The following is a 72,089-nucleotide window of genomic DNA, read 5'->3' as shown; positions in this document are numbered from 1 at the left end:
TGTCAATTACCATAGTGTGTGTTTAAGCATGGCTGAGCCAAAGGACACATATCTGGGCTTTTAATCTTCATTAAGAGGCCTGTTTTTGAAATTTGAAAATACCTTTCCTTCGGTTTTGTGACTTTTCAACATACTAATAAATTCTCTGCCTTCCTCAGTTCTAAAAATGAATGGATTTTTAAGGGGCAGGTTTGAGGTGGAAGCATTTTTCCCTCTACCCTGTCTACCACGATATTTTTAAAGTCCATTATTCTTCACGTTTGTAGAAAAGCACAGGGTCATATTTCAATTTCCCCTGAATGCCATCTTGCATGGCTAAAGATTTGGCCATAGTTTATGAGGCAACAGCATGCTAGAGCTTAGCCAGTGTGGTGTGGTGTGGTGTGGTGTGGTGTGGTGTGGTGTGGTGTGGTGTGGTGTGGTGTGTGTGTGCGTGTCCTTCCAAAAGGAAGGTGTTCTGTTCACCTCTTTGAGGCTGTCGCACAGAAGAAAGCCTCTAAGGTTTATACTCACTTTGTCAGCCCCAGAAGCAGCCATCTGTTTCAGCTGTGGAGTGCGATCTGTCTGTTTTGTTTTTGGTTGGGATGCAGTGGCAGAAGCTTGCTCATTGTTGCTTCTTCGAGAACCACAAAGTAATTAACCATTCCAGTACTGGCTACAAAAGAGATGGCCACTCTCAACATTGGGCCAGATTTTTGTTTTATCCAGTGTTGGAAGTACTACAAAAAATTGAATAGCTATTCATCGTGTTTCATTGTTCCCTAAAGAGGCAACATGCTCTTTGTTATAAAGGCAACCTGGATTTTCCGACATACCATTTCATTTCAACGTCTGTGTGCCAAAGATGGAACAAAGTCTGGGTGCTGTAGACAAACAATCAAAACACGACAGTGACAAACACCCTGAGAGAGCTCTTTCGCCAAAACGTGAACAGTGACATGTTGTTCACAGATGATGGGAGGTGTGAGCAAGGCTGGGAAGGAAGTAAGAAAGAAGAGCAGGCAGGGGTTTGGTTTTTTAATATGTTTGGGGATGTAATACTTTTGCCAATTGAGCGTAATTTCATAAAGCAAAGTCCTGATAAATCAAATACCTGTGGAAAGACATAAGGACCAACAGGCTTTAGATTTCACCCTATTTTTTCTCATGGCCTCTCTACATTTTTCCTCTCTTTCTCTTCAGTCTTGAATATGATGCTTGGTCCCAACCATGAAATGGGATTAACAATTAAAATTTGAACTAGAGAATGTTAAAAAAAAAAAAATACCTGTCAAACAGATATATAAAATAGATTTTAAGAACTTTTGGCAAGCATCACTCTATAAGAGAAAAGTAGGAGAAATGAATATTTTACTATTTTGTTTCTCACATCAAGATCTCTGAATACTCTATGCTATGTATTTATTAATTTCGTACAGCATAAAATAAGTCTACATGCTATCAAGCATAAATGCTAGCTTGACTTTCAACTCATTCTTTTATCTTCTCCAGCAAATTTAAAAGCTGGATGAAACAATTAGGTTGGCTTTCGTATGAGACAAGAAAATACTTCCAGTAGAATGGGCTACAGATTCCACATTTGTACCTATTTTTGCCATGTACTTAATAGCAGGGTGTGAAAATTTAGGTTATCTTCTGAACATATCCTTGAAAAGTCATCCCACCATTTTTGCTGACAGCTTATTATATTTCTTGGGTTTTTTTCTAATCTCTTCGTTTTTTTTTTTTTTTTTTTTAACCAGCTGGGTGGCTCAGCCAATTAAGCCTCTGACTCTTGATTTTGGCTTGGGTTATTGTCTGGGGGTCATGGGCTCAAGCTCTGCTCCATGGTTGGGATTCTCTCTCCTTCTCCCTCTGCCCCTATCCCCACTCATGCTCTCTCTCGCTCTTTCACTTTCTCTCTCTCTCTAGAATAAATAAATAAAATCTTCTAAAAAACTACTTATTAATTAATGAGCGTAATTATTCCATGTCTACTTGCCAATGCCCCTTTCATTTTTAGGCAGATCTCAAGTCTTCCATTCTTCTTTCCTCAACACTGATCATTCAACACTGTTTAGTTATTCATTTCTTTTGGTATGCTATTTTGATTGTTTCTTTTAAAAAAGAACTGTATACACAAGAAGTATTGAGGCCTAACTAAAACCATGTGAAACAAGGTACTTTTGTTTCCTATTTTTTTTTTAGAAATAAAACTCTTTAAGTTGAAAGAATTATTGCTTTTCAAGTTTAAAGGCACCATTTTCTTAACTCACATATTTCATCTATGATTCTCTGTATAACTTCAAAACTTTTGGAGTATTTGTGTATTTAATTGTAATTAGGATCATGTAAATGTTTCTGTTGTCTTGATTAAAGTTAGCTTTAAAGCATCTTGTTGCTGCTTACAAAATGAGAGAATGTCCTGGATCTGACCTTGGGGCCATCTGGTCTGGTGGCCAGAGCAGTTATGGATAACATTGACTCAACAGTTATCTTTATCCTGCTATCTGCATCCAAAGAGATACAGATCACTCTTATCAGGGTACAGTCTTCTCGAGAACATTGAAAGCCCAGCCAAAGAGAAAGCTCTTGACAAAATTACAGAGTAAGTGCTGTTTTAAATTGTATATCTCTGACCCCCTCATTAGAATTCAGTATCTGTGAAGACAAGCTCAATGTTATGTTCAATTTTGCAATTCTTCCCTTTCCCCCTCACCCTCATCCTTAGTTCTTCTGGTCTAATAGCCTCTGGGTAGACATCCAGGAAATATCCATACTACATGACACTTGCCTACACCCCATTCCTTCTTTCTTTTGTCCTTGTTTCTCTAGGGTATTCCAGCAGAATCTCCATGAAGTCCTACTCCCCTCAAGAATTTTGTCGTGCTCTTGCTTAGAGGTCTCAGAACTTGCTGATGAGGTGATCACCACCCCATCAATAAAATCTTCTAAACTAACATATTTTATGCGCTTAGAATTCTGCACTCAATTCTGATTCTGAATGTGCAGGGATTTTTTTCACCACTGCTGAGCAATTAACTCAATTTTGATACTATCTACCTGGAGATAGCATCGGATTCCAGAGGTAAAGGGCTCAATCCCACAAGACCACCCCCAATTTAGATGCCAGCCCCAAGTCCAGATTGTCACCTGGGCTTCTGACCACCTGGCTATAATAGAGAAGTTCCCAGAAGATTTCCACGACCTCCTCCTCATGTTCCATTAATATGCTATAGTGGCTTACAGAGCTCAGAGAGACAGTTTGCTTACTACGTTACCAGTTTATTATAAAAGGACATAACTTAGGAGCAGCCAGATGCATAAAGTGAGGTATGTGGGAAGGGCCAAAGAGCTTCCATGCCATCTCAGCTCACCATTCTCTCTGAATCTACACCTGTTCACCAAACTGGAAGCTCTCTAAACCCCCTTCCTTTGGGATTCTAATGGAGGCTTTATTACATAAGCACAAATGACTGAATCATTGGCTATTGAAGATTGAACTCAATCTTTAGCCCCTTTTCCCTCTTCAGAAGTGGGGAGGGGGAGAGAGTGGGACTGAAAGTTCCAGCCCTCTAACCACATAACTAGTTTCTCTGGTAACCAGTCCTCATCCTTAGGAGACCTAGGAGTATTTGAAAAGTGACTCCATTTACATAGCAAAAGATACATTTATGGTTCTCCTCACTTAAAAAATTTCAAGGCTTTTAGAAGCTCTGTGCCAGGAACAAGGACATAGGCCAAATATTTGTATATTTCTTATTATAAATCACAGTATCACAACATATACATATATATTTTTTCACAACATATATATACATATATTTTTTTCAAATAGATATTTTAATAAAATGAAATAAGAAAGAAATACATATTCTTGAAAGAAGTTTCATTTTCCTTATTGAAGGTATAAAAGACTGCTTTCAGACACTGTATTATTAGTTTTAATGTTTTTGTTTTGTTTTTAGGGAAAGCAATGTTGAAAGTGCTTTCTTCTTTTTAAAAACCTTTGTTTAACACTTTAAGTTATACTAATTTAAAAAGTATGGTAATAACTTCAATTTATTTTGGTTCTTGATTTTTGTGGCTGTTATTTCTGAAAAAAACACCTCTCAAAGATAAGGATATTCTTATAAAATCAGAATACTAGTTTTTTAACTCCCCCCAATAATTTTGAAAAGAATTTTGTTGAAATGTGGCTAGAGAATTTGCATCTTCCTTAATGTCATTTGGTTGCTTTAGGAAATAAATTGAAGATGTTATAATTTTATACTTGTGACAAATAGACACATTTGAAGTTCCTTGGCTGTAATATATCAAAAAGGTTTGGAAATCCTTTTTCCAAAGCTTTTAGGTATTCAGATGTGAGACTTTAAATAGATGACATAGTCACATTGTTTTTAGCAACAAAATCACTCCAAATTTTCCTCCCATGATTTTTTTTTCAAACTTTCTCTAGAGCTTACATATCTTTCAAAATTGAGCCATTGCTTTTTCACTCCTTGTAGAAAATGGCACATTTACAGATATATATGCCAGATCACTTACCATTGACAGTAGTTTCCTCATAATTTGGATGATAAAGAGCTTCTATTAGGGACACATGTCAGTTGCACCATTTTCTGGTTTCCATGTGCCTGCCTTGCTAGTCATTTCTCAGCCAGAGTTTCTGTGACAGGAACCTTTTAATACACTTGACTATTTTGCCCATTACCTAAACTAGATAATGTAATGAATTAATCAACTTAATGTAGCTTTACATTAATAAAATTAATGAATTTAAAATTAATGAAATTTAACATATCACATTATTAAAAGCAAATGAGGTTAAAGAGTAGAAGAAAACATTTCCAAATCACATACCCAAAAGGACTTGAATCCAGAATATATAAAGAATTTTCTAAACCCAACAATAAGAAAATAAATAAGTCAATAAAGGGCAAAAGAAAAGAACAGGTATTTTGCAGAAAAAACAAAAAAAGATAAGAATAGCAAATAGGTACATAAAAGAAATTTAATGTCATTAGCTGTTAGGAAAATGCAAATTAAACCACAAATGAAGTACCGCTCTATACCTACTAGAATGACTAAAATAAAACTATTGACAATACCAAATACTGACAAGAATGGAGAACAACTAGAACTCTCATGTATTGCAGGTGGGGATGCAAAATGGTACAAACATTCTGGAAAACATTTTAAACAAGTTAAACATATACTGGGATGCCTGTGTGGCACAGTTTTCATCTTTGGTTTCAGCTCCGGTCATGATCTCATGCGTAACGAGATCGAGCCCTGCATGGGGCTCCGCACTCAGTGGGGAGTCTGCTTGGGATTCTCTCCATCTGCCCCTGCCCCCACTCTCTGGTTCTCTCTCTCTCAAATAAATAAATCTTAAAAAAAAAAAAAAAAAAGAAGTTAAACATATACTTACCATGTGACCCAGCAATCCCACTCTTGAATATCTACCCTAGATAAATGAAAACTATGTTCACTTAAAAACCTGCACGCAAATGTTGAAATGGCTATTTTCATGATTGCCGAAACTGAAAACAACGCAAATGAACTTCAGTGGGTAAATAGATAAACCATGGGTAGTCACACAAGGTAATATTTCTCAGCAATAAACCAAAAAAAAGGGATTATGCTGAGTCAAAGAAGCCAGACTCCAGAGGTCACTATTTTGTGATTTCATTTTTATGATATTCCCGAAAAGGCAAGTCTGTGGAGATGGAGAAATAATCAGCGGTTGCCAGAGATTATGGATGGAGGAAAGCATGACTGTAAAGAGATAGCCTGAGAAAACGTTTTATAGTGAAAGAACTGCTCTATATCTTAATTATGGTGGTGGTTACATGAACCTATGCATGCATTAAATTTATAAAACTGCAAACTAAAAGAAAAAAAGCTAAATTTACTGTATTCATAATTTTAAAAAATAGAATTAAAAATAAAAAGCAAATGAGGTTACCGTCAACCCATCAGCATTTGACCATTTGACATAAGGACCAAGTGAGGGCATAATACATGTTAATAAAGCCTGATTTATTTCTATTAGATGAAAAGTAAATAGAAACAGAAACTTTCATGTTTTCCTGCAACTCAATAGATTGTCCAAACACACACTTGACTCTGAAGACTGCTGCCCTAGACCTTTGCTACTCAAAGCGTAGTCCTTGGATCATCAGCATTTTGCATCCCCAGGAAACTTCTTAGAACTCTGGGTGTGAGGTCCAGCAATCCGGGTTTTGACAGATCTGCCAGACGATTCTGATGATGACAAATTTTGAGAACACTGCCCTGGAGTGTTTGTTAGAGTGTAGTGTCCTGGGCCCATCCCCAGAATTTCTGATTCAGTAGATCTGGTGTAAAGACCAAGAATTTTCATTTTTAAAAGTTCCCAGTTGATGTCGTTGCCACTGGCCTGGATGCCAGACATGGAGGACTATTACCATAGTACACTGTACTCATTGTGGTAGCCACGAGCTTCAAGTAGCTACTTAAATTTTAATTAATTAAAATGAAATAAAAATTAAAACTTCAGTCTTTCACTTTCACTAGCCACATTCCAATTGCTCCATAGTTACATGATTTGTCATGTGGCTCTTTAAGACACAGTTTGCTAACTGGTCTAGGGAAGCACTGCCCAGCAGAACCCAGTGTTAAGGGAACTACCTATACCTATGCTAATATGGTAGCCACTAGCCACATGTGGCTATTCAAATTTAAACTTTAACAAATTTCAATGAAATAAAACTACAAATTTAATCCTTCAGTCACACTAGTCACATTTCAAGTACCTATTAGCCATATGTGGCTAGGGGCTACCATAGTAGATAGCACAGATACAGAATACTTCCATCATCACAAAGACTTCTGGTTATTGGAAAGTGCTTTTCAAGATCATGGGTCAGGGAACTGTTTCTTAAGATTCCCTGAATAGAAAATAGTCAATAACTGAGGTTTCCAGAACCCAAGGTGTCTGTCACAACTATTTAACTCTGTCTTTGCAGCAGTCACAGTAAGTCAACCAATGGGCATGACTATGTACTGATGAAACATTATCTATAAAAAACAAGCCACTGGTCTATAGATCATAGCTTGCTGACCCTTGCTCTAGACCATTCTCATCACAGCCTTCAAAGTCTCTGAGACCCTGCTTTCATGTCACAAAATGAACACTTCATGTATTAATATAAAAACTGAAACAAGAGAGCCTTCTAGCAGCCCTCTTGGCTACTTTAACTCTAGTTACATCAAGACAATGTCCAAATGTTGTAAAAAGATTAATGCTATTGGTGGTGAATTAATGTCAAGTGAGAGGAAAGATTGCCTCTATTGCAAGCCTAAAACAGAGATAGTTTGATGTAGATTGAAGCACTTTGGAACATATTGCTTTATTGCCTTGGAGAAAATAAATAACTACTATGCAGCACTTTGTTTTCATTGTTTCATTTACTGCTTTACAATGTGTATCTTCATATGCCTTTTGCCATTATAACATCATGGGTAGTCAGTTCTTTTTGTGCAACAAAACTGATATATGAAAATCACCATTTTCTCCCTCTCCTCTCTCTCTCTGGTTTTTTTGTTTTGTTTTGTTTTTGGTTTTTGGGGGGTTTTTTTAGTAAGAGAGGGACAGAGAGGTGGGGTGGGAGAGAGAGTCTTAGGTAGGCTCCACGCCCAGCATGGCCCAACACTGGGCTTGATCTCACAACCCCAAGATCATGTCTGAGCCAAAATCAAGTCAGGTGCTTAATCAACTGAGCCACCCAGGTGCCCTCTCTCATTCTTTTTATTAAAAAAACATTAAAAAACAGGAGGGAAACAGTTAACCACCTATCTAGTGCTTAAGAGGAAAAAAAATTACTAGTATTTTCTTTCAAGGTAAAGAAATTTTTTTCTATATAATTTGGGTTAGTAAGTCTCTAAATGCATATGATCTACAAGGCCCTGGAAGACTATGAAATAAATATGCAATGTTGCCTTTGCTAAGTATTTAATTGAGTGGTGAGGTTTTAAAGTACCTAGAATCTTGACGTACAAATGTATCTGCTGTTTTTCCCCACTTGATCTTCTCACAGGTCCAGTGGTTCTTCCCAAGAGCCTTTGGATTCCCAGGGGGAGTAGCTGAGACAAGCCCCTGGTTGTTAATCCAAGTGCTCAAAAGAATAGTCAAGCCATTAGATAGAACTCTTTTCCAATTATTTTATTTTTATATTTATTTGCCTTAATTATCATTTTGATTTGTCTTCACTTCAAAAAAAAATTTTTTTTTAAGTTTCAGAAAGAAAAAAGAAAAAGCAAAGAAGAAATTCGCTGGCCCAAACCATCCAGTAAAAATGAATGTCTGCTCTCATTTAGTGAATGTCATTTTCTAGGTAAGTAGTGTTGGGGCACCCTGTTCCAAATGATATTTTCTATCCAGGAAAATAGATACTTAGCCCTGCTGCATCTCCAAAAGATTTCTAATGCTTGTGCTGTTTTGTTTGTTCTCTTTTTAGTGTTGTACTCAAATCTACGGACCTTGTTACAGTCCAAACCTGAAAACAACAGGATCCTGGCAGAAGAATGAGCAATGAGGGGCAAGTGCCAGAATTCAATCTAACAAATAAAAGGTGAGTCATAGTAAAGAAAAGTCATAGGTTTTTGTACTATAATCAGGTTACTAATAAAGATTGTGGAGTTTTTACCTATTAAGGAAAAAAAACTATTCAAAATTAAATATTAGGGAAAAAACCTGCACTTTGGTAAATAGCTTTTCTGTTATTCTGTTAACTAACATTTTTTTCTATTGACTATATATTGTCACTGTATATGGAGAAGATTTATTCACTTCTCAGTCAATTCAATAATTTAAAAAATGCCATAGTGAATGTTGGATTTTGAGATAATTGGATATATTAAAAACCTATCAAAATTTTTTGATACTCTCAGGAATGGTCATTCTTATCAATGTACCAAGCACATAATAGATGTGTGGCAAGTGTTTATTTGAGGGGTGAGTGAATTCAGAAACTGAAACATTGGAAATATAGAGTTTCTGTGCAACCTTTTCCAGTTCATGAGTATACAGAAGACAGATGATGACATTTAAATAGGGCAGAGCTGATTAATCCATTGGAGAAGGAAAATAAGGTGAATGTATCTAGCCAAGAGGAATAGATATTTGGGAAAGTGATTCATCCGAGTTTACAGATCAGTGGCATTGACACTCTGCAAAACATTGCTTTAAAATCACATTGTTTTTCAAATACTTGTCTTTCTGCCAAAGACTTTACTCTCAGCCTCTGATTGGCAGTTGATGAATCATGCCTCCTGTAATCACATGCCGACTTATCTTGATCTTTCCGTGTAAACAAGCAGAGGAAGAAGAGGCATGTTTAGAGTGAAATAGTACAGTAGAGTTTGCAAATGCTTTTCTCATTGAACAATGATTTGGAAGAGTAACAAAGTCTACGTAAGTATGTAAATGACACCAATATGATAAAATAAATGTAAAGGACATCCTTTAGATAATCACAGCATTCTGTCAAATTTAAGGTGCTAGCTAAAACTTGAATACTTTAGGTAAATAGAACAATGTCTAAGTGGAAATATAAGACCAAAAAAGCAGTTTACCTAATTATTTTATATCTACTGTGGGGACGTCGCTCTAGGAATATCCTGAGGAAACAGTTTTTAAATAAGTGATTAATTTGTAGAAGGTTTTTATAGTGTTTTTAATTAAAATCATAAGTTAGTTGAATAAATAAGCCTGTTTTTGTCTTACTAGGAATTTTTCAGGGAATATATAAAAGCCAACAGATCCTCAGTGATGAAATCATTTAGATACCCCATGCAGATGGTCATTTCAAAGATGTCCATAGCAGTATACATCAGACTTGATCAAAGTTAGGATGGATTTTAACTTAAGGCAAAAACCAGTCAAATTTGGTGAAAGTGTGAACCCAATTTTGCAGCCATAGTAATTATGGCTATAAAAATGAACTATGGCGGGACCAACTTAAAAAAAAAATTTGTGTAAATGTGTTAACAACTGAATACTGCAAATAAAACTGTCAACATTCATGGTATGTTCCATTATACCTCCTGTGGCAGAAAGTAAAATGATAGAAGTGAAGTTTTCTCTGATTAATAAAAAAACCCTGCTTCATTGGACTAATTCAAAAGTCTCTTTCTTGTTAAAGTAGACTGCTGAACAAAACTTTCTCAGCAGGTTTGGAGATTTATGTTAGCTCTAAGTGACAGAGTATACACAGGAATGTTAAAAGTAGAACTATTTAACAAGTAGAAACTTAATATGAGAGTACTTAAAACCATATTTTTTTTCAGTATTTTTCAGTATTTGGCCCACAGCTTGCCAATTCCACACAATAATATATGAATTCAGACCTTTGCAAATATCTTAAGTACAATAATACCTTATTACTATATCTAATTTTGTATATTACTGTATACTTGTTTTATGCTATAAATATTAATACTTTTTCTCAGATGTCTAGTAATTGATTCCATTGAGAATTAATACAGTAGATTATAGTTCAGTTGGTGTTTTCCTTGCCACTAGTTATGCCCTCTGTTTCATTATTTCCTTGTTGGAAATATAGTAAACTCTCACGATCAAGAAAAATGCAAATTTATATTTACAGATATTTAAGCAAAATCTTCCAATAGGTCATGAGCATTCTGTGTGTTATCAACATCTCAAAGGTACTCAAAAATTGTTTTCCCCTCACAATACTTAGAAACAATTTCTCATATTTTAAAATTATTTGGGTATTTCAAATTTGTATATTTAGATCATTCTTCATAAAGCACATATTCTTATGGTACTGGATTAATTAGAAAAAATCACTAAGTGTATGTTATTTGATAATTGAATTACAAAATTAACCTAAAGGGTTATAGGATAGAGTAACAACAATTATCTATAACAAGTTATAATTCCGTGTGGACTTTGATAATAAAAAATAATAAAAATCTAAGGAACATTTTTAAAACAAATAAACAACAAAATACTCTTAAAGATCAGATTGCAGTTTTAAGTAATAAATAAATTAAATAAATTGAATTGATTTTATCACTTGATGAAGTGATAAATAAAAGTGTTTATTTCTTTCCTGTATACCAGCAATGAACAAGTGGAATTTGAAATTAAAATTAAATTGAAATTAAAAATACACTACCATTTACATTAGCATCCAAAATAATGAAATATTTAAATATAAATCTAAAAAAATATGTACAAAATTTATATGAGGAAAACTATGAAATTCTGATGAATAAAATAAAAAGAACTAAATAAAATGGAGATATCCATGTTCATGGATAGGAAGACTCAATGTTGTTAAGATGCATATACCAATCAAAAGCAAATCAAAGCAATACCAATCACAATCTCAGCAGATTATTTTCTGGATATCAACAAACCAATTCTAAAATTTATATGGAGAGGCAAATGTTCCAGAATAGTCAACACAATATTAAAGGAGAAGAACAAAGATGAAGGTCTGACACTACTTGACTTCAAGGCTTACTACAAAACTACAGTAGTCAAGATAGTTTGGTACTGGTGAAAGAATAGGCAAACATCAATGGAAGAGAATGAAGAGCCCAGAAATAGACCCACATAAATATGGTCAACTGATCTCTGACAAAGGGTCAAAGGTAATATAATGGAGCAAAGATAGTCTTTTCAACAAAGAGTGCTGGAACAACTGGACATACACATGCAAAAAAAAAAAAATCTAGACACAGACCTCATAAAAATTAATTCAAAATAGATTGTAGACCTAAATGTAAAACACAAAGCTAGAAGATAACAGGAAAAAACCTAGATGATGCTTTTTAGATAAAACACTAAAGGCACTACTCACGAAAGAAATAACTGATAATCTGGATTCTATTAAAATTAAGAAATTTTGCTCTGCTAAAGATGATTTCAAGAAGAAAAGCCACAGACTGGGAGAAAATAATTACAAAAAACACACCTGGTAAAGGACTGTCATCCACAAAATCCAAAAACTCTACAACTCAAAAATAAGAAATCAAACAACCCACTTAGAAGTGGGCCAACAACCCTAACGGATACCTCAGCAAAGAAGATATGCAGATAACAAATAAGCATATGAAAAGGTGCTTCACATCCTATATTATCAGGGAAATGCAAATTAAAACAATGAGATTCTACTACACACCTATTAAAATGACCAAAATCTGGAACACAGCACTGGTGAGGATCTGGCACAGGAACACTCATTTATTGCTGGTAAGGATGCCAAAGAGTATATAATCCCTCTGGAAGACAATTAGTGGCTTCCTACAAAACTGAATATACACTTCTCATGTGATCCAGGAATCACATTCCTACTGGGATTTACCCAAGGGAATTGAAAATTTATGTCCACACAAACATCTGCACACAAATGTTTATAGCAGCCTTATTCATAATTTCCAAAACTTGGAGGCAACCAAGATGTTGTTCAGTAGGTGATGGATAACAAAACTATGGTACATTCGGACAATGACATATTATTCAGTACTAAAAAGAAATGTACTATCAAGCCATGGAAAGATATGGAGAAATCTTAAGTGCATATTACCAAGTGAAATAAGCCAATCTGAAAAGGCTATGTAGAGTATGATTCCAACATATGACATTCTGGAAAAGGCAAAACCAAAAGGGGACAGTAAAAGGATCAGTGGTTGCCAGGGACGGGGATAAAGGGGAAAATGGCAAGGACTCAATAGATAGAGCACAGAAAGATTTTTAGAGCCCTGAAAATATTCGGTATGATACTATAATGATGGATACCTGTCATGACACATTTGTTCAAACTCAGAATATACAACACTAAAAGTGAACTGTAGTGTAAACTATGGACTTTGGGTGATTATGATGTGACAATGGAGTTTTGTCAATTATAAAAACTGTACCACTCTGGTGGGAGATGTTGATAATTAGGTAGGCTGTGAGTGTGGAGAAGCGGAGAATATATGGGAAATTTTAGCACCTTCCCTTCAATTTTGCTTAGAACCTAAAGATCCCTAAGAAAATAAAATGTTAATAATCATTTTATAAGCAAAAGATAAAATAAAAATATCTAAGGATAGGAAAAAAAAAAAACCCAAGTAACAGCAGTAGGAATAATAGGACATGTTTGCATAAAATAGAGCTTTTGTAAAATGAAAGAAAAAATGCAATGAGATGTAATATGTCAGCACTGTCAAAGCCGTGTTTAGGGTACACAACGCAATCTGGCTCAAAGTAAATACAATTAACACTGCCATCAGCAACTGAAGGTCTTAATTTCTTAAAATGCAAGACCATGACAATTTCTTTCCATCACATCAGAATCTGGAACAGAGCTCTTCATACAAGTAGGTGCTATGTAAATGTGTTTTTAATCAATTGACAGAGGGTGTCTATTGGAATAGGCTGAGAAATTTGCACACAAATAGTAAAGTAAGTGACAAACACAGGCAGAAACCCACCAACCTCAAAAGGCAACCTTTTGGTCCTTAATATAAAGAACATATGTGCTGTACTCTCCAGGAGGAATCATTGTGCAGAAATTAGCCTCTAGGTCAATAATGAAATGCTTAAGACATAGTCAGAAACAGAAATTTGGGACGTGAAAGACAATGATACTGTTGTATGTCTATAGGACTCTAAGCACCATTTTATAAACCATTAAAAACTGTCAGTTTTCCCATGACATATTATACTCTCATAAAAGACACAAATGCTAAATTAAGTTTGAATTTGAATAAGCAAAGAAGAAGAAAATCAATTTAAGCGTTCCCAGTGCAATCTCAACCCTTGCACTCTTGTTTTGCATCTGTGTATTTCATTAGTATATTTTGTTACATGATCATGTAATATTTATGCAGTAACATAATACACTCTGTACATCTAAGATTAGAGAAAAAGTGCAGTTCCTTTCCATTATTTCGTGCCCTTTATCTGCTGAACACTCTGTAACATTACCCGGGGTTTGGTGATTATGTAATGAGGGCTCCATTATAATACACACGGCACAGTTGGAGGATTGCTGTGGGAACCTTCCCTCTGCAAATCCTGAGTTTTGGAACAATTAAAGCCTTGGTTTTAATGCTACATTCACCTCATTTTTTTCCCCAAATATTTTGCTTTTTCCCCCTTAAAACCCATAAGTACTGCAGTAGAAGAAATGTAACAAGAATTATAGGAAAAAGTTCCACAGCAAATGAAATAACAGCTGCCCTCTGGTGCATAACAGATGTGTGTTCCCCGAACTTTTTTTTCTTTTGAGTTCTCCTCTCCAAGTCCCGGCCAGACCCAAGCACTATGCCTAGCTTATGAGATCTGACAACTTTACAGCCCCAGGCTGGATGACTGCAGGCTAGTGTTTTTCCTTAAATTCACTGAAGCCCCAGGGAATAAACTCACAGGTTCAAGAATGATACCCAAAGGTTATTTTCCCCTAGAAAGCTGTGAAGGACTGACATTAAGCTCCCTTATAAGAAATAAAGTTCAAATAGTTTCCATTAAAGGACCATTAAAGATTTGTACCTTCGAAGATCGATATTCAGGATTTGGCATCCGTATCAGATGCCGTCCCGGTCCCAGAGAAAGGAATCACCTGGAGAGCCATGTTGTTTCTTCCATCCAGGTAAAATAGGTCAAACCTGATTAGCCATTAATATTTGTACAAGTACAACCCTACTGAAACTGATAAAGCCACCTGCTTCCTAGCACCTGGTCATGGGTCCTGCAATTTCTAGGGCTAGCAATTCCTATCAGAGAGCAGTGACATGTGTGAAGAGTAATTAGAAGTTTGGAGGGCTGTAACCTTTGCGATTTTATAAATTGAGGCAGAATTGTTTTTTAAAATGTTGAATGACCATATTAAAATTAAAAATCTTTTTTTTTTTCAAATCAGTCCTTGGAAATGATATTTTCTTTATAAATTCGTGTTTGCTTCAAGAGCTACTTACATCAGCTTTCAGATTTTTGTCATGGTGCCTGTTTTTAGGGGTCGGATTTGTCTAATCTTAATGCACCGTGATCATAATGCACTTGACATGCCCTTAGATCAACAGTTGTGTGTGGCAGGGGAGGGTTGTGTGTATAAATGAGACACTGTCTCTTTAGCTTCCACCTATGTGTCACTAGAGAACTCAATCAAGCAAATATGGGTGACAATAAGTATAGTTCTGAGACAAGACAAATGTAACTGTTGGAACTCTCTGCTCTATTAGTAGGTTCCATATTTTTTTCTCTATGTGGCCCTGGAGTGGCTCAGATTTCCACTTGGGATCTTTGATCATTTTTCTCTTTAAAGCCAGCATCAGATAGAAACTTATTTTATTTCCTTAGGGTCTCAACCATGCTGAAGTTCTAGGCGCTCCACTAAGGGGCTTCCTGGTATTTTCATGTGTTATGAAGTGTTTGTCTCCTTTCTTGGTTTATTTTTCTGCCTCACTACTGTTTCTGATGATGTGGGTTCATAACACAGTGTGTGACTTTAATATTGTCCACTTTGTCATTAGAGCCACTCTCATCAACATCATTACCTTTACTTCAATTCATTTCTCCACTGACTTCACCTCCAGTAATGAATCCCATCCTGTGCACTTGGTAGTAGTAAGATGAAATCTACAGACTAAATTCAAGATTATTTATTATTTTGTCATGGAATTAATATGTTAATAAGACACAAAAATACATAAAAATCATTACCAAATGCAAAATAGTCCATTGTAAAGTTGTATGTATATCAGTCAGTAAACACTAAAAAATACACCTAATTTAATTGGAAATCACTGGGATAAGGCCTCTTATTGGCCTCCCAAATAGGGTGGCTTTGAGGTCTGAGCCATTAAAATAGCCCAGTTTTACACCACTTTTATTGAATTAATACAACAGTTTTACTCTCTGGAAATCTGAAACAAGTTCTTAGCAGTAGTTGGGGGGATGGGGTTTGAAAACTGAAAAGAACATAATTTTCTGCCCCTACATGAAACAATCCTAAAAACAAAGCACAGTACTCTATCTTGCAAGACTGGACTGAAAACATTCCCACTCCAGGCCCTAAAACCCTGTTTGATATCCTGCTTTGACTTTCCCCTTCTAAAACACTACTAAGATTTGGTAAAGATGGTATTCTTCCTCATCTAAAAAAAAAATGGTTCCCTCTTGATCAACTGGTATTTCCAGTGGACTTTAAGGAGTCAGTAGGATACAAGCCTAGTTTCCATAAGGATCTAATCAACCTCTTTTCATTGCTTTGTGCAATGCAAAAGTGCATTCCCCTGAGGCTCCCTGATTCTCTAAGCTGGACCTTCAAGTTCCATGGTGTAGTGATCATCAGATCTGCCTGACATGTAGAAAATCCTGAATTAGACTCCCAGGGGGGCCACAGTACTTGTTTCCATTCAAAAGAAATTATGAGGAGCTCTTGATCCTCTAAGTTGGGATTGAGGGGGGTCTTCTAAATCCAAGTGAGGTATGACCTAAATTGGGACTAAGCTCTAGTTTCCTTTCATCAGCTCATAAAAATTGTGTATTTTCTCAACAAAGAATAAAGCATTTTGTGAATTCTTTAATGATCAACTAGAAAACATGCCCCCCCTTTTTTTTAACATTTTGGTTTATATTCCTGTCTGTCTTTAATATTTTGGTTTATATTCTTGTCTGTCCTGCTGTTATGAGCCCTAAGAGAAAGTCTATAGGGAGAGAAGGTACATAGACCCAGTTTAGAAGAGAGTTTAGAAGCTCATGTAAGACTAGAATTCTTTGGACAAAATTTGCAGTATGCTTTGAGTGAATGTAGTTTATTGTCATAAATTATGTGTTAATAAAGGTGATTTAAAATAAACACTTAAGAACTTTCCTGAGACTTGTCTTTGCATCTCTAGAAATGTTTTATTTAGTTTTGTCTGCCCTGAGCTCCCAGCTGTTGGCAACACATCTTTGGCCAGGTCTAAAGACACTCCTTCTGATTTTTGCCACTTATGAGGTTATCTTTTCATGTATTCACTCTTGTGTATGTCTCTCCAACATAATCCCAGCCATGACAACCCGAAATTTCGATAGCCACTTTGGGAAACTTTTGGCATGAGCAAGAATGTTTATTTAAGAGAGGCACTAAAACAAATAGAGAGATTACAGAGAGATTCTCTGACTGATTTGTCTGTCTCAAAGAAAGATTTCTTTGTTTAAAGTAGGAAACTCTCCCCGTCTGGTGACCATACTTCAAAGTTTGATGTACAATTAAAAAGCACACAACTTGATGAAATAGCAAAAAGTATGAGTTACTGTTTAAATCAGCTATAATAATTTCCTCTCTCTCTCTTTTTCTGTGTGTGTATATGTGTGTATGTGTGTGTGTGGGTGTATGTTCACGTGTGTGAAAATGGGTTCTCCTGAACCTCAGGCTTCTCTCCTTGCAAAGAACAAGATCATTTGCCTTTTGTAGTGATAATTTAATACTATCTGAAACTTTTCCTTCTCACTTTTTTCTCCTTTCCTCTCCTACTCTTTTTTTTCTGTTTCTTGCATAAATTTAGAGATTAATTGATCAAAAAAATAGGTGTGTGGGGGCTACCTGGGTGGCTCAATTGGTTAAACATCAAACTCTTGGTTTCAGCTCAGTTCTGAGCTCAAGGTCATGAGGTTAAGCCTTTCTTGGGGCTCTGTGCTCAGCACGGGTTCTGCTTGGGATTCTCTCTCTCCCTCTCCCATTCCTCTCCCCTTGCTCTCTAGCACAAATAAATAATCTTTTAAAATAATATGTGTTTTGTTATTCTGTACATACCCTAGGAACATCTAGCTCAGATAAGCAGTCAAGAATTTCCAAAAACAAAAACAAATAGTTCTAATGTTACAGGTTTGTCTTGCCAAAACTATAAATCAGAAGAAAAAGTTTATCTGTGAATTGGATAATGGTCTTGTTAGATGAAAAGAAAAGCTAAGCACATAGAGCTTTTGACATGAATTCAGAATCTTAATTTATTTTTCTAATGTATAAATGCAGAGATTCATTTCTATTTTTTAAGTTCATGCAATATAAATAGATGATTACTTAGACAAATTAGAATGATTAATTCTAACCTGACAACAATTTTAGTCTTCTCCATAATATCACTACCAGAAAAAGTAATGTAAGCACAATATTTTAATTAACACATAGTTTTGGTTTAATTTCTCATGTTTTAAACTTTTTAAACTTCCTACATCAATTCTATGACTTCCTCAAATTTTCATTATTTTTATACACCTATATTAAAATCTTTAATTAAGTGAAACTGAATAATAGATATCATTTTAATATTGTATATTCTTATGCTATAAATTAAAAGGATTTAATGTGTCAGCTTAACTCATAATTTCCAGATTTATAGTTAACTTGGAGACCTAAGCCTCATATATAATTATATTTAATAAATTATTTTTTGATAGACAAGTTCTAAATATGAAATAAGTACTACAAACACTGGTCACCAAATATTGTTTTAAATAATATTTTCCCTATATTTAGACATGGAATGGGTACATATGGAACAGGATGTGTAATTTCCTTTAAATTATATTATATGTATGTTTATTCTGACAGCCTAAAATATGCTCAAGTTGCATAAAATATGTGTTCATGGTGGAAAATTAGTTCCTTAATAATTATTGATGTACTACCTTCTAGTTCTTTCTACCGTTTACACACCAAAAAGAATTGGTTCCTTTAGTTAAAGCTTTTAATTAATATAGATGAATACAGAAAAACAGGAATATGTACATAAGATAATAAATATGGTTTATCTGGTTTTTAAAGGAATGGCTCTAGGTTATTGAGATAGCTCTGTTAAAATAATACATATATACTGATTGTGTGTAGGTGATTCGTTAATTATACTTAAAGATAAGATTAAAAACATCAACTTTATCAACCCTTTGCTGAGATGTATATCTATCTAAACACATACATTAAAAGATATCTTAAGATTAAATCAGAAATGTATAAATAATTAAAGAAAACAAATTTAACAGTATACTGTAAATATAAAATTTCCATGACAAGGAAACTTTGTTTATCTGACAAGGGCTATATCAGATACTATTAACAATTGACACAACAGTAAAATTCTAGAGTGTTGGTCCTTAGGTACACATTTCTCAGTTGAAAACACAAACATCTTTTATGAATCATGTTCCAACCAGAGACATTCTGAGGAATCCTCCTAAAGCAGATGACATTTGGGAAGATAAAGCTTCTGCTCAAAGCTTGTGTACATAAAGATGACTAGAAACAGCTTGTAGGCAAGACACATGAACAAGAGCCACAGATTGTTACACTTCAGTCCGCATGCTTTATTTTTTATTTTCTCAGTGATTTTCTTTCCTCTTAGCTATTATAAGGTTCTGGGTTTTTAACAGACTCTTGTTATCTCTTAACATTGACATGTATAAGATTCTCATCCTTAATATTGCCTTTAGTGTTCTTAGTCACTCTTTGGTATAAATTCAATGCCTGACTAAAATTTGCTTACGATTTGGCAAAAAACATACAATCAAAATGATTATTGGCTTTGTGCTTATTTTCCTAGATGTCACCAAGTTTTCTTTTGATAAGAGTCACTTGTAAATGAATTTTTTTGGATTCCTTAGTAATTGGGTTAAGCCGTTAAAAAAATATAGAGGGTTTAAGATTGCTGCATAGGAAAATTCTAAACTCCCTCCCACCCATGGACGTAATAAATATACAACTACATATGGAAAAATCCCAGAAAACTGGATGAACAAAGCCTCCATAACAAGGACTAAAAGAACAGCATCAACACGGGTAAGAGAGACAGAGACATCATCTCACCAAAATACCCACCCCAGGCCTCGCAATACACAATCAGGAGAGATCTCAAAAGCACAAGACTTTTTCCTGAGGAATGAGGGGAATCAGGCACCTCAACCTTTAGATCCTACACAAAAGAGGGGAGACCCCTAAAAGCTGGGCTTTGAAAACCAATAGGAATTATATCCAGAAAAACCACAGAAGTGTAGAGACAGAGAGCCCTCTCTTAAAGTACTTGTGTGTGGACTCACTCTCCCTAGGACCCAGCACAAAAACACCAATTTGAAAAGTGCATAGACCATATGCGAAGGAGACCCACTCACTAATCTTAAAGTGTCTACTAGAGAGGCAGGAAACTATTGGGACTTTCTGTGAGGATGGAGACACTGGTAAGCACCATATTTGTGACTTCGTCCTACCTTGCTAAGGTTGGCGCTGATGGGTAATATTTCGGAACTGCCATTCTAACCTGTTAGAGTCAGTGGGTGCACCCAGCTGAAAACCCCACTTACCTCTGTAGCAGTCAGACATAGCATCCAGACTGGGTGACAGCCCAGCCTACTCCCATACCCCAACATAACTGTGTGTTGCAGCCATGCTGTGTGCAACCCAGGCTACTCCTGCCTCAGTGTGGCCATGTGTCACAGCCAGGCTGAGTCTCCAGCCCCGCCTACCCCCATGCCACAGATGTGGCCCTGCCACAGCACACAGGTGCATATAGCTCACACTATATGGATGTCCCTTGATACCTAGTTCTAGCGATCAGAGAAGATTGCACCCTGGGCTCAACTTGAAGACTTTTCCTTGAACACTGGAAGAGATAGTTGATTCACCTAATACATAGAACCAAACACAGAGGGTCAGACAAAATGAGGAGACAGAGGAATATATTCCAAATGAAAGAATAAGGAAAAACATCAGAAAACGACATCAGTGAAATAGAGACAAGCAATCGACCTGATAAAGAGTTCTAAGTCAAAGTCATACAGATGGTTACTGATCTTAGGAGAAAAATGGATGAACACAGTGAGATCCTCAAAAAAGAGATTGAAAATATAAGAAAGTTTCAAGCAGAAGCTACAGAGCTGAAGAATACAATAACTGAACATGAACAACAACAAAAAAGTTCACTAGAGTTGTTCGATAGCAGACTGGATAAGACAAAGATCTGATCAGTAAGCTGGAAGACAAAGTAATGCAACTTACCCAGGCAGAGAAGTAAAAAGAAAAGAATTTTAAAAAATGAAGATAACCTAAAGGACCACTAGGACAACATCAAGTAGAATAACATTTGCATTATAGGTGTCCCAGAAAGAGAAAAGAGAAAAGACCAGAAAACTTATTTGAAGAAATAATGGCTGAAAACCTCCTTAATCTGGGGAAGAAAATAGACATTCAGGTCAAGGAAACATTCAGGTCAAGATGAACCTAAAGAAATCTATCTCAAGACACATTATAATTAAAATGGTAAAAGTTAAAGATTAAGAGAGAATCCTAAAGAAGCAAGAGAAAAACAACTTATTACCCCATAATGCTATCTGCAGATTTTCAGCAGAAATTTTGCAGGCCACAAAAGAGTGCCATGACATTTAAAGAGCTGAAAGGAAGACACATCAAACCAAGAATTCTCTGCCCCACAAAGTTATCATTCACAATTGAAATAGTAATTAAGTTTTCCAGATAACCAAAAGCAAAAGGAGCTCAACACCACTAAATCGGCCTTACAAGAAATGTTAAAAGAACTTTAAGCTAAAAAGAAATGGCACTAATTAATGGCAAGAAAACATAGAAAAGTAAAAATCACACTGGAGAAAGTAATTATATAGTAAAGGTAGTGGATTAATCACATATAAAGCAACCATGAAAGTTAAAGGATGAAAATAATAAAAATTAACTAAAATTCCAGTAATTAGTTAAGGGATACACAAAATAAAAAAGATGTAAAATGCAACATCAAATATATAAAATGTGCTGAGGGGAAGGAAAACCTGGTTTTGACATGTATTCAAATATAATTTGCTATCAACTCAAACCAGAAAATTATACACATAGGAAATTATATGTGAACCTCATGGTAACCTCAAAGCAAAAATTTATGGTAAATACCAAAAGGAAAATGAGAAAGAAACCTAAACATAACACTAAATAAAGCCAGTAAACCCAAAGGAAAGAGAAAAAGAAAAGAAAGGAACAGAAAGCAATGAACAAAATGGCAATAAGTGCACACCTAACAATAATTACTTTAAATATAATAGACTAACCACTTCAATCAAAAGACACAGAATGGTTAAGGGGCACCTGTGTGGCTCAGTCAGTTAAGTGTCTGACTTTTTGTTTTGGGTCAGGTCATGATCTCAGCATCATGAGATCAAGCCCTGCATGGGGCTCCACACTCATCACAGAGTCTGCTTGAGATTTTTCCCCCTTCCTCTCTGATCTCCACCCCCCCCGCCCCGCCACCCCCTGCTCACATCCTCTCTCTCTCTCTCAAATAAATTAAAAAAATAAATTTAAAAAAAAGACATAGAGTGGTTGAATGGATTAAAAAACACAACCCATCTGTATGTTGCCTGTAAGCGACTCATTTCAAAAGTAAGGATATACACACTGAAAATGAAGGGATAGAGAAAAATTTGTCCTGCAAATGGAAACAAAAAGGAAGCTGTTATAGTTTTCATCACAGATGAAATAAACCTTAAAACAATGAAGGGTATTATATAATGATAAAGGGGTTAATCCAACAAGAGGACATACATTTATAAATATATAATGCACTCAACATAGGAGCACTAAGATATATAAAGCAAATATTAATGGACCTCAAGGGAGAAATTGACAGCAATACAATAATAGTAAAAGACTAACACCCCATTTATATCAGCAGATAGACATCCAAACAAAAACTTCGTAAGAAAACACTGGCCTTAAATGACATATTAGACCAGATGGACTTAATAGATATATTAAAGGAGCAGAATACACATTCATTTCAAGTGCACATGGAACACTCACCAAGATAGATCACATGTTAGGTCACAAAACAATTCTCAATAAATTCAAGAAGTTTGAATTCATAATCGAACATCTTCTCCAACCTTAATGGTATGAAATGAGAATTCAATTACAGGAAGAAAGCTGGAAAAAAACCCACAAAATATAGAGATTAAACACCATGCTGCTGAAAAACCAATGGGTCATTGAGGAAATCAATGAATAAATAAAAATATACCTACAGAGAAGTGAAAACAAAAATATGATATATTAAAATCTTTGGATGCAGCAGAAGTTAATCCAAGAAGGAAGATCATAGCAATATAGACCTCCCTCGAGAAACAGGAAAAATCTCAACTAAACAATCAAATTTTATACCCAAAGGAGCTAGAAAATGAAGAACAAAAAAAGCCCAAAGTCAGTAGAAGGAAGGAAATAATATACATCAGAGAGGGAATAAATGAAATAAAGACTAAAAATGAGAAAAAAAGAAACAATGGAACTAAGAGCTCGTTCTTTGAAAAGATTAACAAAAGTGACAAATCATAGCAAGACTAACCAAGAAAAAAAGAGAAAGGACTCCAATAAAGTAAAAAATGAAAAAGGAGATGTTACAACTGACACCACAGAAACACAAAGGATCATAAGAGACTATTATGAACAATTATATGCAACTGGACAACATAGAAGAAATGGATAAATTCCTAGAAACATACAAACTTATAAGGCCAAATCATGAAAAATTAGAAAGTTTCAGTAGACCAATTACTAGTAAGGAGATTGAATCAGTAATCAAAAACCTCTCAACAAACAAAGTGCAGGACCAGATGGTTTCAATGGTAATTTCTACTAAACATTCAGAGAAGAGTTTATACTTATATTTTTCTCAAGCTCTTTGAAAAAATTGAAGATGAGGGAACACGTCTAAACTCATTTCATGAAGCCAACATTATCTTGTTACCAAAACCAGACAAGCACACCACAGAAAAGAAAATTACAGGCCAGTATCACTGATGAACATTGATGCAAAAACCTTAACAAAATATTAACAAACCAAATTCAATAATATATTAAAAGGACCCTACACCATGATCAAGGGAGACTTACTTCAGGGATGAAAGGATGATTCAACATCTGCAAATCAACACCACATTAACAAAATGAAGGATTAAAAATCATATAATCATCTCACTAGATGCACAAAAAGCATTTGATAAGATTCAACATCCATTTATTATAAAAACTCTCAACAAAGTGGGTATAGAAAGAATGTACCACAACATAGTAAGACCATATATGACAAACCTACAGCTAATATCATACTGAATGATGAAAAGCTGAAAGCTTTTCCTGAAAGATCAGGAACAAGATAAAGATGTCCACTCTTGCCACTTTTATTCAATGTTGTATTGGAAGTTGTAGCCTCAGCAATAAGTCAAGAAAAAAAGATAAGAGGGAAAGGAAGAATTAAAACAGTCACTATTTACAGATGACATAATACTATATATAGAAAACCTTAAAGACTACACACACACAGACACACACACACACTAGAACTAATAAACAAATTCAGTAAAGTAGCAGGATACAAAATTAACATACAAAAATCTGTGGCTTTTCTATACACTAATAATGAACTATCAGAAAGAGGAAACAATCCCATTTACAATTGTGTCAAAAAGATTGAAATACCTAGGAATAAAACTAACCAAGAAGGTGAAAGATCCCGTACACTGTAAATTACAAAACATTGATGAAAGAAGTTAAAGAAGATACAAATAAATAGAAAGATGTTTCATGTTCATGGATTGGAAGAATTAATATTGTTAAAATGCACATACCACCCAAAGCAATCTAGAGATTGAACAGAATCCTTTTCAAAATTCCAATGACATTTTTCACAGACCTAGAATAAATAATTCTAAAATTTGAATGGAACCACAGAAGATTCCAAACAGCCAAAGAAACTCGACAGAAAGAATAAAGCTGGAGGTATCATGCTCCCTGATTTCAAACTACAATGCAAAGCTATAGTAATCAAAACACTATGGCATTAACATAAAAACAGAAACACAGATCAATAAAACAGAATTGAGAGCCTAGAATTAAACCCACACTACTATACAGACAACTAATTTATGACAAGAACTAAAGAACATACAATGAAAAAAGAACAGTCTCTTCAATAAATGATATTGGGACAGCCACATGCAAAAAAATGAAACTAGACCTTATCTTACACCACACAAAAAAATAGCGCAAAATGGGTAAAAGACTTAAACATAAGACCTGGAACCATAAAATTCCTAGAAGAAAACATGGACAGTAAGCTCTTTGACATTGATCTTAGAAATATTTCTGTGGTTCTGATTCCAAACGCAAGGGAAGCAAAAATAAAAATAAGCAAATGGGATTACATCAAACTAAAAAGCTTCTTCATGGAAAAGGAAACTATCATCAAACAAGAAGACAACCTACTGAATGGGAGTTTTTTGTGAATCTTAGATCTGACAAGGCATTAATATCCAAATATATAAAGAACTTATACAGCTCAACAACCACAAGGAAAACAAAAGCAAACAAACCCAAAAACCGGGCAGAGGAACTGAATTGACATTTTTCCAAAGAAATACAGGTGGACAACAGGCTCGTGAAAGCATGTTCAACATTACTATTACTATTACTATTATTATTACTATTACTATTACTATTAGTGGAGATCAAAACCACAATTTCATTTCACACTGGTTAGAATGGCTGTTATCAAAAAGACAAGAGATAAGAAGAGTTGGTGAGAATGTCGAAAAAAGAGAATCTTTGTGCACTGTTGGTGGGAATGTAAATTAGTGCAGACACTATGGAAAACAGTATGGGGATTCCTCAAAAAATTGAGCCTAGAACTATCATGTGATCTAGCTATTCCATTTTTGGGCATTTATCTGAAGAATACAAAAACTTTGACTTGAAAAGATATATGAATCCTTATCTTTATTGCAGCATTATTTACAATAGTCAAGAAATAGAAACAACCTCAATATCTATCCATAGATGAATGGATAAAGAAGATGATATATCTTTAAAGATATATATATATATATCTTTTAAAAAAACATATCTTTAAAAAACAAATGAACAAAAACAAACTCATAGATGCAGAGAGCAGATTGGTGGTTACCTAAGGGAAAAGGGGTTGAGGGGTGGGCAAAGTAGGTGAAGGGGGTCAATTGTATGGTGATGGATGATAACTAGATTTTAGTGCTGATCATCTTGTAGTGCATACAGATGTCGAATTATAATGTACACCCAAAAATTACGTAATGTTATATACCAATTTTACCCCAAATATATGTGCGTGTGTATACACACACACACACACACACACACACACACAGACAAACCAGAAAAGTAGAAATCTAAAATTCTCTATCAGGTCAAACCTAAAAAGACATTTCTCAGAAACAATCCTTATAGAACTTTCACAGGAGCTATATACTCTGCAAAGAGCTAGGGAACAGATGATTGTGCATATTTGAAAACTATCCCACTTTTACAGACCTTACTCAAAGGCACACCACTTAGGCTGTACCCTAACTTCCCTGGCTGATGATCTCTGTACTACAAATTCATCACCTGGTTTAGGACTGTAATTGACAAATGGCACCAAATATTATAATGCTATTTAAAAATTACATAGAGATAATTTGACTAAAAATATATCATTACGTGGTCTTCTGGTATTGGACTTAAGACACAAAAGATTCTTGCTTATTCCCTGCAAATTAAACAAGTATCTGTTATCTTGGTAAACTTCAGTATATCCTCTGATAGCATCAAGTGTCTTTCTGACCTATTTCCTGCCTCCAGAAAAAAAAAGATCTTGACATAATTTAATTCAAAGACAAAAATTGGGCCTTGAATTAAGTTAAAAACTTTAGCCATTAAGAGGGAATTTAAACTGTCTTCTTCTGACTCAAATTCTCTTTAAACATGGGGAAAATTACCCATGCTCTCATTCAGAGAATAAAAGGTGAATGGGACTATGTCACTAAGGCTGTATTGGTTTCCTATTAATTCTGCAACAAACTATCACAAACTCAGTGGCTTAAAACAAAACAAATTTATCATCTTATGGTTCTGGAGGTCGGAGGTCCAAAATGCATTTCACGGAGCTAACATCCAGGCACTGTCAGAGCTGAGATCCTTCTGAAGTCCCTAGAGGAAAATTCATCTCCTCGAGTCTCCCAGCTCTAGAGGTGACCTGCGTCCATTGGCTCATAGCCTCCTTGCATTTTCAAAGCCAACAATCTCATCACTCTGACCACTGTTTCCATAGTCACAACTCCTTCTCTGTAACTGTCCTCCTTCCTCCTTTCACTTATAAGGCCCTTGTAATTATATTGTGCCCACCTGGATAAACTCTTAATGGTAAGGCCAGAGCTGAGTAGTAGCCTTAATTCCATCTGCAATCTTAGCTCTCTCTTGCCATGTAACAGCATATTCATAGGTTCCAGGAATTGGGAGGGGGAGACAGTTGGGGGGCCTTTATTCTATCTCTAACAGAGGCCAGGAGGTTAGTGAAAATTACACACTGATAGTTTGAAACAGAGTCACTTTGAACTCTGAGCTCCCCAGGCAAAACAAGCACTTTCTGAAGGAAAGAAAGCTACATGTATATCCCTATCTTGCTAGTATATTACTAATGAATGTGGGAAACAACAAAATCACGAAGAAAGGTAATTTGGCTAATATCCTTTATATGATTCTAAACTTTTTGGGTTAGGAATGGGAAATTTTCTTTTGCTTTAATATGGGAACCCTTAGCTCCTGGCTTAGACGTATGTTACAAACAATGATCATAAGCCTTTTCTTACTATTTGTGTTGCAGTTCTCAAATTTGTGACCTCTAGAGACTTAAATGCTGTTATGCATTTGCTATGGCCAAACACTCCAACAAATAATATTCCCACTTAAGAAAATTAGACAAATACAGAGATGGGGACAAATATCATCAAATGTTCTATACACTCACAGTGGTGCAGTTCTGGACTGATCGTTTTCCACATGATAATCGCCTGCCTTCCAGCTTAAATGAATAATGACCAATAAGGAGACAGAACTGAAACCAACTTTACCCCTAAGTTAAACACTACTTGTATCTTGGAGCATAAATTCCTGTCTCATTATTGTGTTACACAATACTGAGAACAAGCCAAGATAGCTTAGCTGCTTGCTTCAGAAAAATCTGTTCCTAGAAGATAAACTATCAACCAATAATCATCGATTACTTCTTATAGCTAACAACTCCTTCATCAAGCTCTTCAAGGGGCACCTGACTGGCTCAGTCAGCAGAGCACGTGTCTCGGCATCGTGGGTTCAAGCCCCACGTTAGGCCTAGAGCTTACTTAAAAACAAAGCTAAACATAAAAAAGTTCAAGATCCTTACTTCTCTGTGTCCAAGCCAAAACTATTATAAATATTGCCTACTCCCAAAGAGTTCTTTACCTTGAAAGAACTTAAAATTATCCAGCCCACACTCTAAAGTCTAGAAACATTCTTCCCTGACTTTTCTAAGATGGTAGTTAAGAGTCTGTCAAGGTACATTTTTCCTTTCGCTGCTGTAAGTCTAGTAAGTGCAGCTTGCATACGCAGCAGATTTTTTAGGTGGTCATTTGGGGAGTTTAGAGATGACAGGGTCCAAGACGGAAAACTACCCTCTTACGGTAACTTCCCTGCCCCTATGCAGAACTATGCAAAAGTTGAAGGGGCAGCCATTGTTGCCACCCTTTACTGAGAAACCTCTTCATCAGTTCAGCTATGAAGTCTGTGTGAGGATCCTCTGGGTTGTCACACAAATAACCACTGTCCGTCATCTTTGACGGTGTTCCAAAGGGGATAAGGTTTCCAAATGGGAGAAGATTGAGGGGAAGTTTACATTTGAAATAATATTATCATAATATCTTATAATATATATAAAAGCATACATATGGTAACATTTGATATCATATATTATATCCCATTTATGTATATTAAAATGTATTTATAATATTTTAAAATTTAAATTTCTAATTTCATCAAGTGTCAGAACAAAGTGATATGATAAATTTTCTTGACTAAATCTAAAATATATACAACTGATGCATACGGATGAATCAAATTCTCAAAGAAGAGCATGACTTTACTAAAATACTTCTCAATATTTTTAGTTTCTATAAAAAAGGATATGCCTAGCTTATCTAATTATGATATTAGAACATTTTTAGTAGAATGGTAATATCAATGAGATTCATTGTTTTATCAGTTTTTACTGAGAATTTGCGGGTCTATAATTATGAATCATCCAGATATACCATGCACACACTGTCATACTGTCTATTTTTCCTCACATATCATGGTTCTATCATGACTAGTTCTAATTATGATGATTATTGCTCAAGTAATCTAAGATTTTTTCTCTAAAATATAAAATTGGCTTAATTTATTCATGTTGAATAAGTCCCAAATGAATATTCTCACCTAGCACATAATTTGCAGGTTAAGAAAATAACACATGGTTCAAGCTCAGGGTGAACTGTTAAATGTCCGTAACCACTTGAGCCAATCCTTTTTATATAATTCATAGTCCAACGTAGTAAATTAAGTCAAATTCAGGGAAAAAATAAAGAAGCAGATCTAAAGATCTGATTTTTTTATATAAGTTCAAAATTTTCAAGATTTTATTGTTTATTGATTTTATTGTTTGAGTGGAACATAAAACAAAAAACTTAGGCAGGAAAGCAATGTTTATGAATTAAAGCTAAAAGAGCCCTAACCCCAAAGAATATTTGAACAAACAAAATTCTAAATGCTTACCAACTTGATGCTCTCCAGGACATTATCTTATTTTGTCACTTCACCCACTTGGTAATATTCTAATACAATACCTTGACTCTTGATTTAATTTGGATTTATTACATTGGTTCTTGATAAGCCCTTGCCTTAAGATATACCAAAAATAAATCATCTCCTTCACATTCAGATTATTTTTTTAAGCAAAGTTCATTTAAGACATAGAGATTTTAAGTTGAAGACTAAGCTTCTCGATAAAGTCATCCTAGGGTCGTCCAATCCCAGAGTTGACTTTGATACAGAACAAAAGTGATGATGGAAAAGCAAATGCACAGCGTATTTTAAACACTAGAGGGAGTGAAAAAAGGAATTTGAAGGATGGGATGTTTTGGGTTTGCAACAACTACAAGCAGATCTTTTTCAGAACATCAGCCATAATTCAACAATTAAATCTGCCAGTGCACGACCAGCCTTGCTATGCAACATGAATGGTGTGTCTCAGATTACTTAGCATTGAATATTCAAGCTATTCAGGAACCAAGTACTCTGTATTGCCTTGCTGTGTGACTTTGTACAAAACATTCCACCTCTCTGGGCCTCAACCCTCATGTATTAATTGAAAATAATGCAAAAAATAAAGTAGTCATAATTAAGTAAGTAAGTAGTTATAAAGTTACTTGCTCTGTATTTTAAATTAAATTACTAATATTAATTAAAGGAGAAGCTGCTGAAAATTTCATGTAATGGTTACATTTTCAGCTGATTAACTAGAGGGTAGCTTCACCACATGTCCCTGCATCGACTTTATCAAAGCTTTAAATAGATATGTAATGATATTAATAAATATAAATACATAAAATAATAAATATCTTTTCATTTTAATGGGGATCAAAATTGATGATCAGTCTTAGATTGAAGAGTTACTTTCTCAAAGACGCCTTCTCTGACACCCCCATCACCTCTTCTTCACATTTGTCTCCAAAAGACTAAAAGACCATCACCATCACCACCATGTGTGGTTAAGCAGAGACATGCTATAGAAGGAATTGAATCATTAACAGAACAGTTCTGAGAGCAAGCAAGAACTGGTTTTAAATCCCCAAACTACCAAAATTCAAATTTTAGTGACCTTGAACTACCTACAAAACTTTTCTTAGTGCTTCTTTTCTTATCCATAAAATGGAGCTGATCCGTCTCAGGAATTTTGTAAGATTTATATACGGCAATGGAGTAAATCTGAAATTCTACCTTGGTAAACAGTACTTATTAATACTTGACAAATAGTGTGGTTTTTTAAAAAGTGTGTTAGCCAGAAGGTTCACCCCCAAATTCTAAGAGTCCCTTTCAAGGGTCTACGTTTCTACGCTACAATCGAATGAATCTACTCACATTAATCTAAAATGATTCTTTCTGAACTTTCCTTGATGTTATCAGAAAGTGGCAAACAGCTATTTTCATAAAACTGTGTAATTGTTGCTAACATACTTAGAGCAACTGTAAGATACCAGGTATTGTAGAATACCATAAATTATTAAATGCATTAGAGAGGTTCTCCAATTTTTAAAATTTCTGTCTTAGAATCAATGAAGTATCCTTAACCATTCATAACTCATTAGAACTGGGACTTTCATCCCAATTCTACTTTCCAGAGTTTTCTCACCAGCTCATTAACTGTCCTGCCTGCACACACTCATCCCCTCTCTTCCAATGTTCTCCTTCTTAATTTTACTCCACCTCCTCCTTGATGTCTTCTCCTATCCTTCCTTCCCCAGAATACCTGGAGTCCTTTATCTGTTCCTATCATGTTGGAACATAAGGCATAATGTATATGTTTTATTTTGTTTTATCCTATATCAGAATGCAAAGTTCTGAAAGCCCAGAAAATCTTGTCTATTTTTGTGTTCTTCATAGGATAGAAACTCAATATTCATTGTTTAATCAAATAAATGAAACTATAGCAGAATTTGTTACATTTCAATGAATGGTAAGTTGTCTCTAAATATTTCAAAGATAACCAATTACATGGAGCAAAATGATGTTAACTTACATAATTCTTATTTTAAGTAATGTAAACACAGACTTGTTCATTCAATCAAGTAAAATCAAAACCAGAAATATTCTCCACCCCGTTTTTTGACCACTAAAGATGTTGTTTAGTTCAAAAGTCCTTAAACACACCCTTTAGTTTCCTGTTATTGGATACATCACCCTCTAAAGTGGAAAAAAAGACAGTATTTAATGATCATTATCTTTGCAATAAGGTCCTGAACTATATTGAACAATAATTATACAGAGACTCCTGTAATACCATGACATCCTATAAAATACTGCACAAAATTGAAGGGTCTGAGATTCCACCCTGTTTACAAGTCAGTCTGCTCAGCTGCTAGGGCTTCATGCTAACAAGAGACACGGAACCTGTGAGTCAAAACAAAGAAAAGTTTATTACCCAAAGCAATACTAGTGGCCAAAGAATTATCATTTTTGTACTACTTCTCCAAAACCTCAATCCCCACCAGGTGATACAAAAAGGGTCACATGACACGTGGACACAATTAGTAGCAGGAAAGAAATCCTGGGCTTAGGGAACCAAATCTTTTCTACTGGGCAGAAAACATCCTTCCTCGTTGCTCTGGAAAGGATATACTTTCTCTATCTTCCAAGGTGTAAACATATCTGCCCTCTGCTCCAGAGAGAGATACTTTCTCTAACTGTGGAGACTGCTTGCCATATAAACATTCTCGAAAAGATCATCTGGAAGAAAGGCACTCTGTGCCTTTGCTCAGAAGATGGGCAGAAAAGTGAGACACAGATAATTATCTCCCTACAAATGCTACTTACTGACTTCCGTCAAAGCAGAGTTCCAGACTCCAAGATTCACTGCTCTGTCATACGTAGAACAGAATCAGCTCTACAATAATGTAACATAGGCATTCCTAAAAAGTGCAATGCTATGCAAAATTATGCGATAAAAATAACAGAGCTTATGGGAAAAAATGGTTTAAGGAGCACAACTCTCAAAAGCTTTGCCCATGACACGCTAAAAATAATATAGAAACCTAATAAAAACAGTAGTGTGGCTTTACACATATGAAATATTTAGCTAAATATAAATACTCCAGTAAATATGACACTTTACCTTGAAAAAATGGAAGTTTATTTGTGGAAGGGATTGTTGAGAATTTTGGTTCTGAGTTATTGTGAAGCAAGGGAGAGGGTTATCTAAAATCAGATGGAAAATGTAACAACAGATGTACATGGGTGTGACTCATAATACACGCAGTGACTGAGATAGGCGGCAAATGTTTGAGGGGTGTGTGTGTGTATGTGTGTGTGTGTTGTGTTTTCCTCATGACTCAGCTGAGCTGGGTGCTGTTCTCTGCATTCACCTGGTGTTTCTCATGGATAAAATCAAACATAAAGGAAAAGAACATTTGTGTTATGCTCAAATTATTCCCTAATCCATCAATCTTGTTGGGAAAAAATCACATTTTCAAGACAAATGCTAAAACTATATGATGATCTAGTCACAAGTAACCCATTGTACTTATTCATTCATGAAAGCATATTTTTTGTAGAACTTTACCAGCTAACATTCTTGTTGGCTTAATTTGAATTAATCTATGCACATGAGCATGCATTCTTTTTATTGGTTTGTGTTACCAAAATAAAATATAGTTTTAAAAATCTAGAACAATTTAGTAATTTCTTCCTCATCTTTCTTTGCTATAACCCTGTTTCTCTCCCCAGAGTTACTGGGTGACAGTTTTGTGTTATCCTTCCAAGTATTTGTTATAGTTTTATACACATATATAGGTGGTTTTTCTTTTTTCTTTTTCTCTCTCTCTCTTATGTCTATGAGATCATTCTGTGCTTACGTTTTTGAGACTCCTCTTTTCCATTCTGAGATTCAATATATTGCATAGGTATTTGTGTTAGGACATCATGCTCGTTAACTGTTATCTAATACTTCATGTTGTAAATGTCAGCAGTTACATCAATTAACTCCTTTTCTATAAACATTCTTGAAAAGGGGAAAAAAAGTATTGGTGCTCACATCTGAATTTTCTGCAGAATGACTTCCTGGCAATAGCATTAATGGATGAAAGAGTACACAACTTTACATTTTGATAGATACTGATAAATTATCTAAAAATAGAGCACTATCAAATTATACTCTTACTCTTTTCTCTGTATCTTTGCCAACACTGGATATTATCCATCTTTTACATTTTGTCAATATTATGGGAATTTATTTTCAGTCTGTATTTAAGATAGTTAACCAGTGAAAATGAGCATTTTTTTCATGTTTCTTGGTTATTACATTTCATCTCTGAATTCTTTATTCATAGTCATTGCTTGCTTTTGGCATTGGATTTTTTTGATACGTTTTTCTAAATATCTATTTGCAGTTTTTTTAATATATTATTGTTAACAATCTGTTGTCTCTTAAATTTGGTGCAAATAATTTCTTCTAATATGATTTATATTTTAAATGTGGCATGGGTCACTTCAAAAAAGAAAATTTTATTTCTATAAAATATTCTGAAAATTTTTTCATTGTTTCCTTAATGTAGAGAAGAGTCTCTGAACTAATCAGGTGTTAGAAAGTGTATAAATAAAGTAAGTGAGAGGGGGTTGAGCATTAAAAAATACAAAGAAAGAACAAAAGGAAAGGGAGAGAAACAGCAAGCCCAATAAAGTATAAAATGTCAGTGAGGATCCTGAAAGACACATCAGCCTTATAGTGCTTTTCTCCTAGATGAATCCTGTTAAGAGCATTATGACAAAAGGAAAGCTCCTTTATCTGGGGGAAGAGAAAGCCTTCCAGTAAAGAATAACACAGATCTATAAATAATACTAAGGTTATTTTTGCATATGTAAAGAAAATGTAAAGGGGGATGCTATTATTAGGTTTAATTATAATGTCAATTAAATGGAAAGGCTACATTTGATGGGTTCGGTAATATTGCATGCGAAGAGTTTTCTATAAAAATTTCTAACGTCTTAGAATTAGTGCCACCCCAAGGTCATATTCCATTTCCTGGGTGTCCAAACCAAAGCTCTGAAGCAAGGTGGTGGAATAAAAGCACTTGAAGTCTCGACTCATAATACGAAAGGAGATCAAGGTAAAAACAAATAATACACAGGCTTTGTCTGAAACATATTTGTAGAAAGGATAAAAGGCAGATATTTTCTACTTTGTTTCATAACTTAAAATTATTCAAATATATTTATAATTGTTGGTACCAGTTCTTTGTGTAAGTAAATAATACATTCTGAGAACAATTTAAAATTTCTTTTCCCAATACGATCACCTGCATTTGCAAGGTCAGTGTAAAAAAGAGACCAAATTGTGACAATTCAATGATATCTGCCTTCTCAGATTAAGTGGAAAGAAATCCACAATCCACAAGGGGCTGAAATATGTGGGGGTGTGATTATAAGACCACTGTCCCTTGAGAACCTGGTAGAAATAAGATATGTATCTCTTGAGGCCATTCCAAAGATAGAGAAATTTAGTGAATACAAACAGATAGACACGTTGCCCACATTTCTCAGCTCTAAACATTATGTTGAGCATAGCTGGGTTCCATTATTGCAGTTAGGCTGTAGGGCAGTGATCTGGACCGGCTTTGTTCTCCCCAGTAAGAACTGATGCATTTCAAGTCGCTAATCAGCATTGTCTGTGCTTTTGCTCAGCTAATCTTCTGGCAATGTGCGATGAACAATCTGCCTATTGACTGTCTCAGCGGTTGCAAGTCCCTCCGCCCTCACCCCATGTTGATCCTCGTCTAGTTTCTGCTGGCTGCTCTTTTTTCCTATGAAAGAAGGGGGTATAAAAAGCTGGCCATTCTCTTCCCCTCCCCCAAGATACAATGCTCACTCTCCTAGCCAGTTCTCTGCTCCCCTCCTCTCAGTGATTACTTCTGGAATTTGAAAAATGCTGCCTAATTCTTAGCATGTACTTGGATCATTACTGAGTTTCAGGCCACCTTCAGTTCCCTCCCAAACAAGAGGAGAGTTTTTGCTTTATTTCACTGTGTGTGTGTGTGTGTGTGTGTGCGCGCGCGCGCGCGCGCGCGCGTGCGTGTGTGTGTGTGTGTGTGTAGAACTAATTTACAAAAAATACAGACATTTTGGTAGCATCTGTCTTCACTTCATCTAGAAAATACTTGTGATTAACACTTTGTATTAGGAGCTAGAGCAGGCAGTCAGGAAGATATTGACCTTTGTATTACTGAGATAAAAATATACATTTGCCAGTGGATCTCTTTATAACACAGGCCTAAGAAGGAAATATGGAAAATCTCTGGATTTCCTATCTTAAAACTTTTTATCATTTGCAGTCCTGCAGAAATAAAACAAAACACAAATTTTGCCAAGACTCAGCATGAATTTACTTTTAACAGAAGGTGTAGGAGAAGCTGTAATATAAAAAGTACTTAATAATAATTTTTAAAGCTACTAGCACAACACAAAATATTATTGCCAGATACTATGTAATTTGACTTTACCTGTTCATGTAAAGCTGCTCACGCTCAATTTCAGGCAAATTGTCTTCATTTGCTAAGAACAAAGTTAAAAGGGAAAGCAGATAATTACCTATGTTTTTACTCAGCCTCATCTTCTGGCCTCTCTACATATAACTATAACCACATACAACTCAACCACATATAACCAGTTCTATATACATAACTACTGTATATAACTATGTATAAACCCAAAATAGAGAAAATAAAATTCTGCCCTGGCTGAAGAACACATACCACAAAGAATTATTTGCAATCCTTGGACCACAATCTCCTCCCCTTCTTTCCTCTTTTTTCTTGTTTCTCCAGAGGAAATAAATACACAAATATCATCCTTGAAACTGAAAAATTTAAAAGAAAGATATACTTCCTTTACTTATAATAGGGGGATCTTAGAGTAGTCATTGCTTAAACACCCAAGATCTCTGGACATAGTTGATTCTTACATATAAGCTCAAAATCTTTAGAGATCCATTCTAGACCATCTGTGCTTTTGCCCTACGGGGATTCAGACAAACTAAAAATTGCCTTTGGAGCTAGTAAATTTATCAGAGTCCCTTTACTAGGCAGGTTATTCATCTAGAATTGTGCTATGGTTACTCCAAATTTTCTGCTTAGTCTAGGAATCTAGGCCTCTCCTGGGGGCATGTAATAAAGTTACATAAATTTTAAAGATTCACTGAAAGAAACAGCTGAAAACCAACAGATTGCCGATATAGTCACTAGGCCCCCTGTGCTCCCACAGTGCTTTGCGCTTCTCTTTGTAAGCGCTTAGTTATATTGTATTGTAATTTTTCTATAGCTGAATCTATCCTCTGGCAGACTTTGATCATCTAAGGACAACTTAAAGGTAGCTTCATTTCTCTTACCTCAAATTTGTGCAATGAGGCAAATTATAAATATATGTGAAAATACAGGAATAAATAAAAGTTGTCTTTCCCAAGATCCTAGTACAATGCCTGGTGTATGTTTGGCAGACAATCAGCTCATTTGATTACAAGAACTTTCTTGTGAATTAATATAGAGGAAGGAAGGAGACTCAGATCTGATTTAAAACTCATTTGAATTCAAACCTTCTCTTGTCTGTAGTTCTCTTTCTAGCCACTACCTCTTTTCCTTACTTTTCTGCCAAACCTCTTGCAAGAAATGTCTGCATTTAGTGTCTCCAAGCAGAAGTGTCCAAGACTACTGAAAGTCTTAACAAGTCATAGGTTCCAAAGTGGAAACTAAGAGATTGAAAATCATGAAGTAATGATAGTTTACTTAAAAAAAAAAAAATGAGCAAAATTAGAGAACATAGAGCCCCCTACAGAAGGGTCAAGTTTCCAGAAATCCTCATGAAGATATTCATTACATTTTCTTATCTTATTCTGGCTTTCTAACAAATTCCAGTAACAGTATCTCCTCCTAATTATGATTATTTTTTAAAGACTTTATTTATTTATTTGACAGAGAGACAGCCAGCGAGCGAACACAAGCAGGGGGAGTGGGAGAGGAAGAAGCAGACTCCCAGCGGGGCAGGGAGCCCAATGCAGGGCTCAATCCCAGAAGCCTGGGATCACGCCCCGAGCTGAAGGCAGGCACTTAACGACTGAGCCACCCAGGCGCCCCACCTAATTATGATTTTTAAACTGTTCTTCATTCTCTGAGGAAAATACTTTTGAGGACTCATTGTCTAGTCATCTTGGTACATGGTATGACTCATTTGAAAAACTCTTCACCTTCTGAATCTTTATCAGAGCTTTAAAAATAAATTCAATTTTTTGTACCACTTAAAAGACTTAGCTCCAGAAAAGTGGAGTAATCTAGAGCATAGTTACTCAAAGACACACAGGCGCACTCCTCAGCACTCTGGGAAAATTCTCTACCTGGTAGGTGGGTTTGTTGAGTTTCAAATGAGGGGACTCTGGGCAACTCACCCAAATTTTCTCATTTAATGAGGTTTTTGTTATTGTTGCTTTTTAATGGACCTCTACTATGAAAGCATTGAGGCTACCAAATTAATACCATCTTGCAAGGTGGATCAAGTTCTTCATTCAGATTGGTAGTCAAAACTTAAGGGAAGATTCCACTTCAACAGCGTGGCTCCAAGGAAGACTATAAGTATCAGAAAAAAAGTGTTACAATGACATAAAAGTTTCAGACCTACCACCCTGTAGCTTTTCCCATTTATGTTTCACCAGGATGTCAGTGGGCTACTCTTCGGATTGTTTTTAGCATTGAGTTAGAAATCTTGAAGAGTAGCACAGAGCCAAATTCCCTAATTTGTTCTGTTTGAGAATAGATCAAGAGCCTAGTCATACACATATAAAACCTGCCAAGACCTAAAGGAAGGGTCCCATAAACTTACTCTCCAAACACATACTCTTTTAAATATCAAAGCTCTAATTTTAGTGTTTTATAAATGGTTAGGAAGCTTTTAAGTGACTTCCTTTTATTATCATAAACAATTCTGCCAAAATATGAATGGAGGAGTAAAAATAAATAAATAAACACAATACCCCCAAATCAGGGGGGACAGTGAAGATGGAACATCCACATTGAAAAGACCCAACAATCACTATTTCCCCTAAAAAAAAAATCTTGACAAGAGCTGCATCTGAGAGGAAAACACAGATATGATTATAAGTAGTTGAAATTATACCTTAAAAATAGGATTTAAAACATACTTTTATTCATGCCAAAAAAAAAAAAGTTAAAACTAAGTGGAAAAGAGATTTATACTTGCTTGAAGTAATTTTATAGACTCCCACAGCAACTAAAAAGAAAGTGCTCATGAACTGAGTTAAATTGGACCATATATAGGCTCAAAAATCTTACAGTAAAATAAAAGAACCCATTAGAAAAATGAAAAGCAAAATAAAGTTTAAAAATGTCTGAAAGTAGAGATTGAAAAATGAGAACACTGTGACAATTCAGAAAATGATCTTTGTACTAAGTTATCAAGATGTTAAGGATTTATTATTATTATTATTATTAATACATAAAGAGAATTTTCATAGATCACAACAAGAGATAAACTCTGAAATCAGACTACTTGGGTTCAAATTCCGGCTCTTCTCTTCTCTGTGTGATCTTTGGCTGTTGACTTAACCACTCTGTACCATTTCTCACCTGTATAGTAAAGACTATCATAAAGCCAACCTGAGGATAAATTGAGCTAATACTCATAAAGCACTGTGCCTGGTCCACTGCCAGTGTTCCATAAGCCTTATTATGCTTAGCCTCACACTTCCATCTTGGTGCGTGTATATAGCTCAGTATACAGTTCTCAGGTCAAGGCCATGCTAGGCTTGTAGGATCCAGTAAAAAACAAAGAAGTCATACCCCTCTTTATGTGCATCTCTCAACACATAACACCACACATCGTAGTGTGGCCTGGTGTCCTTCAAATTGGAGAGCAAGGTACAATCCCATTTTCTTTCTTTCTCAAAGACTGAACTCGCACAACTATGTTTCACACATTTCAAATGCAATTCCTTGAATTTTGAGAAGAATTTCCTTTTTTTTTTTTTAAAGGTACTTTATTGAATAAAACCCCACCAGTTTGTTCCCTGATCACTGTTTCCAAAGCTGCTCTGACAAGAGGACATCACCAGTCAAGGAGAGAAAGGGTCAGCAGGGGGCTTCTCTTCTTTTTCTGAGGGTCTGTGATGTTTGTTTTTCAACAGAAACTGAGCTCTACGTAAACACAAATTTTTATTTCAGAGTAAACATTTTCAAGTTCTACAGCACTTTTGTTTTCTGAGAATGTCAATTTCATGTTGGTTCCCCGCCGGTGGATAGAAAAAGAAACAAATCATTTAAAGAACACGTTTATTTCTTGCAACGAAAGGGTCTAAGGAAATAGTCAAAATGTTCAGTAAAGCAAGGCATTTGCTAAATAAATGAAAACTTCACCAGCTAAATACCGAACACATGTATGCATGCATGCCCACAGAAGAAAGGCAGAAAGAAAGAATAAATAAGTCAGGCTACCTTTTAAATAAAAAGTGCCATGGCATTCTATGTCTCTACAAAGATGGTAAAACAAAAACAGAAACAGATTTGGTCTCTGTTTCCCCAAAACCTTGGTACGCATTCGTGTTCCGTGTTCTGAAAAAAAGGAACTTGAAATTCAACATGAAACACAGTTGTGCTCAAATTCTGCAAAACATACTTATTAGTGAAGCTCCAAAAAGTTCATCAGTAGGAAAGTCACAAACGAGTGGGAAACAAGCCCTTGTAATTACTGATAGTGATCCTGTTTGTTACTTTTACACGTTAATTTAACCACTGCTTCTAAGAATCAGAGACAGAAGACCCGGGCTGGACCCGTTATATCTCAGACTGTCATTCCTACATCCCTTCCAGTCTCTACAAAGCTGTCTGCAAGTTGAAGTTTTAATGAACACAGTTTAAAGAGCCACAAAATCAAGTGGAAGGTTGGCAACCATCTGTTGAATTTGTGCCCCATAGATAGACAATCCCCACCATTTAGAAACTGGAGTGGATTGTTTTGCCCTGAATGGTGTGAATTTCCTCTCCAGGCGGTCCAAAAGCACAGATAATGACCACGTTGTACTGGAGAGGCCTGGCCTGAGAGCTGGGAGACCAGAAATAAAATCATACATTGTATTCCTTCTTGAGGAGGTCAACTTGCTTTATGCACACTATCTAATCAATTCTCAAAGCATTCCATTGAAATGAGGGAGAGGCAGCTACAATATTCTCTTTACAGATGGATAACCTGAGGCTCTGAAAGGTTAAGCAGTTTTTCAAGGTCAGGAAAGGCCATTTCCACACAGCGACAGTTACCTGTGTCACGGAGACAAAAAGCAGCAGACACAGCCTGCGAAGGGCTTTGCTTAAATGGAGGTGCAGTACCTGACTGACTGCAGAGAAACACGGACCGGGCCAGAATTCTCTGCAGAAGCTGGCCTATATGCCCAGATTCACCAGATGATTGACAATTTTCTATTCAACTTGAAACTGGAAACAGCGAAGCAGGGGAAAGAACAGGAATGAGGTCACAGATCTGCTATTTATAGGCTATCAGCCACCACACTCAGCTGCTTTTCAGTTAAGGTGAATATTGAATGTAATTTTCTTTCTCCAACTCCATACAGAGAAACTATTTTCAGAAAAGGAAATTATAGAATTTAATAATATTTCTGGTGACATGGTGATTTGCTTTGTGACGGTCTCAGCAAGGTTTATCACATATTCATCTGGGCTTATTGACCATAAATAAAAATGCAGTCACATTCTTTCTTGCTCCACAGATTTTTTTTTTTAAATAAGGCAATAAAGATTCCTTGAGCTTTTTTATTTTTTTTCCCCTCACCTGCAAAACATTCATTGAATTTGCAAAGTTATAACAAAACAGAACACCAGTGTGGTTGAGGAAAACACAACACAGCCTTTTTCGAGGTAAGGAATCTAAAGCAGCCTGACCTGCCTGTTTAGCTGCAAGAGTTAATTCCTGTGAAAAATACACTTCCGCACATTTCCTTTGGCTGAGCGTGGTCTGAGGCTTGTGAAGGCTTCAGACAGCGAGCAGAGGCGGGCCGGAAGCCACCGGTTCTTTTGATGTAGATTGATGCATGACAGTAGCCCCTGTGCTAAATATCAAGTTTTCTTTCTCTTCTGCATTTTTCCCAAATCATGAAAAGAGATTCCTTCAGCCCAAACACACAGATAATAGTCCTAGAGCGCACCGAAGGTTGCAGATAAAAACGCCTCGTGTTTTCTGTGACTCACCAACCGTAACCAAAACTAAACCAGCAAGCTGAAACCGCAAGGCCTGAGTGAGATTCAAGATGAAAAAGAAAAGGCAAAGAAGCCCAGGGAGGAAACTGCCCCTGGAGTGTCTCTAAGCGTCCAATTTGGAAAAAGCTGAAGGAGGATGAGGGACTGAGGACCCTGTACTTCTCCTCCAGGGAAAAGCCTCTGGGATAACTGCTGGGGAGCCCTGGGCATCCCAGCCAGCCTGCAGCTCCTCCTGTGAGGCTGACCGGCTGCCAGGCCCCTGCTGCTGGTGCCCACAGTGCCTGGTGCGTGGGCCGCAACCTCCTAGAAGTCTTGTTCGGCATGCAGATTCCCAGGCTAATGGAAGCTGACGTTGAAGTGGTGGGTTTGAAGGGCTCCGGAATCTGCATTCTACCCAGAAGCTCAAATAATCCCAGGATCACACTTGGAGGCTGAGCAATGTATTAATCATGTCCCCGGAGTATGTTTCCAGAACTGTTCACACACCCAGGAAGCCGGAGCACCACCTTCAACCCTGTATTTGGTGGACACGAGGAGCAGTCTAGTTAATGGCTAATTACAGGTAAAGGCCTAAGAACAAACCTAAAAGATATCATTTAAAGCCCTCTTTTTACCCACAAAATGAGACAGAGATCAAATTTGTTTAAATAATCATGATTGCAGTTGCCCATCTGGAATTGACAGTTGATTTTACAAGACAACATTTGGCAAAAAAAAGATCATTCGGGGGACATTTCAACCCTACTATCCATCTTTTGAGTATAAAAGCTACTTCTACAGAAGCATATTTGATTGTGTGTCTGTGTGTGTGTGTATGTGTGTGTGTGTGTGTTTCTTCCTCTGACCAGTATCTTCTGGGTCTTGCCCTTCCCCCACCTCACCATATGCCAGTCTTTCTTCCTGTGCCCTCACTGTCTCCTTTGTCTCATTTGACAGCCCCCTTTGTCCTCTTTTTCCCATCATCCAGCTATTGTCGATACAATAAAGCTTACAGACAGGATGGCTCATCAGTGAGACTGTTGACCAATCCATGGAGACGAGAACAAGAATCATCAAAATCATAATCCAGTGTTTGTTAACATTTTAGAATTTAAAAGCATGTTCAGGTTGTGTCACTGACATTCATGAAACAAACACACACCAAGGTAGAGGTATTATGCCGAAGGAAGGCACTGATGCTGAGAGTTCAACACGACCTGTACAAGGCCACGCTGCTGGTGAAAGGCAAAGCCTGAACTTGGAGCGAAACTTTCGGTTTTAGTCACACCGCTTTTTACCCACACTGTTTGGGGGAAGGACGGCTCCTAGCACTGCTCAGGTTTTTGATATTATTGAAGTGTTCCAGTTTGAAACCAGGTTAAAAAAAATTGATTACATAAAACCACTGGACTGTAAACAGGATTCAATTTATCCTGAGGTAATTTGTCCAGTGGTGTGAAGAAAAGCATTTTTTTGCATTTTCCTAGAAAGGGGACAGAAAAAATAGCAGAGAACACCCGTCCTGTGAACCAGGGGAAGGAATGAGCGCTCCGTGTCTGGGCACAGACCCCACCTCTTCCAGGGATCCTGGTGGTGTTCTAATTCAGTTCAATGGATGCTGGAACATTTTAAAGTTAATCATCCCAATCAGCAAAAGGACACTACTCAACCACCCATTCTGTGTTTATTAGAAAAAAACCCACTGATTTAGCTGAAATATACAGCAGAACAACATAATGTTGCAGCTCTTCTGTTAAGAGCAACAACGGAGAGCCCATTCCGTGTAGGCCGGCACACCAGACAGGTTGTGTAAGAAATCGCTTGAGAAGGCCAATTTTCCAAGTTAGCTACTAAGCTTGATCAAATAAATTAGACAACACGTTACTCTCCACTGTACTTTATAACTTGTAGAAACAATATTTGAGGCCCAGAAGGATTCCCAAATTGCACCGGTACTCTTACAGCAGGAGATGCAAATGCTAAATGGAAAAAAAAAAAAAGGTAATCAACTCTCAAGTGCTGTGTGGTCCTCTGGGTGTTGTAAAACATCCTTAACATCATTTTAAGCAAATATTATAAGGTTATTTTTAAAAACAATCCCTCCAAACCAATTACAAGCTATGTTGAAGTGGCTTAAGAGAAGGGGAGAAGGACTCAGTGCAATTTTAATTTGCATCCTCTATCGCCAGAGCGTAAAACTTAGAAATTTCTAGGGATGTGATTTCAAGAAGTCCAAGGAGCAGTGTCTCTTTAAAAGCACATGGCAATAGATCATGCTTTAAAGTCAGAATTCTATCCTACATTCCTCCAAAAAGAAACTGACACCTCACATGGCTGGGGGTTTTGTTGTTGTTGTTGTTGTTGTTGTTTTTGATTCAAAGTATGCTCTAACCTTCTCAGAGTCCAATGGTGAGGCAGTCATCACATTTGGCCGCTATGGGCAGCAAGGATTCTGAACACTCAGCAGTACATGGATATTTCCTGCTTATGGAGGTCAAGAGAAGCAATGGCTGTAAATCGGAGAGAAAGATTTGACCCAGAGGAGAGACTTAATGGCAGAGTAGTGATGTAGATGCTAAGTGAACTTTACCTGCGCTTCATATGCAGAGGATACTAAATAAGTACTTACGTAGACATAGAAAGAACATAGGCTGTGTGACTTAGCCTTCCCCCCATTTTCCTCTCACACCCCACCAGCGGGTCCTGGAAAGTGGTAATACTCTGAGGTATGCTATCTATCTATCTATATCTATATCTATATCTATATCTATATCTATATCTATATAGAATACAGTTACACATCTGTCCATATTTATCTGACCTTCTCTTATTGCATTTCCACGCCTTATAAAAATGGCCATTCTACTGTGTACTGGGGCCCCACCCCAACATGCTTCTGTCATGGATTCCTCCTTCTTTGAAGACTCAGTACTACCGATTTACAAGAATTGGGTAAGAAGTGGTCAGATAGTGACATCATGACATAGTCCAGAGTTGTCTTGCTCTTCACCCCTGCCCTTTCTTCCTCACAGTCACTTTCCCAGTGTGCCTTCGCCTGCCAAGCACCCAACCTGATTTCTGACCCAACATCCCTGCTTCAGAGGAAAAACAAAACTCCTTTAATAAAATGAATTTTCAATAGCTAATTTATGTCTTAATGTATTCCTTCACCTGAGAATTTAAATAAGGATTACATGAACTAATGGCGGAATGAAGGCATTTGCCACAGGCTGTTGGTGATTTGGAAGGTTTTCCTGGAGCCCCTCAGATACTGCTCTGTAGGTGACCAACATCATCCTCCACAAAGTCGTGCCTGTGAATGGGGGTGGAGAACTGCTTAAGGTTCCATATGCAGCTCTACAACGTAGAACACTGCAGAATGCGTTCTCTTGCTACTGAAGCAAATAACTTACTATGGAATTGGTTTAGATGAAAATAAAAATAATATCCCAAAAGCTAATGAAATGTTCAACTCAATGGGAGAAATAAGTACAGGCTGACTCAGGTCATTCAGCTCTTATACCTAAAATGATTCCAAATAATTTGAAGAAAAGATGATGAAATGCTTGAAAGTCAAAATCAAGTATCTTTTAATTGATCCAATAAATGTTTAAAGCTTCACTTCACTTCATTTTGTGGACACAACAAGGGAACACTTAGTAAACAATGATTTGAGACAGTTGTTGAAAATTCCCTCCAGGGTGGTCATGCTAGATAAACAGTGCTAGTACGTTTAGAGAACATTTAATGTACTGTATCTAGGTTTTAATTGTTCTGCCCTAGCAATTCCCTGGGGACCACGCATAACAAAAGGGAGCAAGAAGATAGACACAAAGAAAAATGTTGGCTGTTTGCTGCGGGGGCCAAGTATATTTATGGGGATTTTTATAAATGTTTGCTTATAATATATACACAGGCAGATGTGAGGGCGATCTGGTCATGACATCTGAAATCACATGACTCACTGAAAAATCTAGAATCTATCAGGTTGAGTTCTCCATCTTGGTGAGTGCTCCCTAACCTATGCGGGTCTCCCAGAAATTCTGCATTTGGTCAAAGAAGAGTTCTTAGGCCTTGGAATATACCAACTTGCACACCTAACTAGCTTGGACACAAACAAAAATATAACTTTGCTTTATACATTTACGAACTGCAATGTTTTATTTTTAACTTCAAAGCCATCTAAAGTACCCAAGATAAATAAAAAAGTATTCCAAATGGAAATGGCAAATATCCACTTCTTTAAATTAGCTTTGCAAATATATTTTATCTTCTTCTTGCAATCACGTCATTAGGCTACTTTTCCTACTGAATAAGAGAGGAAAAGAAAGAAATGAATTTACTATTATGTGATCAAATTTACAAAGATTTTCACACAGCATTTATGATAGATTTCACAAGGGTACTGCCATATCCAACTAATCAACTTTTATACAGAATAAATTTATTCAGAATAAATCAATGACAAGAGTAAATAAAACAAAAGCAACGCTCAGGGAGCATATTGCAACATCAATCTTGCAAAGTGTAAAAAGAGCAGTAAAGACAATCAGAGCTGAAATTAATAATTTTGTTCATTTACTAATTTTTTGTCCTAAACCTGTTTTTATTGTTCATAAACTAAACTTTTCTATTAATAATCATCAAATTTGTATATAACAAATCTGAACATTTTCTTTCATGAACTGATTATTTAACCGACATATACTGTATTAGGAAATTCTTAGCACACTAAACACATTATTAAATAAATTTCAAATAATGAAATTAGTGGAAAACTAAGGAAAAATTACTATCCTGGAAACTATACAAGCTCATATACAAAATGAATGTATACCAACAATAGAAGATGCATGATACACAACTGGGAAAGCTTAATTTGGTGCTGAAAAGCTAAAGCCAAATCTAATGGAAACTTCCCCAAAATGCTAAAGGGTAACCAAGAAGAAATGACTGCTAAGAAGAAAAAAAGCTTTCATGTTAATAGATGACTATCAAAAACAACTCAAACCCAGCTCTTAAGCATGCTAGAAGTTTCCAGCTGAGAGGAAGGAGGGTAAGATGAAAGAAAACTAATCAGGACATACCCCCGAACAAAATTCATCTTTATTATGAGGAGTTGTCCCTCCAAAATGAACCAGCTGTTAAAATATCAAGTCCAAGAAGGTCAGTGTTTCTATGGAAGTCAAGATGTGAGTCCTTTGACTTTAGGGACATGTCCTACTTATCTGTGTAACCCCAGTAGCTGACATAATTCCACACTGAAAAAAGGAAGGAAGGAAGGATGGGAGGAAGGAAGGAAGGGAGGGAGGGATTGAGGGAAGGAAGGAAGAAGGGTGCCAGATGATGAGACATCATAAGCACATTTTATTGTTGTAAATGAGTTAAAATATTTAGAATCCAGCAAACTATATTCAAGCTTAAAGATAGTTGTCCTAATTCTCAGAAAAGAGAATGAGATGCATTCCAGAATTCACAAAGTGAGTAGTGAGTTTGAAGTTGATCCCCAGCCATTTTCCTGCATGATTTGTGAAGCAGACTCTAACTAGGTAGGCTCTTAGAAAATAGCACAGTGAACACTAGAAGCTGGCTTGATTCACTAAGAAAAAGTTATGCAAATTAGCCTTTATTTTATTTTTTATGTGGGTCACTTAATTATAAATTTATATGTATGCCTATATTGGAAAGCCAATATAATGAATCTAACCTTCAAAAATTATTGAACATGGCATCATGACATTCTTAATTGTTTATACAGTTATGTGGGATCACAGCTGCTTGACACATATCAAAAAAGTGTTTATTAACAGGATTTTATTAACCAAAAGTGTGGTTTCTAATATGTTGTTCAAAACCTTAGTCTGGAGACCAATCTTGGGGTTTTTTGTCCTTTTTTCTGTTGGGGGTTTTTTGGAGGGAGATTGGGGGCAGAAGGAGAGAGAGAGAGAGAAACAGGCTGCACATCCAGTGCAGAACCCGATGTGAAGTTCCATCTTAGAACCCTGAGATCATGATCTAAGCCTAAATCATGCATTGGGTGCTTAACCAACTGAGCCACCTAGGCGTCCCCAACCTTGTTTTTCAAATGGATAAGAGAGCTAAAGATAGAAGGGATGTCCTAAAGCTAGAAGAAATAACAACAAACAAGATTCAAAATTATCTTAATAAACTCAAATGTTAATCTTAATAATAAGTTTAGGGGCGCCTACGTAGCGCCGTCGTTAAGTGTCTGCCTTCGGCTCAGGGCGTGATCCCGGCGTTTCGGGATCGAGGCCGGCGTCTGGCTTCCCCACTGAGCCTGCTTCTTCCTCTCCCACTCCCCCTGCTTGTGTTCCCTCTCTCGCTGGCTGTCTCTCTCTGTCTAATAAATAAAATAAATCTTTAAAAAAAAAGTNGCTGAGGGCAGAGTCCGCTTGAGATCTCTCTCTCCCCTTCCTCCTTCCCCACCCCTGCTCATGTGAGTTCTCTCTCTCTCTAAAATAAATAAAATGTATAAAATCTGTATAATAGTAATAATATGAAAAAGGGTGGTACTAAGATATCAGTGAATTAAAAACTTATATGCATTTATCCAGCTAATTAAGATATGTTTAAATATGTTTATGTTTATGGAGCATGTTTTATTGCAAATAGAGCTTATTTATAACATTTTATAAATGTTAAAAACTATCAAGATTTTTATGGGGCGCCTGGGTGGCACAGCGGTTAAGCGTCTGCCTTCGGCTCAGGGCGTGATCCCGGCGTTATGGGATCGAGCCCCACATCAGGCTCCTCTGCTGTGAGCCTGCTTTCCTCTCCCACTCCCCCTGCTTGTGTTCCCTCTCTCGCTGGCTGTCTCTATCCCTGTCAAATAAATAAATAAAATATTTAAAAAAAAAAAAGTAAGTTTAAAATTTAAAAGGATAAACATTAAATCTTGCTTGTAAGTTAAATAATCAATTGGCTAGGTATACTGCTTTTATAAAAGTCCTGGTAATTTCAGTGGACTAGAAATGAAGGACAAGCTAACTGATTCCCAACAGTCCAGGGGTCCATGGATAGAATTCAAGGGGGTCTATGAACTTGAAGGGGTAAAAAATATGTATGGATATTTTCACTAACCTCTGACTGAAATTTAGCATTTTCTCCCATTATGAATGTAGTCAAAATATCACAGTAGTATTACCAGGACTTTAACTTTATCAGCAACAGCAATCACAGATATTTTCCTATCACATTATAATTTTGGCATATATTTCTCAAAATGGTATTTATTCTCCACTACTTCAAAATTAGTATAATTATTGGAACCACCACTAGGTCTTATAATAATACACAAATAAAGAGATGTATACATACACATGTATAGCACTAAACCATAAATTTCTTTTCGGAACTTTATAATTGCATTTTTACATAATTTGTCGGTTTGTAATTCTACGCATTATATTTTATGCACTTAAAAAACATTATTCTGAGAAGTGGACATTTTAAACCAGTGACATAGGGATCTGTGGTGCAAAACCAGTTAGGAAGCACTTTGATACAGTTTAGATACATTGCTGTAGCATAGGCTGCATGGATAGAAACCTGGGGCAGTGTTTCATGGAAAATCTGCCAGTAGCTCACACAGGCACAGATCATGCTTGGATCTGCATCTCAATATGGAGATACTGACAACCAGAATACATTCAGGGAGCGGAGAGAAGCCATGACCAGGATGATAAAAGTCTAGAAATTATATCATGAAGAACCTAATTCCTCTGGAAGCAAGCACTCATTAATGCAAAACACAGAGAGGAAACATGATGTGGAGGGGGGGACAAGTGCTTTGATATGGGCAGAACTACAAGCATCTCCCCCCTCCACCACTTGAGGTCTGTATCTTGAAGATAATGCGTATGGCACAAGTCCGTGATAAGGATTAAAAAGATGAGATATTTAAGACTAAGAGAGCTTGGCACATAATAGACCCCCAAGAAGTTGCATCACGGTTGGAATGGTCTTGACAAGGGAACCAAAGTGCTCGCATTCATATGCCCGGGTATCTCCTACCCAGCAGAGGTGGGGGGGTAGTTTGGACAGGGCTTTCTGCCCTCAGGACTATTCCAGGAAAGCTGAACAGCACTCCTTCATCCTGCTCCAGGAGACTGGGACAGGAGAAACAGTGCGAGACAGATTTTAGTTTACTGTCATGAAGAATCACCTAGGCATCAACACTGCCCAACAATGGCCTTGATTGCTTCATAAAATAATGAGAATCTTGTCTCTCCATGTGTTCATGCAGAGACTAGGTTCCCATGCCTTCAGGATGTGGTGGAAGAGTGCGCTGAGATGGGGTGTCCACCCACCAGGCCTCCCAGGTGACCTCCAACTGTACTTCTCAGAGTCTCTGTAGCCTCACGAACAATGGCTACACACAAAGAATGTATCAGGCTGTCAGATTCGACAAATGGTTTTCCTCTGCTTCGGAGGATGACCGTCATCGTTTAAATAAACAGGCCATTAATTTGAGACTAGAATTCTCTGCCTCTGTAAAACAGACATAATATTGGACAGGGAATATTTATATTTTGAAGAGATAAAATGATAGTCATAGCTGCAGGATTCCAAAATGAACTGAGGTTCAATTTTGTAGTAATTAATGACCATATAAAATGGCTGAAATGATAATAAAAATGTACATGAGCATGCTATAATCAAGGGAATGCTTAGACAGACTACTGTTTTCTCAGGGGAATTACAGTCCTAACATCAGTTCCAAATAGCACCAACAAGCCCCTTTAATGAAAAGGTCCATCTCCAAAAACAGCTGAGTAGCAGGTTGAGAATTTCTACTTTGAATCCCAGCAAAGGAATCATAAACATGTTCTTGCCAGATGTGCTTCCCAGATGTAAGGACACTCAACATTTTAGCAAGTAAGGATCGGCAGAGAGAAACAGGAAAGCTGAAAGCAGTACATGAGTTAATCGGTTGTTTTAATAAATATCCAAATACCCAAGAGATATTTATCATACACCCTATAGCTAACAGAAAGAACTTTCTTCTTCTTTTCCTTCTCTTCCTTTTCCTTAGCATATTCATTCTCTTCATTCCCTCACTCTCCCTCTCTCTCTCTCTCTAGATTTTTTCTCTCTCTTTTTTCTCTGGTCATTTCCCCTCTTCAAAGGGGCCCCTCGAATTGCTTTCAAAATCTGAGGTTTCCCCGTGATCCCACACTTTCATATGCCCTCCCTGCCTCCCACTCCATCTCCCTTCTGCGAAGTCTATTCTTCAAAAATAGAAACAACTTTTTCCAAAGAAAAGCACATCCTGATAGAATCACAGTTAAGTCACTCACATTTCCAAATAAATTAACCACAACAAAAAAGAAGTCTGAGCAAAATTTCATGCCATTTAGACCCACAGTTGGCCCTTGAACAACATGGGTTTGAACCGCATGGGTCCACTTATACATGGATTTTTTTCGATAAATGCAGTACAGTACTAGAAATGCATTTTCTCTTCCTTATGATTTTCTTAATAGCATTCTGTTTTGTCCATCTTACTTTATCGTAAGAATGTAGTATATAATGCATAAAACATGCAAAATATGAATTAATCAACTGTTTTTGTTATCACTGAGTCTTCTGGTCCACAGTAGGCCATTAGTAGTTAGGTTTTTGAGGAAATCAAAAGTTATACATGAATTTCCAATTGTTTAGTGGATCGGTGCCCCTAACCCTGGTGTTGTTCAAGAGTCAACTGTATTTAGGTGCACAAATATTTACTATTACATGGTATTTATCCAGATATAGAAAAAAACTGTAGGAAAGAGATTTCAGTACATATATTGGCATCTAAAGATTTTCCACATAAACTGTTTCCACATTAAGGTCTGGTCTAGGGGTACCTGGGTGGTTCAGTCAGTTACGCAGCTGATTCAGCTAAGGTCATGATCGCAAGGTCATGATCTCAGAGTCTTGAGATCCAGCCCCATTTTGCCTTGGGCTCCCTGCTCAGCGGGGAGTCTAATTCTCCCTCTCTCCTTCTGCACCCCGCCCCCGCTTGTGTTTTCTCTCTCTCTTTCAAATAAATTAATAAAATCTTTAAAAATCTTCTGGTCTAATTCACACTTCATGTAATATTTTACTGATGTCCTTTCTACACGGAGAGTAATTATTGAAATCCTCTCTACAGAAACAGCACAGTGTATCTATTATGCTGCAGTTTAGAAATCTGAATGTTGCCCCTGATTAAACGTGTGTCGTCACTGCAAAAGTTCCAAGAGAAAAAGTCACTGGGCACCATACTATCTCGGGATGTCCAGTTAATAGCTCAAAGTCCCCCAGAAGGGGAACTCCCTGCTCTGAATTTCAAATCCAGGAACTTGACTTTCCCCACCCCCACCGTGAAACCTCTTCTGAAGAATGAACTCTTAGCAGCCACAGTCACAGAGAATGATAAGCTCCATCCCAGTTTATTATTAAGATACTTTGGAGATGTAAGTGCTAAAGGGACATTCTTTCTCTGTAGAAGTTTTATGGGTATTTAGCCTAAGATACCTTGGTGAGCAGTGAATTAGGAGAGAAAGAGAGGGTTTTAAAGATGAAGAGAATGTTTGATGGTGGAGCCTAAAGTGTCTGTGTCAAGGTTGGGTCTATCATTGTGTCTGGACAATTTCTCAGAACAAGTAGTTCATCTCCTGGAAAGTACTAGAAAGGACACTGATAGTGATGGCCTTTTTCTACTTCCTTATAAAACCCATTATTCTGATTATTGCATTTTTCTTTAGATACATGAATACTTTCAAAATATATAGTCAAATATTGATGATCTGGGTACAACTTATATTTTTTAACTGATTTTGCATTTCCCTGCTCTGATCTACTAATTTGTTGATGGTAGTGTTTTACTCTAACATGACGGGATGGAGGAGATTTTTCTTTGAAATACAAATATAAAAAATGTATGCCCGTTGGTAACATGAAATGGAGCCAAGACAATTTTCATATATTCACAGCAAAAGTGATGCATTTAGAAGCTACATACAGCTCATAAAGAGTAAGACTGACTCCTGGCCCCACCACAGGCCTCTTGTGTGAGCACTGGTCAAATTATTTAATCTCTCAGATCCTCAGTTTGATCATCTACAAAGTGAGAATTACATCTGCCTCCCACGTTGTATCATGAAGACTTCACTGATGGAATGACCTGTGAAGAGTCTGATGCACTAACAGGCTGTGGCATATTCTTCACTTGGTTCCTTCTCCCTCATCAAGCTCTCCTCTCCAAAAAGTCAACTTTTGCATCATTGCCCATTGCATTTGTAACAAGTTAATCCAATTCAGATGGGACTCACATAAGTCTCGCACATTTGTATGTGCACGTCCTTCCTCTCCAATCGTCTATGGAGATGGCTTTTTTCATGAGCATTGGCAAAGTCACCTTCAGGATTAACATCTCCCCTAACATGTCCCCTCACAGCATTGCATTCTCAATCTGTCCTATGTCAGTTTGCACTTGATGACATATTGCTCAGTTTCATTACTTCCTATGTGCCTTGTGGCCTTGATTGTTCAACTTCTTCACAGGAAAGATTCTGCATTCTAGTTCTTTGAAACTGGCCCCCTCAGTCACCTAAACCCCCACCCCTTGCTCTAGCGAATGCTGCAGTGGCATTAATTTTGTGTCGACTGTCTGGCTAACGAGAAATTATTTTAGCACTAGAGAAGGAGGGAGTCTACAGAAGAGCTGTTAGGTATATCAAAGCAGCAGAAAAAAGGACGGGAATCAAAGAAGGTGAGAAAATTGTTCTTCCCCTCCTCAAAAAGGCAGATGATTTATTTGCTTCAATATCACAAGGAATACAGGTACCTTCCCTGCTGCTCTACAAAGAGTGGTAGCAAAGAAAAGTCAGAAATGCAAGTATCAAAGCAGAGATAACAGAAACACTTGAAAAATAAGAAAGCCACAATAAATCAATAGGTACTTAGAGTTACAAAGAAATTAAAAAATCTAAATGTAAATGTTTTCTCAAGCGTATCTTATGTTATCATCTTAAAATGTTCACTATATAAGCCTATATTTTCAAAAAATAAGTGTTTACCATGACACATACAATTGAATATATGTGGACTGGAAGTATTAATAACTAAACCTATCCATGACTTTTGAGTTAATTCTCTGTTAACAGAAGTAAAAATGAATAATTTCATCATGGATAAAATGGACAAGAGGCGATGTTCTCCATTTATTAAAATGATATGAACAGAGAAAAAAATGTGGAGCTCATAGACGGTTATCATCTCTGTTTCCCCATAAAAATCCTTAAAGAACTTTTTCCTTCCTTTCATTTCCCAAGGAGAGATATTAATTCCAGAAATGTGCCTCTATCCAGATGGAAATTTCATGTTCATTAGAAGAGAATTACACCCAGGAACAAGTATTTAAATTTTGGACAGATTTTGAAGGAAACTCATAAATAGGATTCAAATTAGGGCAAAATCAAATCATAATAGACAAATGGTAAAGCAAATCCCATCTTGATGCATGGTAGTCAGATTTTTACTAAACAATAAAAATGGGAGGATAGCTTCAAGATTTAAGTCTCATTTAAAGAGAGCCCCATTAGAACTCAATAATTCTGGGATGCCTGGGTGTTTCAGTTGGTTAAGCGTCTGCCTTTGGCTCAGGTCATGATCCCAGGGTCCTGGGATGGAGTCCTGCATTGGTCTCCTTGCTCAGCGGGTATCCTGCCTCTCCCTCTGCCTGGTGCTACCCCTGCTTGTGCTCTCTCCCTCTCTCCCCTCCCCCCTTTGACAAATAAATAAAATCTTAAAAAAAAAAGAACGAGATAATTCTAAGTGATTGTGATAGCTTTAGTATTGTACAAGCAATGTAAAATTTTGATTAACATGATCTGATGGATGGAAAATAAATTTTCCTATAAGAGTGTTTTAGAATGACTAAAATTATTTTTAAATAATTTATTACAATAAAAAACATTTAATTTTACTATGTTTTCTGAAAAGCATCTTGCTAAACATTTCTTATTAACATCAAAGTGGATTTAGGTCAATGTTTTGAAACTTTTAGAGGACTTCATGATGCACTGAGGTAATTCTTGACATTTGGGAATCACCCAGGATTGATAGTAAATCACTTACCTGAATGAAGACTACAATACTCTTCAGTGAAGAGAAATTTAAAGTAAGATGACCAAAGACAATTCTCCTGCAGGAAAAACTCTAAAGCACATGTAACTAACGTCTTTGAGAAGTAAAGCAGAGGAAGCCCTTGAACTTAAAACATGCTTCTTCCTAAGTGTTCATAGCTCTTAGAAAACGGCGTTCGTTTCAGTCAAAACTTTTTTAAAAAAGGACAGATGGATAAGAAAGAATGGCAGCAAGCTCTGAGAGTTTTAGAAAGAGGTTTATAGGGATAAAAGAGCTTAGAGAGGTCGTTGACTTGGGGTCACTCCAAGATTAAGGTGTATGTATACATTTGCCATAGTGAGGACATTTGGTCAGAAGCTATTGGACAAAACAGTGTGTGTGTGTGTGTGTGTGTGTGTGTGTGTGTGTGTGTGTGTGTGTGTTTTACATGTTTGAATGGTTTGAATGGCTGGAGTCATCTATCTTGATGAATCTGGTTGCATTGTAATCCTTTTCTCTAGGAAGGAGATACAAGGTTTATAATGTGGATGGGACCACTTAAGGTCAGTCAAAGGGATAAAAGACAATAGATCCATGTTACCATTTCGGATAACAGTAAGAAAAGTTAAGATAAACTAAAGAACTAAGCAATAAAAAAGGAAGCAATTTTCTTTCTTTCTTTCTTTCTTTCTTTCTTTCTTTCTTTCTTTCTCTCTTTCTTTCTTTCTTTCTTTAAAGCAAGCACTTTGCAGCAGGCACCAGGATTATTTTATTATGGTAATTAAATAACTGCCAGAATTCTTAATTTTTACTAAGGGACAAGAGAGGGAAGAAAAGGAGGAGAGGGAATATGAAGAGGGGAGACAGATGGAAACAAAGGGAAGAGAACAGAGAAAGATCATTGACTACTGCCTATCTATCTTTCTCCTGCAATCTCATTTTAAAGCTAGTCTATGACAGTTCCATTGATTTGTCACAGGTTAAATTGAAAACCTCTAGAGAGACTTTGTAGCTGGAGATAACTAGCATCTTTTGAGAGCCTTTTTAGTTCCAAATTTTCTGACAGACACACTACATAAATGATCAGATTAAAATCCACAATAGTCTTAGAATGTAGATACTACTACTGTCAATGTTTTTAAAAGATAAGAACGCAGTAGTGTGTAATGTGCCCCGGGCCACACAGGTAGCCAACGGAGAGCCTGGGATTCAAATGGGTCCTTTAATCTCCAAGTTCGGGTTACTGATTGAAGACAATGTAGTGGTGTCCTTATATCATCACCACATCATTATATCAGTAACTGCATAATTCTTTGCATTAAGCAACTACTGTGAAATTTGCTTACTTCCCACCATTTTCCCGCTGCTTTAAGGACTTTTCTTCTTGTCTGTTCCCCAGTTATTTCAAATTAACTTCTCTAGAACTGAATATTTGTTCCAAGCTCAGCTCCCCGATGTTCTCAAGATAGTAGCTGGAAATCTTTTTCCATGTTGCATTTATATTGTTTCTCACCAAATATCTCCATATCAGGCCAACCTTTAAAATAGATGTTTCCATCCAGCATGCCCTAGCCCACACTCCAGCAAGATTTCAGGTGTGTCAAGATATTAATTCCCTCAGGCTCCCAGGCTGGCAGACCACAACTCAAGAACAGTAGCCCCCTCACCTGTTCACACGGAGAGCTAGAATATGTTTTTCTGTACAAACTATGATCCTAAAAGTTTGGGTAGACACTGTTCCAACCCATACTATGCATCAGATTGGTTTGTTTGAAATATTTCTTTTGCAATTTCTTTACATTGAAAAAAAACCTGTATACTATATCTCAGTTTATCTACTATTTGTAGAGTAATGATTTTCAAATTTTGTTAGTAGTAGAAACCATTTTCCACTGTACTCAGAATAACCAGCTTTATCATCATGAGATGGAAATATAATCACTTTTGAAAAATATATTTAAGTAATTTCTTGAACTACCACATTCTTAATAGTAGAAGGTCCAGTATTTCTCCCCAACTACACTTTTTCTGTGAATGCCAGATCTTATTCAGTCCAAGTTGGCTTCACTTCTCCCCCAAATCTTCTGTGCAGAGAGAAATGAATCAGACATCAGACTGATATTGCTGATGTTTTTTGCTTTTGCAGTGTGTGGATATCAAAGACCGGTTCCGCACAGTGTCACAGAGCTGTTGAGTGCCACGGTTATTACAGGGCTTGCATGGGCCACAGTAGTGAGTTCTACCAGGACCTCAAAGATGTCAGGACTCTAGGTTCACACTCACATGTTCAGCCATTGTTATCCAAAGCACCAGACCATGTCATTGTGTCTGGCTGCTAGGAAGATTCCAACCTTCTTTGATTTTATATAGCTCCCCCAAACTGGTACTCAATCCTGCCTTTTCTTTGCATGGGAGCCCTTTTTGGAGAAACTTGGTATCTTTTTCTGCCTCCAGGGCTTGTTAGGTACCACTACGGTCCACCCAAAAAGTTTTTGGACTTTGTGTCTGATCAGTTCCATGTTGGGGTAACCATAGATAAAGATCATATCTAGAAATACCTTTTAATCTGAAGATTCTTATCCTTAACTTACTAGCAACTGCACTGATATTGACATTTACTCTGAGACCCTTTCAAACAACTTAGATAAAATTCAACACTCTGAACGAAGATTTTTGCCACTAGGCTGGATCTCATCTTCTGGTAGAGAAACCTTAGAAGAAAGGAATTCAACTTGGTTTATGAATGTGGTTTTCTTTTGTCAAACTGACTAGATCCCAAATTATAGGAAGGTAAATCAAACTTAGATTACAAGCTGAAGGCAAAAAGTACTTCCCTTCGTCCCCTCTATTTCAGCTTTCTGGTAGATAAGTTCTAGCCCAAGTTTATCTTTCTTGATGAAAACACCAAGTGGCAATCAAAGAAGCTAATATCTTGAATTTTTCCCACCATTCTTCCAATGACTGTACCTATAATGGCATGTGGTCTCCAAGAAGGCAGCAATATATTTTTTACAACCATATATTGTGGTCACCAGTTTTCCAACCTTCAATATCTAAGTACTTAATACCTCCTTCCCTTGACTTCACTAATACCCTCCTTCCACTGATTTCACTTAGCCAATGTCAAATTTTAGGTTCTGTTTTACAGACCCCATTCCTTGTGTCAAGTTCATTATGACTTGGGTCAGCTGTATATAACAGATATCTTACAAATAACAGTGGCTTAAACAAGATAGTTTATTTCTCTTCTATTAGAAATCTAAAAGGAGAGTATCCAAGTAGGTATGGCAGATTTATGGTTCAATGAAGTTGCCAGTCTTTTGTTTTTAGCTATCATTCTGCCATCTTTAGCACATGGCTTACATTCTCAAGACCATCATGTGCCGACCCAAGGTGACTGCTGGAGCTACTGGCATAATGCCCCATTCTAAATAGCAAGAAAAATAAATAGAGGAAAAGGAGCACTCTGATCTCTATAGGGAGACCTTAGAAATATTACACACAATACTTTTCCTTAATTCTTATTGGGCATAACCTAGTCATATGGCCACAGTTGGATAAAAAAGGAGGCTGAGGGGCGCCTGGGTGGCACAGCGGTTAAGCGTCTGCCTTCGGCTCATGGCGTGATCCCGGCATTATGGGATCGAGCCCCACATCAGGCTCCTCTGCTGTGAGCCTGCTTCTTACTCTCCCACTCTCCCTGCTTGTGTTCCCTCTCTTGCTGGCTGTCTCTATCTCTGTCAAATAAATAAATAAAAATCTTAAAAAAAAAAAAAAAGAGGCTGAGAAATGTTATCTTTTAGCCAGGTAGCTTGTGCTGACCTAAAAACATTAGGATTTTTTTATTAAGGAGAAAGAAGAAAATCAATGTTATGGGATATTTCTCATATATCATTTTAGAAATTTCTGATAGAAGATTAAGCTAAGTTTATGTGTCTACATTTGTCATCAAACATATTTAGCTACCAAAACATTAACAAATGATTTCTTTCTATTTGCTTCTGTTTTTCAGTCACACACACTAGAGAAACATCTGCAAACTCAGACCCTTTTTAAAGATTAAACTGATATATATGTATATATTCATACAGACACATACATATAATGGACATAGAGTCCCTATCTATGATGAAATAAGCCCCTACTAAAATGAAAAAATCTACCACCCACAGGGAATTTGTTTGCTATAATTCGTTGTATAGAATAATATTTTCTTATTTAGGTAATATTTATCATACTTAAAACTAATAGCAAAAGAAAATCATTCCAAAGAAATTATATAACTGAGATGAAATTTTGGCTAAATTTTAAGCTAAATCAGATTTGTAAGTTTCTCCCCCAAAATTGAGTTACTTTCTCCGTACCTATAAACTTCTTGAATTCAGTTAGCACTAGACATAACATATTACAAGAAAGGCAGTTTATTTTGCTGTTTATTGCCCCCAAAGTACTGGATATCTCCCAGGAAATTCCAGTCTTAGGAGGATTCCAACAAACAGAGCTGAGTGGTTCAGATTGAGGTGCAGCTTGGAGTCAGAATATAGACAGTATACTAAGTCAACGTGTCTCAATTATTTCATTTAGTCTTTATTCATGCAGGCTCCTATAGTGAGACATTTATTAATAAACTGAGAAAAAATTGGAGTCAATATGTCAATACATAATCTTCATTACTGACATAATGAAAATTAAAATTTATCATATTCACATAATCTAGTATTTATTCCGTGATAGATAGGAGTTGCATATAGCTTTTTTAAAAAAATTTTATGCTGACCCATACTGTACAAAGATACTGTACAGAAATGCTTAGAATCTTGAGTGACACAAATAAGATCACCTTTAACCATTTATTTTCATAAAATAAGTTGTTCTAATACATGTTTAAAATAGGCTTTTGGTAGTCATTCATTTTATTTAGCTGTATTTTCATTATAATGTACTATATCTGCATTTTCTGATAAAGATACTCACGGCTCTAAAATCGAGCCATCAATTAGTGGGTTATTTCTGTAATATAAAGTTCAATGTTCATATAAAGTAGCCCTTCCTCCTTTTTACTCTATCTAGTAAAAATCCTGCACATGGAAGGTATTCAATAAATGAGGTTAAGTAATAGGTGGGTCAGTGGTAATATTAGAATTACCTTTTCACAAAGAGCTGCATTAAGAAGCAATGTAGGTCAGTCCTGCAGAGCCTGAGCAACTGGTTCTGATACTGGCAAATGGTTCATTTTTTACTAATTCTAAAGATCACTTATTACCAACACATGCAATTTTCACTCACTGGGGTCAATAGCAGACATAAAGATGACAAAATGATTCCATCAGTATTACTATACTTCAATCACTGAGTAAAGACAAGATCTTTGAAGGTTTCCAGACATTCTAAAACCACTATGTACTCAGTAATTAGAAAAACCTATTAATAAGTAAAAGCTACCAATAACACAAGTCGGCTGTACTGTTATCCATTGATTTGGGGTGGGGGAGGAGATTTATCGCATTTATTGATTTCATTTGGCAATTTATATACACGATCTTAAGGAATCTGTGATAGCATAGGGAAAGTAAACTTGAGGTCATTGATAACAATTTCATTAGTCTTCCAGTACATAATATCTTCACCCTTTTTAATATTTCTTCCAACCTAGATACATTTTCCTCATCTTCAGTATTTGATAGCTATATTTCCATTTTCACCATTCCACTAATAAACAAAAAGAAAATAGACAGAGAAAAAGATGGAAAAGAAAAAAGATCACAGATACACGTATACATATTGAATATTTATTATTTAACATAAAAAAATTAAACAATTAGCCCGAATTAAATTAGGAGAGCTGAATGTTCATCCTGAATCTATCCTTAGTTTCTGGTGACATTGAATAAAACAGCTACTTTTCTGAGCAATGACTTTTTTGTCTGTAAAATGGGAATGAGAGTCGCATTTCCTCTTCCGTGGCATCTTCCGTAAGAATCTCCTAGAACAATTTATATCAAATACGTTGAAGTATAAAGAATTCTATAGCAATGTGTCAGCTTTTTATTAAAAAACTATCTGAAGTAGGACATGTGATGCTCATCAAAGAGATAACTTAGGTATTTCAAAATGATTATTTGCTTCACAAAATTTTGCCACAAGATTAATACTTTCAGTTAAGTGAAGTATGAAAGAGGAGAAAGGTAAAAACAGGAAATTCTGGGTATCTCTTGGGATAAATTATTACTCAATTTTTTGGTTCTGGCATAAAATGCTTAGTAAAAGTCTTACTTTGAATTATTTAGATTATATTAGGAAGTAAGTCATAGTTTATTACCAAAGTGAATTTCACACCACTATATTCCACCATGAAGGCATCCGTGTGCCCTCGCGGTACAAACAATATATTGCAACCACTAGACAATTCCAGACGTCACTATTTGGATTGCAACCAGCCTGCACAGCCATACAAGACAACCTTGGTCAAGGAACCATGAGCCTGTTTCCAATACACTGGGACAAAGTAAAGGATTCTAGAACAAATTATTGAAACTCTCAGAACATACGAAACTACAAATATATAAGACTATAAATCCTTAATCTTGAATCTAAGAGGGCAGAGAGTTTCCTTCTTTAAGGATTCCTAACACATCTCTAAACAGAAGACCACTAATTTCATTTTGGGAGAACGTATCAGAAACGCAGTTACTGCAGGAAACAAGGGTTGCAATTGTTCCAATCACTTATCTACAGATCTAATTACTAGCATTTTCTAAATCAGAACCTCAATGTTTGAATACATTTTGCATTCCCATCATTCTAGACTCTGTAAAATGAAGACTATGTTTTCACCAGCCATCTACTTTGACAACTAAAAAAATAGCTAAAAATGGTAGCTCTGGGGTAGGTGGAAATATGTATGAGCTTTGTGTTTTAAATGTGTCTTGCATATATGTTTTAAGATCACAAACTATTCAGTCGCCTCATGCAGTTTTCCCTTTCTTGGAGGTATTTATCTCCTTTGGAGTAATATGTTGCATTCCAGAATGAAAAGACAATAAAACATTCCCTTCAAACAGCGTGGTTTCATTGCTTAATTATTTCGCAAACTAAAATGAAATCCAAACCAAATTCAGGGTTTAGAATTTTCTAATAGCTTATAAATGATTTAATTTTGTGTGTGATTTCATTAAATTTCATCTTTTATTCTCCTTCAGCAAATCATTGCTTAAAAAGGAAATCATTGCTTCTCTAACCCCCCCCCCCCATCTTCCTTTCCCCAGATTTCAGCTTTCCACACATTGCTGTCCTGGAGAATAAGTCCAAAAAGTGAGCTGGCGGGACATTACTTACTTACTCAAGCACGCTTATGTGTACAGTACTGTTCTCTGCTCAAGTTCTGTGCACACACATTTACACGCACACACCCCAAAGAAGTTCACTGAAGATTACAATCATTCTTCAGGAAATAATCTTTAAGAATGAATGAGCTAAAGGCATTATGTGTCAAGCCTATTCTCTCTTTTGCCTCTTCCTGTCTCCCTCCCTCCTTCCATGCCTTCCTTCCCTTCCTTAGTCCTTTCTCCCTTATCCTTTTTTTCCTTTTTTCTTTCTTTCTCTCCCTTTCTCTTTCTTTTTCTTTCTTTTTCTTTTTCTTTCTTTCTTTCTTTCTTTCTTTCTTTCTTTCTTTCTTTCTTTCTTTTCTCTCTTTCTCTCTTTCTTTTTCTTTTTTCCTGGAGAGGTTTCTGAAATTCAACAGTGATTTCTTTAATTAAGAGAGGGGGAAAAAAAAAACCCAGGAGAGAACAAGGAGGAATAGTAAACTGCTCCCTTCACTGCCTAAGGGGTTAGTTACAAAATAAACATTTCATAGACTGGGCCACATCTCCTATAATGAGACAGCTCTGGCTAGTGAGTCTGCAACTGAAGTCCCCATTAAGAGCATTCACTTGGAAAAAGTAAGTGACCCACTTGTGTTGGTGAAAGAGCCTCGCAGAGGATGTTTGTAACCACCTACAGCATTTTTTGACAATCTGCCTTGTGCTTACCACTGCCTTCCCCGGAGGCTCTCTGCTGCATTTTGTTTTAATGGTTCAGCCTCCTCACTGGTGATTCAAAGTCTAAGTTCTTCCTGTTAGGCCTCCATGTAAAATAAAACCCCTTAACCTAGAGAAAAAGAGAGGTGAGAAGTGTATTCAGTTTGATTTTCGGTGGGACATACAGAGGCAGGAAATTAGTATTAACGTTTTTCTCCCTCCAAACCAAAACATTCTGATAAAAAATGATTGTTCATATTTGCAATATTTGCCTTGAGTTCCTTGGAGGAGAGGTGCTATACAAAATCTGAAAACAAGTAATGATCAAAATGCCTTAGAATAAAAAAAGAACATTCTAGTAATAACCTCAGAGATGTTAGTATTAGTCCAAGAAATTCAGGAAGAAGTCACACTAAAAATTTTTTGGAATCTAGTGGCATGTCACATATAAGAAAATATCATGACCCATCAAAATTAGGTCACTATCTCTAATGTAAAATATATACACACACTGTAAAATGAACAGGAGATGCTGTTTGTATTAAATCAGGGGACTATAGAAGTAAGGGACTAACTTGGCCAAATACATTGGAAAAATAACTGAATTCTCGCTCAGTGTTTCCAAGCAAGAAAAACTCAACAAGAGTCATATTTCATAATATTAAACATGAAATGAGACAAAAATCTAAACCATCCATTTATTTGCCTTTCAAGCTACAATTAGGAGCTATTAATTTATGAAGGTGTTTGTTCGCTTGTCAGCCAGCACAGCACTAAATACTGAAACATATAATTCACTTCCAGTTCTCTTCTATCCCCTAGATCTATTAGACCCCCTCTCAAAAGGCATTTTTCTTCCTACTATATTAAACCATTGATTTCTGCCTGTGTTTTGACCATCGTGTTCAGAACCAAAGAAAAATACACCCAAATAAATTTGCTGCCACAAATGTGGAAACATGAGCTCCTTGAAATGTCACTTTAAAAAATAAATTATTAAGTAAACATCTCGGGAGTGAATTAAGACGTAGGAGATACAGAACAACTTCTTTATTCCAAGTCTTCACTGTTAACCATTTACATCTGCTGGCTATTGTTTTCTTCAGCTTTAATATCTCCCTGATCTTTTTCAACTACCCAAACCCAGGGCAGATTGTACAACCCCACATTAGCACCACATTTTTTTTTCCTGCTTCGGAAATCTTTGAAAATGATAGCTTTAAATTGTCTCCCTTCTCTGAATTCCTTTCGTGGCTAGATTTCATACTATGCTAGTTAGGACTTGATTTTTGTGTGTGTTATGTGCATTAGTTCATCATTCATCCGTTCTTTCCAGATTCTTTCAACATTTATTGAGTGCCTACTTGAGCCAGGTATGGCTCTGGCTGTTGGGTGTATAAGAATACATGCAACAGACAGAAAGCCCTGCTTTAAGGGAAGCTTAGATTTTATTGAGACTTTCAGATAATAAGCTATATAAATAAGTTAAATATATAGTGTTAGGTGGTGATAGTGCTAAGAAGGCGGCTAAGCACAGAAAGAAGGTTAGAAATCTCATAATGAAGATATATGTGAGGGGAGGTGGTGTGTATGTGTGAGGAGGATTCTAATTTATCTCATTTTGCTGAAGACAGCTGAAAACTTTCTTCCAAACTGACATAAGAAAAGGCTCTTGCAAACCACTGGTGTGTAGTTTGTTTTTTTTTTTTTAAGATTTTATTTATTTATGTGACAGAGAGACAGCCAGCGAGAGAGGGTACATAGCAGGGGAGAGGGAGAGGAAGAACCAGGCTTCCAGCCGAGGAGCCCGACGTGGGACTCGATCCCGGAACGGCAGGATCACGCCCTGAGCTGAAGGCGTCGCTTTAACGACTGCGCTACCCAGGCGCCCCCACTGGTGTGTAGTTCTTAACACAGCAATGGACATAATATAGGTAATAATAAATACTCAGGACTTAATTGTTTTTGTTATCTGCTATTGTTTTGCTCTGTAAATGAGCTATTTTGCCCTCTGTTTCTTATTCTCTGATGTGAAAGAAAAGATTTTTACACTAGGCTAAAAAAAAATAAAATAAAGTAGTTTTGGGGAGTCTAAAGTCTTGAATTTTGAACTCACCTCTACTACTCGTTTACTATGCAACCTTGGCCAAATCAACCTTCCTTAGGCTCTCTTTCGTCATTTGTAAAATAGTCGTAATACCTGCTTCCAGAATAAGGACCAATGAGGTCAGATATTTGCCAATATTTGTAAGCTGTTATATAACTGGTGGTTATTACTACTATCCAATGAGAGGTTTGGAGGGACGGAAATTTCCAAGACGCCCAGTTGGAGGGAGATGCATATAAAAGGAGTCTTCAGCTGCAAAGGGCTGAATGAGGGCACTAGAGCTTCAAGAACACACTCATAACATTTTCACAAGGCAATGTTTTGAAACCTGCCCAAGGGCTTCAACCAATAAATGCCATAGTTGCCACCGGCTAGAAGGAATAAATTGCCAGAAGCCGTATCGTATCTGTTTCTTGCAGTTTATCCTTAAATGGAGAAAGACAGTCATACACACAGAGAAATACCAAGAAATAACAAGTCAATCAGCCCTGAAGTCATTACCAGGAACTCAAGGCAAGCCACATACTTTGGTTTCAATAACTAACTGAACACATGCTTCATTCAGGCCTGCTCCTAGATACTTTTATGGTTCACAGTTAACTCTGCCAGATAAAGGTCTTGCTACTTCCCCGACCATGGTCCCTGGTGCCACTATGCAGTTGTTCTCCACCCCCATTCTCAAGTCTGTAGTAACCACACTTTGTATTCCACTTTAGCGGTTGAGAAATAGCGTGTTCCCAGAAGCCGTGGAAAAAGACCCAGGTGTGTGTTGCCAGATGAGCTGTCTGTCTATTCTAGTGGCTCTTTGTTTCATGGCTGAGTATATAAAAATGCAAGGATGGAACATGGGACATCAAAAAAAGATACTTGACTGACTCACCATTTCTGAAAAGCATCAAAGTTAAATTATTTGGATTCCATTCAGACACAGGGAAATAAAAACTTGAAACTAAGTATCAGTCTTTAAAGGGAACAGGAAAAGTCTTGTGTTCGCAAAGAAGTCCAAAGGAAGGCTCTTCCACGTCTTTTCTCATGGCATTAGGAAAACGGGCTTTCACCAGAGCACAATGCTTGCAGCCCAGCTGTGATGGCAGTGGTGACGCTGTTATCGCAAATCCTTTTGCATTCTCACTGATAACTATTCTGAGTCGGATTTTTTCTTCCTCCATGGCAGGCAATCTCCTTTCAAGCCAAAATTGCGCTTAGGTGGACCATTGGAAAAGTGAGTGTTCAGTGAACCATACAGTTGCCACAGGGATAAGTATTCCAGATGTTGGAAACCAGAGGTTAAACTAGGTTTTGTTTGCCTTACTAACAGACACCTTTCCACTTAAATCAGAAAGACTCATGAGCCTACAGGAAGTGACACACAACCTCAGAGGTGTTTACTGTCCACAATCTGTAATACCATCTCCCTCCACGCACAGTTGTAACTGCAGAGACGTTCCTGGACATGTGTTCCCAGCCCTAAGTAATCTCCATAAACTTAGCCATAAATCTAGCTACAGCTAAACGTGAGAGTTTCTGTTTTGTTACTATATATCTTAATCCTCCGTGTGGAACATCACTCATTCCACGAGAAAAAGGAGAAGAAAGGCATTGAACAATAAAATCAGCAATGTGTGTCTCCAGATCATGAAATAGTCAAGAGTGAGCTGGGCTGAGTGTAAGGACAACTAGAATGGGAAACAAAGATTCTTACAAGCCCATCACAAAACTGGTCTGGTCTGGCCCCCTCTGTTTAGTAGTCCGGGCTTTGCTGCTGAAAACGTTGTAAATGTGGAGGAATGTGTATTCTTGAGTGTGACTGCTAGCAGCCGCAGGCAAGTACGGAGAGGAGATGATTAAAGTACACATCAACTTTTTAAAATACCACTCTATAAAAGTGGTTTTTTTCCTCTATAAAACTGTATAGATAGATGCCAGGCTCATAACCAATTTTTCTTATACAGTGATAAAATACAAAATCATTATCGTAACAGCAGAATTACAGTATTTAACTACCTTGACTTACATGACAACCTGCTTAAATCAGGAAAAACAGAAACAAAATTGTTGACAAAAGCTAATGGAAATAATTGATCTTATTTTTAGGCCTAACCTTAGCATGTGTTGATATGGACTGAATCAAAATAAGACAGAAAGGGAGTTCCAGATAAACATGGAAGATTGAACACAAAATATTTACCATGTTTCCTCCTAAATTTGCTCCTTTAAAATAGTAAAAAGCAGGTACTCAAAAGGTAAACAAAAAAGAAAGAGGAAATAACAGGAAAAAGATTTTTATTTTGAAGTTGGAAGCCAGAAAGGAAGACTATGTAATAACTAATACAGCAGAAACTTCATCCCCTTTTGGGGCACCTGGGTGGCTCAGTCAGTCAAGCGGCTGCCTTCAGCTCGGGTCATGATCCCAGGGTCCTGGGATCAAGTCCCTCATTGGGGGTCCTTCCTCAACAGGGAACCTGCTTCTTCCTCTGCCTGTTGCTCTCTCCCTCTGACAAATAAATAAATAAAATCTTAAAAAAAAAAAGAGAGAGAGAGAGAGAAACTTCATCCCATTTTAAGGAAACTCTAGAAATGAACCAAATTTCACTAGGATTCTGGAAAGTCTTGGAATATGGAGGCAACAAATACCTGTGAAAATAAAGTATACAGCTAAAAGAAGTCTATTTAAGAAATTCATGGAAATCTATACCTTAGCTGCTCAAAGATATAGTCCCTTCCCCAACTCTGGGAGAAGACTAGAATCTGACTTTCTAAGAACACTGAGTGACAGAAGCCTGGATGTAAGAAAACTAGGCCCAGATGAGAGCTGGGATCCAATTCTTAAAAGAGGAGGATTAAGTAAAAGTCTATATTCTGAACACTGCTCCAACCTCCTTGCTTGGCAAAGTTCTGGAAAGAATTGCCCCTCGGGCTTATGCCTGTTAAGCTGAGCATGGGAGAATTACTCTGGGGAGAAAAGCCCCACAAATGTTGCCATTTGGGGACCCCCGACAAAGAATTTCAACTTTTTCATCCTACTAGGAAGTCAAGCATTTAATAAGTTACACCCATAAATACAGATCTTCTAGTCAGCTTTTTAATGTTTCATTAATAAATATAAATAGGTTGCTAAATAGTCAAAGAAATTTGATGGGAGACATAGACAAACATAAATAAATAGAATAATGAAACGTGGAAGATACGAAAGCAAGGAAGAAAGAAAGAAATCTATAAAGCCTATCATCAGTATCTTTATAATAAGAAAATATTACATTCATGCAATAAGAAGACAGTGTTTTTTTTCAAAAGCCAGAGAACTAAAATAGCATTTAAAATAAAATATAAGGTACAACCAATAAAAATTCAGTAGACATGCTAGCAGATAAATTTGAGGGCACTCCCTTAAGTAGAGCAAAAGAGAGAGCGAGACGGAGAGATGGAGAATGGGAGATAAAAGAAAATAAAAATATAAGACCAAAGAGATCCAACATCTGAATACCAAGAGTCCTTGAAAGAGAAAATAGAAAAAATGGAGAGGACAAATTACCAAAGAAATTATTCAGTAGACTTATCAAAATCAAAGGACATGGGTTTCCAGGTAAAAAAAGGTCCCAACAAGGGCCCAGGGCAATGAATGAAATGACCGATATCAAGGAACATTGTTAACATTTTGGGCCACTAGAAAAAAATAGTGAAAATCCCCCAAACTTCCATATTTTTAAAAAATTGTTTGATTTTAAACAAACAACAAGAACAGATTGTAGATGGCAGATAAATAATCAGAAAATAGAGTGCCACCTGTTTTCTCAGATCACCACTGGAAGATAAAAGTCTGAATGAAAATTATTTCTAACCTAGAATTTTATATCCAGGAAACTATCAAATAAGTGCGAGAGTAAAATGAAGGTATTTTAAAACCTGTAAGCTCTCAAAAAATTTAACTTTCATGCCTCCTTTCTTAGTGACGTGCTAGAAAAGGTGCACCAACAAAATGAGTGTGTGAGCTCAGAGAAAGGGGCATTTGGGATTCAGCAAAGAGGACCAACCGTACAAGGGAGAGTAGGAACACTCCTCTGATGAGGATGAAGGGATATTCCGGGACAAGAGGTGAGGAGTAGACCTATGAAAATATGTTCCAGATCGAAGCAAAGGAATGGAAGGCTCCAGGAAGGATGCTTCCTAGAAAAAAAAGGAAAAAGTGTTTACCTGGTAGGCTTGAAATTCTAGCAAGGAATTTTGAAGAAATTAGTGGTGGGCCCACAAATACCTTCACTTATTAGTTTTTAGGTAAACAAAAAGCAATACAAAAAAGAAATATAGCCATGGTATACTGTACAGTTCACCTGTGAATCATGGCTAAAATAGTGCTGAATATTGGAGGTAAGATGGTACTAAGGGGAGGAAGTTGCAGGTAAAATTCAGAAATTAAGATCTAAAACTGAAAAATCAAGAAACAGTATCATAAGCATATCATTAGAAAGATGGATGTGACTACTACTAAAAACATTTAAAGGGACGGCCTCCAAGAGGTGAGCTGAAGGTAGGGAAGACTGAGCCCAAGAACTTGTGCTTTCCTCTGATCCTATAGGACCACTTGACTTTGAAACCAGGTATAACTGACAAAAATCACTTTTCATTTTAATTGAAAAGAAAGAAGAGCTAAAGAATGATATGCTGTAATAGTTTGGTATATCCAGCTACTAACTGGGGAGATTTATACAGAAGATTATTGTTAAATTGGATTTTCAGGGAGAAGTAATTTACCAAGAAGAAACAAGGAAGGTGAGCATTCCTGGCAGAGGGCATAGCTGGTACAGAGATAAAGAGGCAAGAAAGGGTGGGCCACATTCAGGGGCCTAAAGATCGTGGGCAAAGGTCATAGCACGGGGGCACAACGGTAGTGGCCTGGATGGAGGTGGGCGGGAGTAGGCCCAAACGAATGGTGGGACCTGGCAATTCACACTAAGGGGTCTGGACTTTTTTCTGTAGACAGTAAGGTGCTGACAGCATATTGAAGGCGGAGAAACAGCATAACAGATTTCCATGTTGGAAAAGTATCTTTGACAGTGGAATGTAAAGGGAATATAGAGGCTTGAGACAGGAAGCAAAGAGGCCATGGAAGGGACTATTATAAAAGTCCAAGGAGAGGGGGACAAGTGACTAAACCAAGATAATGGTAATGTGGATATAGAAACATGAGGGCATTAAGAACTACCAACTGGAAAACTGGTACAGGAGGGGAGCAGGAAATTTTAATTGCCCTTTGAGACACATATCATCATCCCCATGTAGAAAAACTAAATTGACAAGAGAATGCAACTAGTAAATGGTCAAATCAGGATTAAGCGTAGGTCCCTCTGAATCCCAGGCTCTGTAGACGAGATCACGGGGAGACAAAACATATACTTCGTATATAAAATGAGAATGATGATAGAACCTGACTCATATGATTGTAGAGAAGAGAAAAGGAGAATGCACATAAATTTGTTTTTCAACCTAAAAAAAGAGTGACATAATGTTGGTAGCTAAAACAACTTTGCCTTAGGCCCAGCCATTCCCAAACCTCTTTATTCACCACATCCACTCACTGCAATGCTCTTGCGCTAAGACTTGACGACTTTCATATATGTATTTGACTTTTACATAAACTATAATTGTATGCAGTTGTACATACGTAAACCCATTTACCTGGAAAACGGCCTGTTTGCTTTAACCTAACCTAAGTTCCCTTGAAAATCAAGAGGGGCTTTCAGCCTCTTCACATGGAATCTATCCAATACTCTGAATCTTTTTGATTCTATTCAAATATATACTGACCCTTGGTATTTAAGGTCCTCTTCCAATCTCTGAATTGCTATGCAAGATTCAAGCACACCTTTCTTTCCCTGCCACTAAAAAAGACAGATTGAAATACAAAGACAGAGATTATTTTTTAGTAAAACACAGTGCACAACCTACGTGTGCACTGTAGGTTGGGTTAATGATACGCAAGTGCACAGAATCTGTGGGAAACAAAAGCACAAAGGTCTTATCTTTGATATGCTCAAAGGTCTCCAAGTTTTTTATTATTTCTGTTTCAGTGTGACATACATTGTCTGGAGGGTGGAGCAGGAGGGGCCCCACTGGCAGCTCAATTATCTCTGCCTCATTGTGAGCCTCAGGAAAAGATATCATTTACTCTGCCACCTTTGTAGCTCTTCTCGCATCCGATAGCCTACTTACGCTTTCTAACCAGCCGAGCAATCTGGACCCTCCAAAGATGCTGTAACTCCTTGGCGCTGATTTCTCAGGCTAAACCGTTCAGTGTCTGAGTCTCTACACTAACTACCTCACAAAAAACACTGAAGACAACAGCCTGGTGAAAGAAGCCTTGCTATCGTGTATGGGGGTTGCTATGATGGTGTTTCTAATACTTTGTCAGTTTCTCTATTCATGATCATCTGCCTTAATTTTCCTCCATGATTGCACCACATTTATTGCTCCAGTAAACATCGGCAGGGGAATGGGGGTGGGGAGGTACCTGAATACCCAAGGGATTGCCAACAGGCATGAAATCACCTGACAGCCCGGACCTGCTGTCACAACAAGAACATTCCTGAGGATCCAGTTGCATTGTTGGTGCTGATCCCAGGCTGGAAACATCAGAGGAAACTCAAAGTGAGTGTGCGTTTTATATAATTGGAAAGGAAAGGAGTGAAGACGGAATTCTCAGGAGGTGGGAAGAGAACAGAGTCACAGCCTCTCGGCTGTGTTCTTAGGGGAAATAAATGAAAAGCCACATCGTGCTTACACCTCTGCTGGAAACAGTCAAAAAGAGGACACTTCGTCAAGATGAGCAGTCAAATTATCACAAATAAAATAAAATCTCATTATTCATTGGTTTTTATTGTTATCATGACTGCATGATTCTGCTTAATTATTCATTATCATTTTTCTCCATTTTGTTATTATTGATGATACTGTGTGTGTCTGTGTC

Source organism: Ailuropoda melanoleuca, chromosome 10 (assembly GCF_002007445.2).
Source record: "Ailuropoda melanoleuca isolate Jingjing chromosome 10, ASM200744v2, whole genome shotgun sequence".
Classification (NCBI taxonomy): domain Eukaryota; kingdom Metazoa; phylum Chordata; class Mammalia; order Carnivora; family Ursidae; genus Ailuropoda; species Ailuropoda melanoleuca.
The sequence above is the reverse complement of the archived record's forward strand: the minus strand, read 5'-3'. Positions refer to the sequence as shown.